The following is a 72,089-nucleotide window of genomic DNA, read 5'->3' on the forward strand; positions in this document are numbered from 1 at the left end:
TTTAGCTGATATATGATAATCCAAACCCCCATCTTAAATTTGTTGTCATCTTCTTAGATTTGACTACATGTACTTTTTATAATTTTTATTCCTATAACTGAATAGACCACTTTATAACTTCAGAACACACGTACCTCTCCCTGTGGGTTTGACCCCAACTCTTCATTGGGATTTATACTAGTAAACTATCGTTTACATCTAGAATTAGAAGAGATGTACTTGAAACGATAATAATTACAACAAACCTTTTAAATGTGGGAGACAGTGGGGGTCATGTTATAGCCTACATGGTATCTATGTCGGTTAAGGCGAATTCTTAAAATAATAATTAACTAAGGTTACTTCAAAAAGTATCTGATGTGTTTTCAAAGGTTCCAAACGATGTTAGCTCAAATTAACTCATAATTTAGCTTGGTAAATTGCATGTCGTGAAATGTCCTCTTTTCCCATGATTTAAATATTTTATGCATATCTATCATAGTTGGTACATTATTTTGTACTAACACAACTTGATCGATTGCACTTTAATTTTGTCAGTTTTGTGGCTAGTGGTTGATTACAAGGTTCCCGAGCTCTTGCGATTCCTCATGCTTCGAGGATGGTATTTCATTTTTTAAGTTTCTTACTTATATATCCAGCTTTGGACATGATTTATGGAGTAGGCTCAATTTCATTTTGTTTTATTAGTTTGCTATTGAGACAACTGGTTTAGACTTCCCCTTTTCTTTTATAAAAGCTATTGAACTTAAACTATTGTTTTATTACTATTGTTCTATTTCTTATGTTATGTATTCTAAGTAGCTGTTATGTGTTTCTAGGTCATATACTGTATGTTACATCTAGAGCTACCCTAGGTCGTAACATGTATATGATGTATGGGTTACGACCCAATCATTCTTTGATGTAATAAATTACTTTGAGACTATGTTAGACTTTCTCGACTTATTTAGAAAGTTTTAATATAAAAAACTCCTTTGAACTCTTTCAAATATATTATCTTGTATATGTCTAAGTGACTTTTATAGGGATTACCTGAGCCCTTTACTCCATGTCACGTCTAGGGTGTACTTTCGGTGGTGACATAGAGCCAAATTGACCATACCATAATCCTAACCCCATTACATGTCTAAAAGACCCTTAAAATCTTGAATGAACTAGGTTGTGTGATGATTGGAAAATATGGGCATACATATTTGTATGAAGCTTGCGTATATTTCTCTTTTAAGATAGTGTGAGTTGCATCGATTTATTTATTGATTAGTTGACTATCTTTGTTATTGTTTTAAATTGTTCTTGATGTGAGGGCACTTGAATGCATATATTGAAATATTGTCTTGCATTAGAAAAGAAGGTAAAGTGAACTTGAGCTAGTGTTGAAACCGGCTAGTCATTATTCCAAAAAAGAGTTTATCATGATTGATTGTAGCATGTTGTTGAGAGTAGTCTTGTAATTGCACTAGGATGTTATCCCTCTTTAGATACTATTGTAGACATCCATATCTTGATAATTGTGTTCTTGATTTACTTCAGGACAAGAAAAAGTTTAAGAAGGGGTGTTGATAAGTGGTAGATTTGCACTCATTTGAGGCATATTTAGCACAATAATTAATATTCTTGATGCCTTATTTTTTCCAATTATAATAATATCTTTATGAATGGCAACCATGAAATCTAATGGACAAAGCAAGGAACAATGGTTGAAAGAATGGCCAAAAGTGTAAAGAGAAGTTGGAAATTTACATTTATCATCGCCCAATAAGAAAGGATGATCACCAAGTGAGAATGACTTGGCCCAAAGTGACAGTACACACCGCTTATTTCTATCGAGGCAGGTTAACGAACTAGAAAAGGAAAATAGATTCGTCGAATGAGAAAGGAGACAATGCTGCCCCCGACAAAAACAATAGTACATGGAGTAAAATTGAAGGCTCGACAAATGAACCAATGTGGTACTCAGTGATTCTCCAAATGAGGAAGCCATACCCAAACGAGCTCGCTACCTTATATACAAATACTTGGAATATATTGAAAGAGAACTTGAGCAAAAGAATTATTGGTGATTCACTAAATGAGCTCGGCGAGCTTGACTAATGTTGACAAAAGGGTAGTGTGTTAAGTTTTTAGAGAAAATGTTGGTAAACTATACAGCCCAAAGGAGAAAAAAGTAAGATAGTTGCGTTCAGGGAAACAAATATACATTTTAGAGAAACACTTTACCTTGTGAAGAATATTTTTTTTAGTTTTTGAGGGTGTTTGAAACTTTTCTATTGACTTTAAATCCAAAGTGAGTTTGCTTGTTATTTCGTAATTTCATGTTACCTGTAGCCACTTTCATGAAAGTGATAATTTCTATACTTTTTCTAATGGATGGCTAGAATCCCAAAATCTAGGGATGCAATTATGGGGTTGAATGTTGATTTATAGTGTTCATTGTGTTATATTCTTTTTTGGATACATGAATTTGGGATAACTAGTATGGGTTTGACATATGGGTTAAGGTTTCAAACTTAATTCCTTCTTCTGATCTCCTATCAATGCTCGGAAGCGATTCATTGGAGTGGATAATTATTTTGATGCCAGCAATTTAGGTTTAATGTTTGTAACATTCCTTAAGTTAGAGGTTATGAGTTAGATATATTTGAACTATTTTTACAAGAAAATATAGAATAGATTAAGGTATAAAGTTTCTTAGAATAACATAGGGATGAGACCGAAAGTAGATTTTATTCAAAGATTAGTGTCATTGAAGATGACTTAGTCTGTTCCTCAATTTTCATCGCTATAGAGCAACACAATAATCCTTATGTGATGTTCATTTCCAATCCCTGCACCACTAAATTGCTTGTTACTTCATATATTTCTGATATTATTAGTTTAACTATGACAATTGATAACCCAATATTTTTACTAAATTGCTTGAATCATACACACACTAACTTTTACTATTATTGACTAAAATGAATGATTTTACAATCCAAATTCATGATAAAATTTTCTAAGATATATTTTATTCCTTGTGGGATTAGTCCCCAACTAATCATTGGACCTTTTAATTGACTATGTCTCTTGTCCCTTCTAATTAGTTTTAAAGAGTAGTATTGTGCCTTATAATTCCTAGTACAATCAACCAACATTGATTGTTCATGACATCAATAGCTTTTGGGATTCAGAGAACAAGGGTAAGCATTTGGCGTCCAAGATTAATTTTTTCCAATGCTTAATTTGCTAATCTTTTTCGTTTCAAGACAAGCTTTGTTTTCGTCAATTTTTTTAATTGTACTTTCATTTCTAATTAACTCTCTACTTTTAATTCTAGGTTCTTCGAGGGATATATTTCTCTGCATTTGGTTTTCTTCTACTTTTATTTCTTTTTCTGCTTTAATTCTATTTCTATATAGTTCTACCCTTATGCTCATAACTTGCTATTATGGGTTACAAGTTGTCTATTTGTTTGTAGGTTATAGTAGTTCCTCATTGATAATGGAGTTTTTGTATTAGTGCCCTAGGTTAATCGGTATTATTTGTACAAAGTTAATACCTAGTAGAGTCTTACGTTTCAGTGTAGAGACGTATATATCCTATATTTGGGAGGCTACAAGGTGTCCTTAGGAATTTCACCTCTTTTGTATTGCTTCCGTGCAGTGTTTTTTATATTCCTTTCATTATATCTCACTTATTTCATTATTTTTGCAATGGCTCTTATGCAATGAGTGACGACCGAGGTAGAGGTCGACCTCAATTGTTGACTAGGGGTACAACAGAAGCCCAAGAGAGAGTGAGAGAAAGAAAAGATTCGGGAGCTTGCAGCAAAACCTTCACTAGCAAGAGTTTTATTCGTTCAGCAGGGTCGTGGCCACCCCAGCCGCCACCCAAAGTAATTATTGCTCCATAAATGTATGAAACTATTACACAACTTCTGAATATGCTTAAGAGCATGCAACATGATCCAACAGAATTAAAAGTTACACCAAAACTACATGATCAACGTACACTTGAAGCACCCAAGGACAAAGTACCCCCGGGGTTCCCGTTTCGTGATTGCGTCAGAAGTTATGCCTCTAGAGGAGTAGAATATACTCAGTTAGTTTATCAGGATTTTACCTATTAGATATTTTTAGGTTTGTGGTTGAGATGCCTATATAAAGTCTGTCTACTTTTTGGGTGTGGCTTCATAAATTGGGCCTAATGGAGTTGAGATGAGATAATTTAAATACTTATGAGTTAGATGGGCTAGACAGGAAGTCGTAATATCCATTTATTCAAACTAGGACAACTAGTTTCTCTTATCATTTTGACCGTGTTTTCTAGGGTCTCTATAGGTTCATCCCTCGTAGAAACAAAGATAATATCTGGGGTTATTTCTCAAGGTTTGAGTATCACTTCTAAACTTTTTCACGTTATGAGACGAGGTTTCAATAGATTTCCCGCCACACTACTCTGATCTTATACATTGAGGAGGAGAGAGTTTGATGTCTTATTTGTGGGTTGAGATTCAGTTGAAGCTTTAGGCTTAGTCTGTTGTCTTTGAGGGTCATTCCTTTCTTGATGTTGTTTACCACATTTGCACTATTAAGAAGCTACATTATGATGTCACTGGGTGCAGTGAACAGAAAGCTAGATACGAGGGCATCTACAACAGGTCCTCTCCTAGGTCCATGACTTTTGTTATAGGATCCTACAAAAGTCTTACCCATATTTTACCCAGGTAAAAACTTACTCACCCAACCCATTAAAATATGGGCAGGTTACAAAGATATTGGTCCATTTTCCCTGAAAAAATTGGGGCAAGTATTTTTAGAAATGTGATCAGTTCATATGGGACAGAGGGATTTTAAAATTACAAAAAGGTGATATTCTATCATTTCCCATGAAAGAAGAGAATATAATGATGAATAGACACCTGAAAAATACTGAGGTTTCTTCATTACTGGATTCACTAGTATTCTAAATGGGTTCTCTAATGAAATTTTATCTTAATCCTTTCACATGAACAAATGTCCGTGAGAAGGATATACACAAGTCGTACTCGAAGCTTTTTCGCATTGAATAAATATTTTGTTTTAATGACTCGATCAACTCTTGAGGAAATATTTTTTAAAAATTTAAATGAATTCATTAGTTTCAATAATAAATTTGACCTATAATAAAATCGTTGACTTCTTTTTGGTGAGTTTAGTTTAGATAAAAGATCAGTTTTGCGCACATAGAGGTACCACATTATTTTACTTGATTAGGACCCATATACATACATACATATATATATATATATATATATATATATATATATATAAATGCAAAAAAATGTGTCTCAATTATTAATCATTATCGATCATAAATATATGAAATATATCTCAAGCTAGGGACACTAATTTAACAAGATGTAGACATGAACGAAGCACCAAATTCATTTCTTTTTTATTTGTAAGTTGAAGAATACATTCATATAACATACACACACTTCATACAACAACATATAAGCTTGCACACATTAAGAAAATGTTAAAACAAAACTTTCTTAAATGTTGTCACTAAAGGCTAAGCTTGTTAGGCCAACCATGATTTAACAGAGCTGGGCTAGCTATGATAACTCTATTTTCATATGTAGAATAACCCAAGTAGAATAGTGTATATCTACTTTATCACATGTAATTTTCAAGCATGAAGTGATTAGAGATTTATTTTTAAACATAGGTGTATAGCTCAAGTGTCTAACAAGTAACTCTTAAATATTTGAAGGTAGGCAATTACTGCACCATTAGCATTATTGGATTTGAGGTACTCAGTCAAATCTGGAGGCCTCTAAAACTAACGGATATATTGCTTCCCAGATTGACTTTTCCCCACCTGATATTTCATCGTATACTTGCATGAAAATATATAGGTTATATTTTAAGTGAACTGTAGCATCAATTATCATTTATAATTATCGAAAATAATAGAAGTACTAATTGCTTTGATGAAACTAAGACAGAGAAGAACTCCATTACTCCATCATCAACTTCTAAAAAAATGGAAATAATTTTGGAATAAAGAACATTCCCCCTTCTTCCACTTTAGTATCCAACACATCCTCACGTAAAGGTCCAAAATTTGAACACGTCCACTTTCATTCGTAACATAACTCAATTTATCGGATAAATCCGATGTTTAAATCTGACCAAATAAAGCACCACTTTCTAAAACTACGCGATTCACACTTAATTTAATGTCTCCAAGCAACGATAAATTCCTACAAGTTACGGGAAATAAAATTCCACCACTTTTTACAGCAACACAAGGTTTAGCACTATCCAAGTTAAAAACAAACTTGTGTTTCACTTTCGGGCATGGGTGTGGCATTTTTGTGCCTTCATTGATTTTAATTAAAATAGTAGTTCTATTTTGGTCTTTTATAAGTTTTTCAGATTCATTATCGGTCATGTAAAAAGATTTCGATGGATTCATTTGAAAATCCATTTAGAATGCCGATGAATCCATCTAAACAGAAACCACAGTATTCTCCAGGTATGTATTAGTCATCATATTCTCCTAAGAAAATTATTTTGAATTTAGAGTCGCCATCATTGTACCACTGTGACACTGTTTTCAATGTAAGTGGTAGGGCATCCCTTTTTGTAATTTTAGAACTTTTTTCTTTTGAATGTTCTGTTGATATCAGTCCAACAATGCATTCACCAGTGAAAATTATAATTAATAAGAAAGGACTGTCCATGATCATATAATTAAGTGTCATACCAAACAACTATAATATCTTAGATAGTCAGTCCACTATGAAACATACCTTGACAAACATAAACCAATTTTTGAGCAAACTAAATAGCAAGATTGAGAAAAACTATGAGGGTGTAGAAGTAATAATCCAGCAGCAATTTTTTTTACTAAGACGAGGAAATTAGCTATCTGACCAACCGTCATATTCGATGACAATATTAAATCCATTATATTCATCGCAAATTATAGAAACTCAAACTATATTTTAACAATAAAACTCTTTCAAGGTGAATCTATGTTGTTGAATGCTCATGCATTCTTCACAGGTTGACTCGTTCTATTTATAGAGACTACAGATAACAACTTTTAATTATAAAAATTACTATTAGTATGTTAAAACATATGTAGTGTTATAAAACTTTAGGAAAAAGAACAATATAAAGATGAAGATAAAAAGAATATAAGAGAAGAGGAATAATATAAGATAACTTTATTTCTTTCAAAGTGATCACCAAATCTTCAAGTGTATACAATATGAACCCTTATGCCTCTATTTATAGTGTTGCATAGAGGCCTACAAAAGGTTATTCATAATCATGACATTAATATGAATATAGTAGGTGGGTGGGGGGGCATATGGAAGTGAAAGGTTAAAAGAATAATGATTATAAAGGTGGAAGTTATGGAGGTAATGGTTATATTCATAATAGACAAAAATGATGGAGTAACTTCTTGATATAGTGGACATCCACAATGCGTTATTTTATGACAAGTAGAATGTTAAAAATTCTTTGAAATTCTTCGGTTTTTAAAGATGAAAAGTTAGAATTAAACACTTATCAAATAAAAAAAATAAGCACATAATACATAAACATGTCATTTAATTTTGGCTTCAAGTGACATCTATGAAATCCAATTTCGAAATATATAAAGTCGAACAAATAGATACACATTATACATGGTAAATTAAAGAGAAAATGCAGTGAAAAAACTCCTTAAGTTGACACCATAACATACTTTTACGCTCAAACTACAGAGACGTTTATTTATCCTTATTTCATTTCATGTGAATTTAATACAACCTTGACAAATGACATGGTAAAAAAAGAAAATAAAAGAAAAATAAATAAAAAAATATAATGAAAAAAAAATCCACCTACCCCATTGTCCTTCTTGGTCAAACCCAACCTGCCCCTACTTGTCTCTTCATCCTCAAACTCCCCACCACATCCTACCCCCATCCTGACCCATCATCTTTCTTCATCAAACTCTATAACCAAGTACATTTTTTCGTTGAAACAAAAATTTAAAATCACATTGAAGAAGTTGACTGAGCTACTGAATTCAATCTAGAAGCAAGATCAACCTCACATTTGGCTATTATTGAAGAGAACTGAGCCGACCTTAATAATTCTTTAAAAAAGGATTTCGGTGAGCCCCCTAACTTCCTCTATGTCCGCCCCTGTTTGCCCACCCAAATAAGATTTTAAATACTTTTCTTTTTAATTAATTTAAAAAGAATGTCTTTTTTGTAACAATTAAATTTCTAACATGTTTGACATCTTAGAAAATATATTGATACGTTTTGTGTATCTGCCGGTAATAAACACACCATCAAATTATAACGGGGAATATATTATAAGTAAAATATGTGCATTACAGAGTGGAATTCAAGATTTCTGAAAGAAAGGTGCACCACTGTCAAGGGTGGATCTACCCCTTTATTAAAAAGGCACTCTGTAGGGTCCCAAATTTGAAAGTCTTATTTAATTTAGTAATAATAGATTATAAGTTTTTTATAAGAAAATTATGAAATACAATTTGTAGAGAAAAATATATTAAAGGAAAAAATATAGAAGTTATATATATATATATATATATATATATATATATATATATATACACACACACTATGTCACAAGAAGAATTAAATGCATTGGTTATATAATGCCCCGAGCCTACATCATGGGCGAGACTTATTATCGAAGACAATTATTTGGTCCCAAGCGATCACTTGGCCTGACTTAGTTACTCAGTGGGATATTATATGCATATTTATAATGGTAAATAGCAGTATAGTCACTTGAATAATAAAAAACTAAATATGTTTAAAAGTCAAACATTTAACTTGGCCAAAATGGCAAACCAACTCTTAACATACAAAATAACAATGAAAAGACTAATGAACTAACATCTGACTCTCTATTTATGAAGCCTCTAAACAACTGAGAGGGATGTCTGGTCAGGACCCCTGACCATCCTAACAGTTGAAAAGCTGGAAAAAAAATAAAAACACTCATGGGGATCCTCCGGAATGCAAAAGGACTCACAACAGACTCTGAACTTCTGACTGTCTTAACGATGCCTTGGATGTTGATCCTAGTTACCTACGCATGCATCATAATAATATGCAGGCAAACTGACATTAGTACATTGAATGTACCAGTACGCCAATTTGAATGCTAAGTACACCATAGGCTTGAACGAAATCTTAAGAACTTACCTGACTCAACTAAACTCAACATGACTGAAGTAATTTCAATGTAAAGCAGTTTTATAACAAGCTCAATATATATAAAAGTCGTTTAAAACATGATATCAAATTTGTATGCATGAAAAGATAGTGTATATAAAATACAATTAACTTTTGCAGGAGTTTCTCTAACTGTAACCATCACGCAAGAGCTATTGAGCTAATACAACATTTTGTTTCACGCTGCAAGGGCCTTCCTATACCCTTCCATAAGTATAGAACCTGAACTACTAAGTGGATCCAATAGTCTATGCTAAAATGCACTAAAGAAATCATCTAAAAAGTATGACCCTTTTCTACCCATGGTGGTTACATGTTTTATGGGGTTGTGAGTTGTCTAAACTCTCTCTCATACTACTCCGAAAAGAAAATTATATTAGCTCTATGTTTTTAATACATACTTCCTTCTGTGATTTGAGATTAGTGCTAAAAAACATAGTTCAACGGCTACCTTTCAAATCAAAGTTTCCCTCCTTGCTTTTTTTATGAAAGCATATCCTCTTTTCTGAAAATTAGCATAAAGGATCTTTTGAAATCTCAGTTTCCATTCATATTTAAATGTGAAAATATTTTAAACGTCTTGGGAATACTTAGTTTCCATATACTTCATTGATGAAATGAACTTCAAATCTGAACTCTTTACGTATCGTTTAAACTAGGTGTTAAACAAATTTTAACGTTTGTGAAAGACATTTGAAAACTTTAAGAACTTATCTTGATTTACCTCGTCACTTTTTCACTTGACTCTTAAATTCTCTTGGTTTGAATTATGAATTGAAAGATCGTGATTTGTGATAGGAATGATTTCATGATGTTTAGGAATGATTTCATAATGTTTAGGACTGATTTTACATACCTAAAAATATGAGAAACTGATCAAAAATCAAAATCTGGTGGTGGGTCCACAACGCCAAGGAGCATTTATTTTTTTGTTTTGAAAATAGATTTTGAGGCAGAATGGTCTGTGATGTCTCCGTGACGCGAAACGCTTTTTCCCAGAATTGGAACCACCTCCGCGACGTGCCACTACTTCCCACATTTGCTTGACGAAATTTCTTTTCCGAAACCCTCCAAAACTCCATGGGTTCTTTTCTGAAATACTTCAAGTTGATTAAATGTTAAAAGTACATCACATTCTACTAAAAATTAACCAAAATTCATGGAGTCGAATCAAACAAAATTTTAACAATTTAAATGAATCAAGAATTTAGTATAACTTGAACAAACCCATTAAGAATATCAATTTCTAAACATTCAAGAATTTAAATTCGCTAAAATAAATCATGATTGATGGGTGTATGAATAAACCCAATTATATTTGTTCTCACATACCTTTGTACGGATCAACCTCAACGAAATTTACATGTTAATCTCGATGATTATTGAACGTTCTTCTCCTACCTTCTCTTTTCCCCTTTCTCACAGCCCTAGCGTGCAATTCACTTTTCTAATGCTGAATAAAATCTTAATTTACCCCAATTAAACTCCTAAATCCGAATTAGAATAATTAGGTAAGGAAAAGAATAAATTAGCCTTGATGTTCATTAATCTAACAACCCAACTTTCACAGGGCATAACTTACTCATACGAACTCGGAATCACGCAAACTCGGTGGTATTGAAAAAGATCATTACAAGAGTTATCCAACGATAACTGGAAGTGCTCTGAGCTAGAATTTATGGTCGTCCAAATTTTACCAAAACTCACTTTTTGTAAGTTAAGTAATTTTCCAGATTTTTAATTATTTCCAAAAATTACTATTTCTAGTTCTTAGCATCTTCCTAACTATTTCAAATTGTGAGATATTACATTATCTAACCCTTGGGAACATTCGTCCTCCAATAAGACTACTCTTACTAAGCTAAGGGTTGAAACATCAAGGTTATACACCGAATAAGCAAATGTAGACAAAGAACACACTCACTCATAATTTAAAGAGTACTAAGAGGAGAATTAATACCTTGGTCTGCACTTTCTCCAGTTTCAAACATATGTGGATATATTCTTCATATTTTATGCTTATCAAGACCAATGACACTACCTTCGATTAAAGTGTCACAATCATCAATAATAGAGTAACTAAACTGAGAGTTGGGGTCGTGTCCTAGGGGAGTGGTAGTGAATTGTCGTAGCTAATTAGAACTACATTATATTAGTCGTCTCTAAATAAATTTGCGATAAAAAAAATTGTAAATTAAGGGGGTTGTCAAGAAAGTATCAAATATTAATGGGTGTTTTGTTACAAGTATAGTAAAATAATAAAGATTACAAGAAATCTAATCAATTGGGGGGGGGGGAGTTCTTGGGATGTGCCCGATGTACGGATTATTGTAGATTATTGGGTTGATGCTTTCAATAGAAAATCTGTAGAAAAATATTGACTAGGCTAAGATTTATATGGAAATAAGTTCTCTATCGAGCAACTTACCCCGTTTAAAATAGGTTCCTTTCAAACACCCATTTGACGCATAAAGACCAGCCTACACCTTAACTCATTCAATATCTAGAGTTGAGTGTTAGGATATGGGACATGGTCTCACCTTCTCGGGCTGAACCTCATGTCCACCCACTCTTTAGGCCATAAATCTAGCGATCTTGGTTTTGCGATTTGCCTCTCGAGCAAGCAGAAAACACATGGGTGTACTTGTATTTGCAACTACAAATCCATTAGATTAAACCGCAAACACTGGACGAAATCATCATTAAACTACGTATAATTAACCCATAAGAAAAACCCTATAACAATATTAACCCATATTTTCTAAATCAGACCACAAGAATTACAGTTTTAGTCACACATCAATAAATATAAATTATACCTTCATTGATGATGAAATCAAATGGGTATGAGAAATAAAATCTTGATTTGAGCAAATAACGAACATTAAGGAGACCCACTTCAAATTTAGGGAAGATGAAACCCTTTCTTCTTCAAATCTTCAAAATCCCATACAAAACTAGAGACTAAAATATAAAAAGTACTATGAAAAAAAGATATTGTTTTGAGCTATGTCGGAATCCAAAAAAAAATTATCCAACTCTCCTTTTATAAAAAATGCACTCTACTAGTATTTATAGCTTTCAAATTTGTGCTACTGCGGATTATTCGACAACTAATTTAGTGGGAATCACTTTGGGGGATTCGCCCATTCGTGAAGTCTAGCGCCTTCTTGTACAACCTTTAGCATCGGCATGCTTTGGTTCATTGGAGATGAATCACTCCTTCACAATACTCTTCGACAATGCGCCAACTACTCCTCTCAACCCTTTTCTTCAGGGCTCAACGCACTGGAACAAAAGATAGCATCCATGCCTATCAGTGATAGGCAATGTGGGCTTGGTGATGATCAAGTTTTGAATTTTTAACTTTTCTTAGCCTTTTTTTCTCCTTTTTGCAACATAGTATCCATGCTTTCCTTCAATCGTCAAATACGTGAACCTTAAGAGTTTTCATTAGAGATATAGATAAACTAAGCATTTGAGGACACTATATCTCTTAAAATATAGCCCTAAAAGAATTTAATCTGTGGACTCATCATACCCTCAACTTAAAATTTTACTTTTCGTCAAGTAAAACTGAAGTTCAGTAGTTCAAAAAGGATGTTTCAAAAAGTGCTACACAAGACTCAACCATGATTGCATATAACAAGACTCGATTTCTCATTACTTGCTTCAAATGCAAGTTCAAGCTTAAAATTCTAATTCCCTCAAACAAATGATGATTTCAGTTTGACACACAAATGTATAATCAGTTTTAAGTTCATGAATCAGATATCACTTTCACTCTAAAAGAAAAACAGACCATGTTTTTACCCATAGGTTTTCCCTTATTATCTAGTCAATATTAGTTTTATCTTCCTCAAGATAAAAAAGGTCTTCCTAAGGCTTATAAATGGTCTGATTTGTACAGGTATGGTCATTCAGGCTTAGTGACTAATGGTCCTCATGAATTGTGGGTCTCTTAACACTTAGTTTCTTCTTCCTTCTTCATATTTGTTAGTGGTCATAACTCATCATACTATTCATATACCATGTGTTTGTAACGACCTACTTTCCTCGTTATAGGATTTTCCCAACCTTGTCATAATTTAGAGGAATTTAGACTCATCAAGGTGTAAGGAAAACTGGTAGCCATATGATTGAGTAAATTTGGATTTGATTATGTAATCGGCTAGATAACTCATTAAGGAATTCAGACGACTTTACGAAATTCAATTTGGATAAGTAGATAATTGGAAATCGATCTTGGTATTAAGGGCACTTTCTGAGAATTGTGGGTTAAGAGTATGTTGTAAAAAGGGAGAAGTGGAATTCCCTTAAGGAGATCACTGCGTCGCTTAATGTCAGTGCAATGGTATTCTTGCCACTGCCACGATGCTTCTACAAGGGATGGTACCACTGTGGCGGGTGAGGAAGAGATTGAATTAAAGAATTTTGGGATTCTTTTTAGAAAGAAGATCACTGGTTCACTTTATGTTGCTGCAGCGGGATTAATTTCAGTGCAGCATAATGGGTTCTGCTGTAGCGGCACAACAAGTTTTCGTAAATAAAACCCTTAGATGACCTTATTTTGTATTTTGTTGATTTTTGAGTTAGAATATAACCTGGGGCTATTCCAACTCGTTTCCCATCATTCTTGAAGCTAGGGGTAAGCTATTCACTCTCCAGATTCATTTTTTGATCTGTAGAACATTTGAGAATGGGTAAACATTTATGGGGAAGGACTTTATGATGAATCCTATGGTAGAATGAACCCTAAATTTACTATCTTAGTTGAGGTCATGGGTTTGAACAATGGTTCATACTTCTTTAGTATCCTGAGAATTAAGTGTTTGTTTATTGATTCCCACATATAAGTTGTTGTTTGTAAACCACAACAAGCGGAGCAAATCCAGAAAGGGAAAGATCATGTTGTTTAGGATTTCAAGCTTTTTTAGAGGTAGTTGATGGTTGTGATTCTATGATTGTGTAATATATACTTACTCTTGCTTCATTGTGATACTTGTATACGCATAATGTTGCAATATTCATCATAGATGTTGAAAAATGAAATCATGAATTAAATGTCTGATCTTGATATGTTATTGTGATGTGTGATTGGGATCGGATTGTCATGTTCCAGAATGCTAACAATTTGAATTTGGGTTCTTTGAGAGAAGAAACTATGTGATGAAGCATGTAATTGTGATATTGATTCATATGATAGTATTGAATATGTTGATATTTATTCTGTATTATAATTTTGTAATTTCTTGTTTATGTTACACTAGTGGGATAGCCCTGTGATCCTACCATACACGGTGGTTGTGTATTGATTCTACAATTTATCTTATTTTTGTTGAGTACATGGCATCTTTATGTGAATGTTCACAGACCTCACTTAGGAGATCAGTGATCACTCCAAGTTCAAGGGTGAGTCAAATCATTTGGACTGCCATGGAATTTTCTTTAATTTTTTTTTTTACCATTTTCATACTTAGATCTTATTTTAGTTAGATAAAATCTCACTAGAGAATTCTTGTTAGAGTTTGTTATCGTTTCTAGTTTTTGTACAATCACTTTCAGATTCTAGGTTTATTATCCACATTATTAGTTATTTGATAGATCTTTATTTAGCAATGGAACCGTTTATTTAGTTATTTAATTTACTTTTATAACTTGAATGCCTTAGTTTTTAGATTTATTGCTTTAGTTGGTTGCTAGTAGTGGTTCTTCCACCGAGTTGTAGTGTGGGTGCCAATCATGATGGTCCGGGTCGTGACAAAGTTTGTATCAGAGCGAGGCTTTAGTGATATTTATGTACCAAAAAGAGTATAATAGAGTCTCATATAACGGTATGGGGACGTCTTTACTTTTATTCGACAGGCTATATGACTTTAGAAAATCTCCATTATCTCTTATCTCCTTCGTGCCTTGACTTGATTCCAATTGGAATCTGGCGATTCAAATTGGTAATAACTTCTTGCAATCTTCAACCCATAGATTATTTATACCAGGTATAAGGGTGTTAGACCCGTAGCTCCTACTAATCCTCCAGTTGAGAATCCCACAGCTAGAGGTCGCGGTCGAGGCAGAGGTAGAGGAAGAAATAGGGGTAGAGGCCATGGCAGAGTGGCACCTGCTGCGAATGAGGTACCGAAAGACCATGTTTCGGTGAATGAGAATCATTTGGAAAAAGAGGAGGTGATAGTAGAAGATGATGACGTTGAGAATGTTGATGAGGTTGAACAAGTGGAAAGAAGGCAAATTAAATCAATAGGACTTCTTCCCAAAGATCCAGTGTTAGCTCAAAAGATCATTGATACTCTCAAACATACTTCTCAAATAAGAAGTAAAACGGTCATATCAAGTAAAGAACCCAACTAATAAGGTTGGGATCGATCCCACGAGGAAAAAAGTTCAGACTTAACTTTATTCTATTATTACTATTATTTAGTCAACTATTTCCCTAGAAAACAAAAGACAAAAAAAGGTTTTTTTTTAAAATTAATGAAAATAATTAACAAAATTAAAGTAAACCACTATAAGATTCAAATCTCGGAGCTTAATCTATTAATAAAAGTAACTAGGGCTTAAGTGTTCCCCACAGGTTCCTAACTTGATAATTCTAACTATAACAATTCTTTCCTAGTATCTTGCATGTAAAGTGATAAGTTATGTATCTCTAAATCCTTGGTCCGACATCTAGAAAATTTCACTCCGCAATTGGTCCAGCTACGTGTGTTGCTATACGAACCCTTACCTTTACCTCATATTAAGCATTTTATTCGATATTTGACTAAGTTATTACCTAGTACCAAAAGACACTAGCCTATTAGATAGTGTACACTAAATCAATGTTGATAATTCTTTTAATATTATCCACCTCCTTGGTCCGGCAAGTAGCATTAAGGAGAGTTCTAACGTTGTCCATCCGTTACAAAGACTTCCAAACGAAAGAATTATCAATACATGCAAGACACTACTCTAGAATTGGTATTTTAGTTAGATTTTACCTCATTATTCACCCATGGTTCCCACAACCCTAGTTATGGAGTTTAGTTACCCATGGTCAAAATCACACTATTCATATATTTAATATAAGAATTCATGCAATAACTTTAATGATAAAGAATAAAATCCAGAAATTCACTTGATTAATCAACAACACCAACAATTAATTTAAGAAAAAGTGTAGCAATTACTGAAATTAATTTTTCAATACTTGAACAAGAGAACAAAAAACTATCCAAAAGTCTAACCAAGAACAAGGTTTTCGAACTATTTATAACAAAAAAAACTAATAAAAGAAGGATTCTAATTACTGGAAATTTTTCCAAACGCGTCTAAGTCGACAGACCTCGTGACGGAATATAGTGGTCACGACAGGCTGTCATGGCCTCCGTCGTCCAATACCTCACAAATTCTTCTGCTTCTTTCTTCATTACCATCAACGAACAAGTATGACGGACCGTTCAAAGCACGACAGTCCGTCAAGGATCTCCGTTCCATCATACTTTAACTTTTTGAAATTTGGGTACTGCACTACTCTCTATTTATTACGACGAACCAGCAGGACGGAACGTCGTGGCTATGATGGTCCGTCATGGACTTTCGTAATCCTACACTAGGTCAGACTTCCCCATATTCCTCCAACAGCTTCTCTCCTCACTACGATGCCACCTACACACAATCACAGACTAGACGGACCGTCATAAGCTTCGTAGGTGGTCTCTTCTGCATTTCTCGCTCAAAAACATCCGCGTTCATCTTTGGACAGATTTTCTGCAAATAAGGAGAAACTTACATAAAAATCAATACAAAAAGGCTTTTGGACACACACTAAAATTAAGGAAAAAGCATTAAAAATGGTGTGAAACCACGGTACATCAATCATGTTATTTTTATAGGGTTGAATGTCCCAAGGATGATTCCACTTACTCAAACCCCCACGAATCCCCTTGTTGCTAACAATGTGACCAATCCGATTGGGGAGGGAGGTAACAATTCTTTCTTCCATCCTTTGTTGGGTTCGGTGATGATCGGTAATGAGCATGATATGATGACCATGTTCTTGAAGCTAAAGCCTCTAGTATTTGTCTATTAAGAGATAGAGGACACTTATAAGTTCATATTGGATTGTTAACAGAGTTTGCATAAGTGGAGAATCGTTCACAAACATGAGGTTGAGTTCATGACATTTTGATTTCAAGGCGAGGCCAAGTTATCTTGGAGACCTTACATGGAATGCAGAGCCTATACATTACATCTACTTACTTGGACCTAATTTCATGCCTTATTCTTATAGAATTATGTGCCTAGGATTTTGAGAGATCACAAGAAGGATGAGTTCATGGCGCTAGAGCTGGGTAGTATGTCTGTGACTTCTTATGTAACAAGGTTTCACAATTTATGTAGATATACTACATGTTTGGTTACCACATAAGACGAGAGGATACGGTTGTTCATTAGACATTTGGATTCTGAGCTACAAGTATTATATGTTCACATGACTTTTGCATGAAGTATTTTTAATGAAGTGTCTATTATGTCAATAAACATAAGTGGGTGAAGAGTTATGGTCAACCTAAGGCGTTGGTTAAGAGGGAAAATAACTCTACAAATTTCGAGGGCTCCTATGCTAGGGAATCGGTCGACCTACACTCGCAGCCAAGACGATTAACTCTGCCATACCCGCCTCTAGCAGTAACTATTGGGAACTCATTCTAATAACTTTTAAGCTGATAAGAGTGTTGGGCACTCGAATAGCAGAACATCTCTAGTTTGCACTTGCTTTAGTTGTGGGGAACTTGGACTTATGACGAGGAGCCGCCCCTAACAACATCTGCTTGTGTCCGGATAGCAACCTTCTTGAGCAATTGTTCCCACGGGAAATGATAATAATGGGAGGGGGCATCCTAAACAAGGGCGAGAAGGATATCAGAAAGGTCATGGAGATAAAGGAAATGGCAACAGAGGTAGAGGTAATGCGCAAATAGGTAGGGAGGTTTCTTGTGTGGATTATATAACTCAATGTTATGACTTCCCAATTAAGAATGAGGCTGAGACGTCTTATGTAGTGATCCCATGTACTATTCATGTCTTCAACCAAATGGCTAATGTATTATTTGATCCAGATTCCACCTATTTTTCAATGTTTGTGAGATTTGCCTCTAATTTTTAGATGTTGTGTAATACTATTAATGATCCTGTACATGTCTCTACCATAGTTGGTGAGTCAGTCATAGTCACCCATGTTTATTGTTCTTGCCCTATTCTTCTTATGGGATTTTAGACTTGGGCTAATTTTGTGATTTTGTATTGGCTGACTTCGACATAATCTTAGGCATGACTTGGTTTTCACCCAATTATTTTCTTCATTTTATTGCTAAATCTGTTACTCTAGAAATTTTGAGAAAGGAAAAATTAGAGTGGGAAAAGCAAGTTATGATTATATCCTTTATCCGGGCTATTTTCTTAGTAGAGCAAGGTTGTTAATCTTATTTGGCTTATGTTAGGAATGTTGAGATTGAAGCTCATTCCATTGGGTATATTCTTGTGGTGTTGGAATTTAGTGAAGTTTTTCCAAATTATTTGCCCGGCATGCCTCTGGATAGAGACATAGATTTTTTTTATTGACTTAGAGCCTGGTACGCACCCCATTAATGTCCCTCTTTATCGGATGGCTCCGAAAAAGTTGAGAGATCTTAAGGCTCAAATCTAATATCATTTTGATAAAGGTTTTATTCATTATTGTACTTCCCTAAGGGGTGCTACGGTTTTGTTAGTTTAGAAGAAGGATGGTATCATGACGATGTGCATAGATCATCGACGACTTAATTAGCTCACTATAAGGAATAGGAACTCCTTGCTAGGATAGATGATATTTTTGACCAATTAAAAGTTGCAGCGGTCTCCTCTAATATTGATTGAGGATATAGCTACCATCAATTGAAGATTATGCGTGCGGATATATACAAGACGGCGTTTAGGACTTGTTATGGGCACTATAAATTATTGGTTATCTCGTTTCGGTTGACTAATGCGCCAACATCCTTAATCAACTTGATGAATAGAGTATCCAAGCCTTTTTGACTCTTTTGTGATGGTATTTATCTATGAAAATTTGTGGTATTCTAGAAGTAAAGAAGAGCTTCTAACCATCTTCGTACTATGTTGGGTATCCTTTGAAGGCAAAGGTTATATGTAAACTTTTGCAAAGTGTGATTTTTTGTTGAAGTCGGTTGCATTTTTGGGTCATGTGGTTTTGAAGAGGGGTAAGGGTAGATCCCCAAATGGTTGAAGCGGTTGAGAATCGGGTACATCCTATCTCCGTGACAGAAGTTAGGATTTTTTGGGACTTGCTAGTTATTATCGTCGTTTTGTTAAGAATTTTGATTCAATTCCTACTCACTTGAACAATCTTACCAATAAGGAGGTACACTTTGAATCGACCGAAAAATGTGAGCATAGCTTCCAAAACCTTAAGACTCTTTTGACAACCGAGCCCATTCTAGCATTTATGATTGAGAGTAAGGACTTAATTGTTTATTGTGATACTTCACATTCTGGATTGGGTATTTTGTTGATGTGGGATAATGATGTCATAGCTTATGCCTGTCATCAATTGAAGGTGCACGAGAGAAATTATCCCACTTATGATTTGGAGTTGGTAGCGGTGGCATTTGCTCTTAAGATCTTGTGACATTTCTTGTATGGACTTAAGTGTGATGTATTTATTGATCATTGTAGATTTCATTATGTATTAACCCTAAAGGATTTGAATTTGAGACATCAAAGATAGATGGAATTACTCAAGGATTATAATGCGACTATTCAATACCATCCCGGTAAGGCAAATGTCGTGGCAAATAATTTGAGTCAAAAAGGGATGAGTATGGGTAGTTTAGCTCACATTAGTGGAACCACGCAACTATTGGCCAAGGAAATTCAGACCTTAGAGTCTATGTTCGTGTAGTTGGGCATTTCTGAACGAGGTGGGTTGTTAGCTATAATTGAAGCTAAGTCCATATTCATAGAGAAAATCAAGTCCAAGCAATTTAAAGATGGAGATTTAGATGATGTTAGAATAAATATTGCAACAGATAAGTCTCAAGGAACAAATCTAGATGCTAATGTTTTGCACAACTATAAAGGTAGAATATATGTTCAAAGAGATGATGATTTGATTCAAAGGTGGCTCACACTATTTTACAACACCTGGTGCATGCAAGAGGCTTACTATCCCCTTGTGACATGCTACCCTTAGAATAAGACGGTTCAGCTCTGAAGTTCTTATTATTATACAACCTTTGTTCTTATATGCAGTTGCACTAGAAGATTTCGGAGTAGCTTCCTTCTGTATCTGTTGGAAAGATAACCTGTTGGCATTACTCTTCCACTGCCTGAACTCATTCACTGTCTTGGACCTCTTGTTCTTAAACTTTTCTCTAATGCTCAACTTCTCCTCCTCAATCTGCTACACATATACCATCAACCTCGATATATCAATGTCCTCATTAATAATTGCATCCCTTCTTTCCTTATTCGACAGACAAAATATTTCACTAACAAACAATTTCATTCTACTTCTCATGTCCGCAACAATCTCCGGAGCATATCGAGATAATTGGGTAAACATCAACCCATATTCATGAATAATTAGTGACTCCTGTTTACGGGCAAAAAGTTCTCGTATCTTATCCTACTTCATTTCTTGGGGAAATAAACACCCCAATATGCCCTCCTCAAAACAAGCCCAACTCGCATGTGGTGCATCATCATCAAAACACTCTTTCCACTATTCAAACTGAATCCTACCAACACTTTTTCGTGGATATGCAACTAGCTCAGCTCTCACAGTATCAGCAACATTCATCACATCTAATACATTTTTTCAGCTCCTCAATGAAATTCTATGGATCCTCGGTAGTTCTTGCACTAGTAAATCTTCGAGAATTCATCCTTAACAACTCTCAGATCCTAGAAGTAATAGTCACTTCTTGTTTCGCTCTTTTATGTTGCCCAACCTAATTAGTCTCATCTAGACCGAGCATGCTTATTGCCTATCTAAAATCTGTATTAGTATCATCTCATTAGGATTGCACTATAGGTGACTTGTGTACCCCTTGTTACTGAGGTACAACATTCCTCCTAGCTGCAAGACCTTTGACTGCTCTTCGTAGAGGAATGATTATCTGAAACATGAGCAAGCATGAATTAGGTATAAACTTTTGAGATATCAAATTTTAACGCATGAAATAAGTATTAAAAAGGTGATAAATTTCCTATGTGTTGCAGCTTCCTATTTATAGATGTGGCGTACTTCACACCGATAACAGGGAATCTGCATACACAACTTTGTAGACTCCCTAGGACTCTTGAACTTTGTACTCTGATACAAAGTTTGTTAAGACCTTAGCCTACACCCTGAGCGAGCTAGCACTCGAAGACCTTTGGTTGTCCGAAGCGAACCCTTGGCCTAACTTACTTACACAACGGAAGACTATATGCATATTTATATTGATAAATATCACTATACTCACTTAATAATAAAATACTAAGAATGTTTAAAAGTCAAACATTCAACTTGGCCAAAATGGAAACTCAAGTCTTAACATACAAAATAACAATGAAAAGACTGAAGAACCAACACCAGACTTTCTCTGTGAAGACTCTTAATAAATGAGAGGGATGACAAGATAAGACCCCCGATTATCTTGACAAATGATATACTGTAAGAACTAGAAGCAATAAAATGGATCTTGTGGAATGTAAAAAGGCTCAAAAACTGACTCTTAACTGCTAACGTGATCAACAATGCATTGAATATCAATCCTAGTTACCAACGTCTTAATCATAATAAGATGCAGGTTAACTGCCATCTGTACAATGAATTTACGAGTATTGTGAGTTGGAATGCTAAACACAACATAAGGTTCAAAGAAATCTAAAGAACCTACCTGGCTCAACTGAACTCACATGACTGAGCTCATTTCAATATAAAGCAGTTCTGAAACAAGTGCAATATAAAGAAACTCACGCTGCCAGGGCCGTCCTATACCCTACCATAAGTATATAACATGAATTACTAAGTGTATCCACTAGTTTATGCTATAAATTACTAAAGGAATAATCTAAAAAGTATGACCCTTATCTACCCATAATAGTTGCATTGTTTATGGGGGCTCAGAGTTATCTGAACTCCCTCTCATATCTTAGCTAAATACAACTCCCAAAATATTATTATTAGCTCTTAAGTTTTAAGAACATACTTCCTTCTGTGATTTGAGATTAGTGCTCAAAAACTTCGCTTTAAGCCTAACTTGGAAATCAAAGTTTCCCTTCTTTATTATGAAAGCATACCCTCTTTCCTTAAAACTAGCTTAAAGACTCTTTGCAAATCTCAGTTTTTGTTCTCATTAAATGTGAAAGCATTATTAAATTCTTGAGAATACTTAGTTCTAATATATATACTTCTATTAAGAAATGGACTGCAAATCCGAATTCTTTAATTAAATTTGAAACTTAAGTCTTAAACAAAGTTAAAATGTTTGTGAATGACTTTTGAAAACTCTAAGAATTTATCTTGACTTAACTCTTGACTTCTTAACAATACTTTTAACTTTTTTACCTGACTCTTAACTTTCGTTGAATTGAACTATGGATTCAAGAGTAGCGATTTTTGATAGGAATGATCTCATGATGTTTAGGAATGATTTTAGATAGCTTAAACATGAGAAAATGGTCAAAGATCAAAATTTGAAGGTAGGTCGACAAAATGGGAAAACATTTAATTTTTGGTTTCGGAAATAGGTTTTGAGGAAGAACGGTCCGTGATGGATATGCGACGTGAAAAAATTTATCCCAAAACTAGGAACCAGCTCCGCGAACGTGCCACCACTACCCTGATTTGCCCGACAAAATTTCTTCTCCATTTTCAGCTCGAAACCCTTTGAACTCCATGGCTTCTTTTCCCAAACACATAAAATCGATTAAATGTTCAAAGTACATTAGATTATTCTCAAAAAAAACCTTTATTCATGGATTCAAATCAAACAACACTTCAAGAATTACAACGAATAAAGAATTTAATATAACTTCAACAAACCTATCAAGAACTAAATTTCTAAGCTTTCAAGAACTTAAATTCGTTGAAATAAATCATGAGTGGCACGTGGGTAAAATATCCTAACGCTATGTGATATCACATTCCTTAGTAAATATCCCTCCCCATAAATCCACAAGTTAATCTTAACGATTCTTGAAAGTTCTTCTCTTTTCTCCTTTATCAAATCCCAAGCGTGAAATTTACTATTCTAAAACTGAGTAAAAATTGACTTTATGCCAAATAAACTCCTAGAAATGTATTGGAATAATTAGGTAAGGAAAAGACTAAATTACCTTTCTAGAATCCAGATTTTGACTTTCCTTAATCTAACAATCCAATTTCGAACGGGCATATTATACTAATACAAACTTGAAATCGCACAAACTTGGTGGCATGGAAAGATCATTCCAATATTTATCCAACCATATATGAAAGTGCTCCTACTTCATTCTGATCTAGAAGTTATATCCATTTATAGTTGTCAAAACTCATTTTTTCTAACTTAAGTAAATTACAAGATTTTTAATTTATTTCCATCAAAACTATTTCCAACTTTTAGCATCTTCCTGTATGTTTCAAATTGTGAGATGACACATTTTCTAACATAAGTAAATCCCCAGTTTATTATTTTTAGAGTCAAACTACAATAATTTTGACTAACATTTAAGATGTATTTTTCATCATATTGATAAGCAAAAAATTGTAATTTATAGTACTTTTCATATAATTATTGAATAGCTAAAATCTTTGATTAGAATATCAAAATAATATAATCTAATCCAACTTCAAAAATTAGTCAAAATCGACTTTCGAATAGTGCAACATGACAAATAAAACTGGAAAGAAAGCGTATGACTTATCAATTGAAAAAGTGTTATTGAAAGAAATTATTTATTAAAAAAATATATTTCATTTTACATCTCAAGAATTTTTGAAAGTACACTTTATAAAAAGAAAATGAAAACATTTCAAAGAAGTAACAAACAATTGTGTTTTTAATAAATTTGTTAAAAGAGGTCATCTTTAGAATAAAACCTTTAAAAATCAACCCTTAAAATAGTGAACCGTCCAATTATTTGTGACCATGGATTCCTTTATTAATATTTAGTATATTTTAAACATTATAAAAATAATATATTGAGTTTTGTCAAATGATCATGGGTTGCGATGACCCATTGTTTACACTTAAGTTCGTTGCTGATACTGTTAGGTAGTGGAGCCTGATCTATTTTAGGCTTTTTTATTTATACTCTATTTTAGGCTTTCCTATTTATTCTATATTTATTCTCTATTTATTCTCTGTAACCAAAAATACTCTGATTTATTAATATAAATATACCTCACCGTAGTAGAAGTTTACTCATGGGGTGTTACCACGAAATATTGGGTTTTCTCTTTATCTCTCTAGATCTCTCATCTCTTTCTATTGAATGTTCTTGTGTTTTTCATTCATCTAGTGTGTGTACGTAAATTCGATCCTAACAACCGGTATCAGAGCTAAGGAGATTCAACACGATCACTAAAGATGGATAGTTCGAAGCTTGGAATCGAGAAGTTTGATAGATTCGATTTCAGTTTCTGGAAGATGCAGATCGAAGATTATCTATACCAGAAAGATGTTCACGAACCGTTGACTGGGGTGAAGCCGGAATCCATGAAGGAGGAGAAGTGGAAACTCAAGGATCGCCAGACTCTAGGGTTGATTCAGTTGACTTTGTCAAGAAACGTGGCGTTTAACATCGTGAAGGAGAAGATTACGTCCGGTCTGTTGAATGCACTGTCAAACATGTATGAAAAACCATCAGCTATGAACAAGGTATATTTGATGCGTAGATTGTTCAATTTACAGATGTCTGAGAATGGATCCGTTTCTGATCATATAAACGAGTTCAATATGATTGTGAGTCAACTCAATTCTGTGGATATTAATTTCGAAGATGAAATTAAGGCATTGATTTTGATGTCATCTCTGCCTGAGTCTTGGGATACTGTTGTTGCTGCGATTAGCAGTTCTCGTTAATCTGAGAAACTGAAGAATGATGAAATCCGTGATGTTTTTCTTAGTGGAAGTATTCGCAAACGAGAAGTGGGAGATTCATCGGGCAGTGCTCTCAGCGTTGATCGAAGAGGGAGAAGTAAGAAGAAAGGCCAAAATCAACATGGTCGATCAAAATCAAAGAATCGAGATATCAAAAGTGACTTGTTGGAAATGTGGAGAAAAATGGCACTTTCGGACGAACTGTACAAAGCTAAAGAACAAATAGAATCTGAAATTTGGAGATAACAATGATTCTGTAAATTCAGCAGAGGACATTGGGGATGCTCTAATCCTTAGTGTGAACAGCCCGGTTGAATCATGCATTTTGGATTCTGGTGCATCTTTCCATTCGTCTCCAAGCAAGGAGTTGTTCCAAAATTTCAAATCTGGAAATTTTGGAAAAGTATATCTTGCTGACAATAAAGCCTTAGAGATTGAAGGAAAGGGGGATGTTTGCATAAAGACCACCTCGGGAAACCAGTGGACATTGAAGGATGTCAGATATATTTCAGGGATGAAGAAAAATCGGATCTCTGTTGGTCAGTTAGATAGCACGGGATATGCACCAGTGCTTAGGAAAGGTTCGTGGAAGATCGTGAAAGGTCCTATGGTAGTAGCTCCTGGCACCAAATCTGGAACCTTGTACACCACTGCAGGGTGTATAAACATGGCCGCTAATGCTGAAGGTGCTTCCGATTCATTCTTGTGGCACAATAGACTTAGACACATGAGTACTAAAGGAATGAAGATGCTTGTTGCAAAAGGAGCATTAGAGGGTCTGAAGTCTGTTGATATGGGTCTTTGCGAGAGCTGTGTTATGGCCAAACAGAAAAGAGTAAGCTTCACAAAGATTCCTAGAAAGCCAAAGAAAGTGCGGTTGGAAATGGTCCATACAGATGTTTGGGGACCATCTCCAGTATCATCACTTGGAGGATCAAGATTCTATGTTAGCTTCATTGATGATTTCAGCAGGAAGGTATGGGTTTACTTCTTGAAGCATAAGTCAGATGTGTTTGCAACTTTCAAGAAGTGGAAAGCTGAAGTTGAGAATCAGACCGGCTTGAAAGTCAAATGCCTAAGGTCTGACAATGGAGGAGAGTATGACAAATCAGAGTTCAAGGCATTTTGTGTAGCTGAGGGAATCAGATTGATGAGAACAGTTCCTGGTAAGGAAAGGCAGAATGGAATTACTGAGAGGATGAACAGAACATTGAATGAGCGTGCAAGGAGTATGAGGATACACTATGAGCTGCCCAAAACACTTTGGGCGGATGCTGTGAGCACAGCTGCATACTTGATCAACAAGGGACCAATCAGTTCCTTTAGGGTTCAAGATTCCAGAGGAGGTGTGGACAGGAAAAGAACTCAAGTACTCACACTTGAGGACTTTTAGTTGAACTGCTTATGTTCATGTTGATCTAGAAAAGAGAGACAACCTTAATGCCAAGGCTGTGAGGTGTTACTTCATAGGCTATGGTTCTGGTTTGTTTGGTTACAGGTTTTGGAGACATTGTGACGTGACATTTGATGAGTATGTCGTGTACAAGGACAGAGAGCAGAAGGTTCTAGAGATTACAAAGCAAATGGGAGTTGAGGTTGAGTTGGAGAAGAGTAACCCCAGAGATGTCGAAGCTGATACTCAACTAACTCCTACAGAAGAATCTGAAGTGGAGCAAGTTACACCTGAGCAGGTGTTAAGGAGATCATCCATATGCATCAGGGCACCAGATAGGTATTCACCTTCATTACACTATTTATTGCTGACTGATGAGGGGGAACCAGAGTGTTTTGATGAGGCCCTACATGTGGAGGATTCGATCAAGTGGGAGCAAGCCATGGATGATGAGATGAGGTCACTTGAGAAGAAGGACACATGGGTGTTGACTGAGCTACCTGCAGGGAAGAGAGCTTTGATGAACAAGTGGGTGTTCAGAATCAAGACTGAACCAGATGGAAAAAGAAGGTTCAAGGCTCGTTTAGTGGTTAAAGGATATTCACAAAGGAGAGGTATTGATTATGCTGAAATATTCTCTCCTGTTGTGAAGTTCACCTTTATTTGAATTCTGTTCAGTATTGTTGCATCGGAGAATTTGCATCTAGAATAAATGGATGTAAAAACAGCGTTTTTGCATGGAGATATGGACAAAGAGATCTATATGCAGCAACCGAAAGGATTTGTGGTGCAAGGCAAGGAACACATGGTGTGAAAGCTCACCAGGAGCTTTTATGGACTAAAGCAAGCACCAAGGCAGTGGTACAAGAAGTTTGACTCCTTCATGATGAAGAGTGGATTCTGCAAAGATGAAAAGGAACCTTGTTGTTATTTCAAGAAATACACTGATACATATGTCTTTCTAATCTTTTATGTGGATGATATGTTGATTGCAGGATCTAGTATAAGGGAGATTAACAATCTAAAGACAAGGTTGTCTGTAGTGTTTGAGATGAAAGATTTGGGTCCAGCAAAGCAGATTTTGGGAATGAAGATTTCTCGGGATAGATCTGCTGGCACTTTAAATCTATCTCAGGAGTTGTACATTGAGAAGATGCTGAGAAGATTCAGGGTTAATGATGCTAAACCCAGGACTACTCCATTGGCAAATCACTTTAAATTGTCAAAGGAGCAGTCACCCAAAGACTGTCGAGGAGAGTGATCACATGGCACTTGTTCCATATGCTTCAGCAGTTGGTAGTTTGATGTATTCTATGGTCTGCAATAGACCTGATATAGCACATGCAGAGGGAGTTGTTAGCAGGTACATGGCGAACCCTGGGAAATAGCATTGGGAATATGTGAAGTGGCTTCTGAGATATCTGAGAGGTACATCCAGTACTTCACTTTGTTTTGGCAAAGGCAATGTGACTCTACAGGGTTTTGTGGATGCTGATCTTGGTGGGGATGTTGACTCGAGCAAGAGTACATCCGGGTACATTTACACCATAGGTGGAACAGTAGTGAGTTGGATTTCAAGGCTTCAGAAGTGTGTTTCTCTTTCATCTACTGAAGTTGAGTATGTGGCAATAGTTGAACCTGGGAAAGAGATGATATGGCTGGCAGATTATCTTGATTAATTGGGCAAGAAGCAGAGCGAGAAGATTCTTTACTCAGATAGCCATAGCCATATAGTTGGTGAAAAATCCAGTCTATCATTCGAAGACAAAGCACATTAGAAGGCGATACAATTTCACTCGCATGGCAGTGGAGGATGGTGATATGTGCTTGTAGAAGATAGAGGGTGCAAAGAATCCGGCAGACATGTTGACGAAATGTGTTGATGTTGGGAAACTGAGGTTATGCAAAACTTCGGTTGGTCTTCTGTAGTTGTTGCTACAGATGTTGCGGTGCGGTAAAGATGTTGATGATGAAGAGATTTTTTTTTTGAGAATGTATTTTTTTGATGACTGAGTCAGTCTCCAAGTGGGAGAATTGTTAGGTAGTGGAGCCTGATCTATTTTAGGTTTTCCTATTTATTCTCTATTTTAGGCTTTCCTATTTATTCTCTATTTATTCTCTGTAACCAAAAATACTCTGATTTATTAATATTAATATACCTCACCGCCGTGGAAGTTTACTCACGGGGTGTTACCACGAAATATTGGGTTTTCTCTTTCTCTCTCTAGATCTCTCAACTCTTTCTCTTGAAAGTTCTTGTGTTCTTCATTCATCTAGTGTGTGTGCGTGAATTCGATCCTAACAGATACCTCAGTTGTTTGCATAGATAATTTTCATAGCTCTATTATGTCCATAACAACTACTATTATCTCACTTATCTTATTTTTTGTGGTCATACTTCATCATCTGACTAGAAAATTACATGGAAAAAAAAGATACCATCCAATTGGTGGCACCATTTTCAATCTGCTTATCACCTTCGACATAGGGAACTATTACATGACTTATCTATCAGGAAAGTACAAGACCTACAGATTCATTAGACCTTTCAAGAATAGGATTTATACTTCTGACCCTGCTAACGTTGAATACATTCTTAAAACAAACATTAAAAACTAAGGCAAGGTACATCATTTTGATCTTTGACATCCTCAAATCGTTGGCATCTTTTATGTCTAAATATGTGGAAATAATGATATAAATAATGATTTTGAATGGCCAAACTTGAGTTTTTGAATTTTCTGCAAGGATGGTATACTTACTACATACTACTAGGACTTGTTAGGGGAGTGATTTTTCACAGTTCTTGGTGATTGTGGGGGGACAAGGGTCTGTCATTTTTTAAACGGTATAAATGGAAAATGAAGAGTTGCAAATTTTATCAATAGTTGGGACTTTTATGAAAAGTTGTGAATTTTTTTTATGAAAGGTGGTGAGCTTTTCGAAAGATTGCGACTTTTCTAAAAGCTTGTGACCTTTTTGGTAACGCAAACTAAGAATCTTTTAATACTAACCTTTATTTTCTATAAATTGAGGGATTTCCTCTCATTCTAAGAGAAAAAAATTCGGAACTTGTTATACTACTACTAAATCTATTATTGAAAGTTTATTTTACTATCGCTGAGTGGTTCGCTGACATCATAATTTTATATGTCGATACACCAGTGAGTAAGATCATTCTATCCTTGGAGGATAGATTTTGTTGACCTCGACTACTTGAGGAGAATAATTCTCTTAAGAGGAAATTGTGCATTCAGTAGGCTCGATTTTATTTTTTTTATATTGTTTCTTATCAGTTTGTGATTCTATTTTCTCTACAGGTCTGATATTTATAGTTTTCAAAATACTCTTTAAATATTTTAGTTTGTTATTGAGTTCTTCAAAGTTTTATTATAAGTATCTTAGGAATACAAGTTGATCAACAATCTTATGGAAATTACTATGCTATTAGTATTTCTTGTATTCTATTGATTGAGGAAAACAGATCGTGGAAGTAAAATATTAATACACTACTTCTCTACAATTTGGTGTTTTGTTTAGCAAGGTCGAAGTGAGAAAGTACAAGAAACATTGGTGGTATTATAAATACTAAGTGATATGTCTAACTGCAATAGGAAAATAGAACCAATGACTTAAAAGTGTGTGATTTTGTTCCTGGAATAGGTGCTTTTAGGAATGAACTTTGATACTATATATGTCCAGAAGAGGTCTTATGCTTTTAATGACATTTCGATAGTCTGAAAATAAAATATGGATAAATTAATTTCAAATACTTGAAAATTATTTTTGAGATCATATTTAAAATGTGGAGGGTTCTTTGCTTATTACAAAGATGAAATTAGACTTGGTGTCTAATTTAAATTTGGAGCACAAGATATGAAATTTGATGATACTTTTGTATTATGTTAGAGCACAAAATTCTTAGAGTATTTTTGATATTGTGGTCGTTGAGTTTCTCATTTACTAGTATATGGTATGACAAGTATGAAACTACCAAATTATATATATACTTGTTCAAAATGATTGTGTTCTTTTATGAAAAACAATCACTGAAATGTTGTGATTTTTCATTAAGATATATGTGTATTAAATACAACAATATGTAAAGACAAGAATATTTGTGAATAACCATTTGTGATTTTTTCTAAAAAAAAGAATTTGGATGATATTGTCTTTATTGGACCCGATGAAATTTTGTTCATCGATAGTTCTATAACAATCAAATAGAAAATTATGTAAAAAATCCTTCTAAATAGGACATTTGATAAGGTGATGTCTCTAAATAATGTTTGTATCATACAAGATTGTAAGAAATAGGAAAAAATATTTGTGAGAAAAACCTACCTCGCGGAGAGTTTTTAAAACTCAATATTTTTATTTGTTCTTACTTGCTTGAGTCAAATTGTTTGTGACATGAACACTAGGAACATGCCAATTACAAAATCTTGAAAGAAAAGCTGATCAACTTAAAATTTTTATCTAACTTTGAGTGCAATAAATAAAAATTTCAAGTTTGTGTAGAATCTAACTAAGTATGCTAACCATTCTTATAAATTTGTTGAAAGGTATTATAATCCCCTACTTAATGGTAAGAATGAATAGTATCAAAGTTCAGATAATATAATATTGAAGTTGAAAATCTTTTGGAAAAAAGATTAGAAGTGATAGAAATGGAAAGTATAAATCTAATTTTGAAGAAATATGTTATAAAAGTAGAATTATTCATCAAGATGTTACCCTATTCACCTCAATCTAATGGAAAGAAAATCGAACTTTGAAGGAAATGATGGTTGTATTACCTATAAATTCAGGTTTACTACAAAACTTGTGTGGAGTAACTATCCTTACCGCAAAAGGGAACAACAAAAAGTTTTGTCTTTTCATAAACAAAGCAATAAAAAGTTCTTTTTTTTATGACACAATGTATTCCATATGTGAAATGAAAAAGAAGAATATTCAACTTTAAATATTTCAAACTGAGGGGGGTGTTAGACAAAGTTCAAGTTTCTATTCCTAAAAATATTAAAATAGGATCTAAGACTGTGGACTGTAAAATAATTAGACTTGAATAGTCTAGTAAAAGGTCTAAACGACCTTGGAAAGAACAAAAGGAGAATTAGGAGATTCAGATGTGCAGTAAATGTCAAAGGACATCTACTTCCGTTGAATCTAATTTTTGCAACATTTCTTGTGTCTTCTGATGACTTATCTTTTTGAACAGATGATGTCAATAGTGAAATTGGTTGAATCTTGAGCAATCCAATTGGACGTTGGTTGATTTTCCTCCGGAAAATAAACTTTTTTGTTCAAAGAGAATCCTAAAAGTAAAATTAAAGTCGATGGAACTGTTGACAAATATACAGAAAGACAAAAATAAGATATTGATCTTTTCGACACATACTCGCTAGTAACAAGATTTACATTTATTTGGATGTTAATTTTGTAAGTTGTGGTACATGACCTCCAAATTCATCATATGAATATGAAAACAACTCTCTTAAATGGAGAATTGGAGGAAGAAATTTACATAGAGCAGCATGAGGGTTTTGTTGTTCTTGATAGAATTTGTGACATTATGGACTATAACAAGCACTCAAACAATGACATAAGGAATTTGAACAAATCATGTTTGAAAATTGATTTAATAATGATGGAAGTGATAAATGTGTTCACATTAAAATAACAAGGTCATTGTTTGTTTGTATATTGGTGATATGTTGATCACCAATAGAGACACTAATGACATAAATGCTACAAAACATATGCTAGAAATAAGTTTGATATGAAAAATCATGGAGTTGATGATGTGATCTTAGGTATAACAATCATTAGAACTCCATAATGTTTAGCATTGTAGCGGTCTCATTGAATTGAAAAGGTACTTGACTAGTCAAATGTTAGTATTTCAATATCGTTAAGTCTCCAATAAAATGTGATCTTTGCCTTTCGAAATATTAAATGCAAAAGTGATTCACAATTGGATTGTGCTAAAGTATTGGGAAGTGTGATGTATATCACAAAGTGTCACTACAAGAAAGTTAACTTAAAGCTATAAAATATATTATATTTAAATCTGATTTTTTTTCGTAGCCATAAAGTATTTTTCCGTCGCAACGTGGCAAGATGTAGGATGGCTAAAAGTGATCTACAGACTTAACATGGTATGTGTCTAAGTACTAATACTTATAGCTACTAAACAATTGTGTTGTAGCTTTCATAGCAAAAAGTTCTTGCTACGGAAGATGTACTTATAGTAAATATGCTTACTCCTTTGCTACAATAGATTAAATTTATAGCAATTTTTATATTGTAAGCACATATATTCTATTGTGACAAATGTCTTGATTTATTTGCGATGAAAAATTAAAAATTGTGGCTATTTAATATTTTTAGTCTTGTGACAATGATACTTGTATTTAAATACAACTTAGAAAATCTATAGCTATAAAGTTAAAGTATTTGCCACCAATATTCTTTCACAAAGCTAAAAATTCAAACCTTTTTTTCATGAAAGACAACATTTTTAGATAACTTTTTAATTTTGCTATGAAAAAATAAAATGTATCGCCCTATTTTTTAGAATTACGTTCAGATTTAATCATAACTACAAAAATCATTGCTAAAAATTAAAGAATATTTTCATAAACATTATTAATTAATAACACGAATTTTTATACTATAGCTAAATTAGATCTCAATAATTTTATTACTACTAATGGATAGATTTTCCATTAGCTTTGTTAATAAAAAAAAAGTTATATAATGTAACCACAATTACATTTTTGAGATTCCAAAATAATTCTCAAGATAAATATAATTGCATTTTACAATTTTTAGATTAGTCATAATATACAATTCTTGGAAGACATTATCTTGTTTGAGTCCAAAGTAGCATAGTCTTCTCCTATCTCTCCTTGGATAAACTTCAATTGCACATTTTTCTTATCAACATTTGTCCCAATTTGTCATTTATATGCTTTTATTCCATGAATATACCTATCAATAATAGTAAATATTGTAGCACTAAAAAGATATTGATTTAGAATTCCAAGGAGAAAAAAGTATGTGTTTATTATAATTTTTTTGCAAAAATGTTTGGCAAATAAAAAATATAAAACAAAACACAAACAAAGCAAAAAAGTGAGCAAACATGTAACTTTTAAACTTCTTAAAACCTGTAGATATAGATCTGAAATTTTAATATCATAAAATGTATACCTGGTCAACAAATTTCTTTTACATTGAAAAAATATACAATCCATTGTAATACCCACCGATTCAAGCTATGAATATAATTTCTTGAAAAAATATAAAATATAATTGTGTATGATAAATAATTTGCGGTTCAATCTTTTCTTGAACCTTTAAATAAAAATTGAACAATAGACATGGATAAAGAAAGGGTGAGGGGAAGGGTGGACAAGAAGGAAATGGGAAGAGGGGAAATGATATATAGGTTTTTGTTAATTGAGTTTTAAAATATTGAGGGAGAACTTATACTCTATGTAATTTTTAATTTTTGGGATCTAAAACGGGAAGGGGGAGAGTTGTTTTAGGTGAATGTTTATGTTTTACTTTTATAGTTATTATCTCTTATTATTATAGTATCATGATTTTTGCGTCTTTTAAAATTAACGACCACTACATTTGTTAAATATAAAACAAAATACAAAAATTGTTATTCATGATAACAAAGAAACTTATCTGCATTAAGATGACCATAATTGATAATAATAACAATAATAAAAACAAATATATACCTTGCTTGTTAATGGGAAAGGTCAATATAAATATTTTTCTACAATACGTATTCTTTCGTCCTCTATTAGTTTTTTTATCTATTATCCTTTTCAAATTAAATTTTTAACTTATAGTCCTCATGTCTCATATTAGTTGTTTAATACTAAAATATCTTGTCAAATCTCCTAAATGAGGTCTAAGAAAAATAGAGTATACACAGATGTTATTACTATCTCGTAGAGGTAAAGAGATTATCGGCTCATATTATTTGTTCATGTTAATAAAATATTTGTCCCAAATTACTTATCAATCCATTAAGTCAAAGATACAACTAATTATTATTATTTTTGAATTTCCCTTACAGTTAATTGTTTTCTCTTTAAGTCTCATATTTAAATAGTATTATACTAAATATTCAATATTTTTTTGTATTATATAAATTTTAAATGATATATGTAATAGAACATCAAGTTAAAAATAGAATATTTTAAAATGTTATAGAAGTGTCTGTAGACAATAAAATTCGCGTCGAGAAAATAATAATCAAGAACGAAAAATTATAGCAACAATTGATTTTATTATTTCAAATGCGAGTGTTACAATCTCTATATTTCCTCTTAATTCGCCTTTTCAAATATAAATTCAAGGGTTTTAAAGCTTGTTATTGAATCTACGATTAACTTGAACTTGAACTTTATCTTGATCTTGACTTTTATTTAAACTCAAGGGCTTCGAGCTTGTTCTTGAATTCGGTGGTCTTGATCTTGATCATTCTTGAACTTGAATGCTTGAATTCTTAAACTTGTAGCTTTGTAGAGAATTAAATGGTGTTTGTACCACAGAGTTTCTCTAGCTTCTTGTTTAGAATTTTCTCTCCCTTTTCTGAATTATAAGGACCCCTATTTATAGGTTTAGAATAGAGGAGTTGCGATTGGAATAGGATTCCGTTCAGCCAATCAGATTGAAGTGACATGGCATTTGGGCTTTATGGAGCGGGCTTGTCATCTTTGACACATGTCATGATTCTATTGGTTTTCTTATTTGACTTGGCATGCCACATCATCTGCACACGTGGCGCCAAGATGGGCTCTAGAATGAGATGAGATTGGGTTTAACAAATTGGGTTATCCAATGTAGCCCAAATCAATTAATTTAGACTTTAATTAAATCCATATTTATTGGACTTAAATATTTAACTCAATTATATCAATCCACAATATTTATTTGGATTAATATATTTATGAATTCAATATAATCCGAATCATTTTATAAATTAATATGTAATAAATTTTAATGATTACAAATGCCCCCTGCTTCAAGTCTTGTCTAGATATTTTATCTTTTAGAGACTAGGCTTGAAGCATTAACTGGTTACTAAATTCACCTTAGTTAAAAATGAATTATAATTGAATTAACAATTGTAATCCTACTCAATTTCATATTCATATATATGTTTTATTGCCCAAGCCAAAAAAAAATTGTACTTGAACTAGGAATTGTAATCCTACTCAATTTCATATTCATATTGTGTTTTGTTGCCCAAGCCAAAAAAATTTGTAATTGAACTAGGAATTGTAATCCTACTCAATTTCATATTCATATTGTGTTTTATTGCCCAAGCCAAAAAGAAATTGTAATTGAACTAGGAATTGTAATCCTACTTAATTTCATATTCATATTTTGTTTTACTGCCCAAGCCAAAAAGGAATTGTAATTGGACTAAGAATTGTAATCCTACTCAATTTCATATTCATATTATGTTTTCTTGTCCAAGCCAAAAAGAAATTGTAATTGAATTAGGAGAAGGATTCTATCTCACCATATGACATCTATAAATAGATACATTGTCTCCATAATTTTATCTTCAATTATAGATTGTGAGCCTATGACGAAAAGGGCATAGTCAAGGTAATTTTCATTCTCTTTTTTTATTATTTATTTTTGTCACTTTTTTACAGCTTGACATGTCTGTCTTAGAAAATTCATATCTCATTGTAGAAAAAATAAAATAATGAACCGTTTGATTTTTCAGAAACTAGCCTTTTAAATCTTCAACATACCCGAAATTAAAAATTTAATATCTTCAGAATCTTTTTAGATGATTTTTTGAAGTTAGCTCCAGATTCTGTCATGCTAACAATTCGTCACTTTTTTTACAGCCTGACATGTTCGTCGTAGAAAATTCATATCTTATTGTAGAAAAATCAAAATCATAAACTGTTTGATTTTTCAGAATCTAGACTTTTTGATATTTAACATATCCAAAATTCAAAATTTAATACCTTCAGAATATTTCTAGATAATTTTTTGAAGTTAGCTCTAGATTCTGTCACGCTAAAAATTTGTCACTTTTTTTTACAGCCTTACATGTTCATCGTAGAAAATTCATATCTCATTGTAGAAAAATCAAAATCACAAACCGTTTAATTTTTCAGAAACTAGACTTTTAGATCTGTAACATATCCAAAATTGAAAATTTAACACCTTCAGAATATTTCTAGATGATTTTTTGAAATTAGCTCTAAATTCTGCCATGCTAAAAATTTTCAGATTTGTGTGACTTACTAAAAATCTCGTGTCTTGACGTTGGAACAGCGAAATCACAATCCACTTGGTGATTCCTAATCTAGACACAAAGGTCTACAACACATCCAGGATTCAAGATTTAATACCTTTCGAGTCTCAAACATCTTGACAGGTAACAATCTCTCCGTCACTTGTATTTCCTTTTTCGGTTTTTTTGTAGATCAGCAAAAGGAATTTTATATTTTATGGAGGCTACATAATGGAAGGATTTATAACATAAAAATGTGCTTAACAACCATGACTTAACAAAATAAATAAATAAAACTCTCAAGGTGTTCCATGGCCCCGAATGCTTAACCAACTTGATGCTTTACTAGAATACCGTGTAATGCTCCCGCCTTGAAAATAACCTCAAGGTTTTACAAGGTCCCGAATGCTTAAACAACTTGAAGCTTTTACTAGAATACCGTGCAACGCTCCCGCCTTGAAGATAACCTCAAGGTGTTACAAGGTTCCGAATGCTTAACCATCAAGCTTTACTAAAATACTGTGTAACGCTCACGCCTTGAAGATAACCTCAAGGTGTTACAAGGTCCCGAATGCTGAACCAACTTGAATTTTTAATAGGATACCATGTAACGCTCCCGCCTTGAAGATAACCTCAAGGTGTTACAAGGTCCCGAATGCTTAACCATGAAGCTTTACTAAAATACCGCGTAATGCTCCCGCCTTGAAGATAACCTTAAGGTGTTACAAGGTCCCGAATGCTTAACCATGAAGCTTTACTAAAATACCGTGTAACGCTCCCATCTTGAAGATAACCTCAAGGTGTTACAAGGTCCCAAATGCTTTAACCAACTTGAAGTTTTAATAGGATACCATGTAACGCTCCCGCCTTGAAGATAACCTCAAGGTGTTACAAGTTCCTGAATGTTTGACCATGAAGCTTTACTAGAAAATCGTGTAACTCTCCCGCCTTGAAGATAACCTCAAGGTGTTACAAGGTCCCGAATGCTTAACCATGAAGCTTTACTAAAATACCGTGTAACGCTCCCGCCTTGAAGATAACCTCAAGGTCTTACAAGGTCCCGAACGCTTGACCAAATTGAAGCTTTAATAGGATACCATGTTACGCTCCCGCCTTGAAGATAACCTCAAGGTGTTACAAGGTCCTGAATGTTTGACCATGAAGCTTTACTAGAATACCGTGTAACACTCTCGCCTTGAAAATAAACTCATGGTGTTACAAGGTCCTGAATGCTTAACCAACTTGAGACAGGATAAACCCGTGAAAAGACCAGTTTAAGGTGCAAAGGGACAAATATTGTCCACCTTAAGGCATGGAAATTTAAATACTCTTTTAAAGATAAATCCGTCGGAACTCTAGCTTAAGGTGCAAAGGGACAAATCTCGCGCACCTTTAGGTGTGAAATTCAATTACATACGCATTTGAAGACTTTTACTTATATACTTGAAGTCTTACCTTCATACTTAGAGTATTTGAATACTTCAACCTGTATACTTAGAGAATTTGGATACTTCAAATAATAAACTCAAAGAATATAAAGACTCCAATTTTCATACTTGATCTAATTTAAAGACTTCCACCGTACTAAAAAGAAATTCATATTTTGTAAGGGTTTGCCCCTTCCATAGACCCATCAATACTTCGTGCAAGTCTTATGTTTGATGAGACAAAAGATAAAAATAAAATATATAACGCTTTGAATTTTATGCAATAGATCAAGTGGGAACATTTTTTTTGACACTCATGCAACTGAACTTAGAATATGGTTGTAAGCGCCTACGTACCCCAATAAAGAGGATCAAGTCACAACGTAGTTCTGGGGATTTGAGTGATTATTCTTTTTTTTGTGGTTGTGCCGTACACAGTTTATACTCTTGCGGGCCATGAATAACATGCAGTTTAGGCTCGTACCTTAAGGAGCATCATCTTCCTTCAAGGATAGTATCTCTTTAGAAATTTGGCATTAATAGGACCGATCCTTCAGTCATCAGCATCAACAAGCTTGTAAGCACCATTTGAATATGCTTCTTGTACGACATATGGTCCATCCCACTTTGAGGTAAATTTACCTCCAGACTTGTGCGAAGTAATGATTGGTCTTCTTACCGCGAGAACTTGATCTCCAACTTGAAAGCACCTTAAGCAAACCTTCTTATTAAAAGCACGAGATAGACGAGCTTGATAACATTCAAGGTTTTGTTGGGCTTCTAACCTCTTTTCATCAAGTGCTTCTAACTCAGCAAGACGCAATCAAGCATTTTCTTCCTCAGTGAGCCCTTCTTGAATAGCAAGTCTTAAGAAGGGTATTTGACGCTCGAGTGGCAGGACTGCTTCAACTCCAAAAGCAAGTGAATATGGTGTTGCTTGAGTTGGTGTGTGATATGTTGTCTTATATGCCCACAAAGCTTCTTCTATTCTTTCATACCAATCTCGTTTGGATTTGGAGACAACTTTCTTGAGCAGGTTGCATAGAGTCTTATTGAATGCTTCAGCAAGACCATTAGCGGCAGCATGGTATATAAAAGATTTACGCTACTTAAAGTCAAAAAGATCACAAATCTTGTTCATTAACTTGTTATCAAATGGTTTGCCATTGTCTATTATTTTATATCGAGGGATACCAAAGTGATAGATAATATTTACTCGGATAAAATTTGCAACATTCTCTTCTTCACCTCTTTTAGAGCGACAACTTCAGCCCATTTTGAAAAGTAATCAGTTGCAGCCAAGATGTACAAGTGTCCACCAGAAGACTTTGGTAATGGTCCTACAATATCCAGTCCCCAAGCGTCAAATGGCCAAGATGCGATGGTTGGGTGCGATACTTCGGGTGGCTGATGAATGAAATTCGCATTAAATTGACAAGCATCACATTTTCTAGCATAATATAAGCAATCTTTTACCATGGTTGGCCAGTAATACCCCATCCTCTTTATGTGAAAATGAAGTTTTGGTCCAGATTGATGTTATCCACATACTCCTGAGTGTGCTTCTTGCAGAGCTTGAATCGCTTCTTCCTCTCCCAAACATCGTAATAACATAACCTCAAATGATCTTCTATATAATGTATCCTTGTAGTAAAGGAAACGAGGTGCACGACGACGTATGTCAGTTCTTCTTCTTGGATTTTCTGGAAGTATCCCATAACATAGGTAGTCAATGATGGGTTGTCCCCAATCTTCCTTCGTAGCTTCAACAATGGCGACGATATGATCAAGATTATTTCAATATTTTCTTCCTCATTTGATGGTGGTACTATCCATTTTTGCGTTTGATCAGGAAGGGTTAGCGTTGAAGCTAGAGTAGCGAATGCATCAACTTTCTTATTCTCTGTTCGACGCACATGTTGAAGGGTTACATCCCCAAGCCATCTTATCAACTTTTGAGCATAATCATGATAAGGTCGCAATTCAGGCTTTTTTACCTCATAACTTCCTAAGAGTTGATTAATCACCAATTGAGAGTCATCAAAGACCTGTAAATGTAATTGTTTCATGTCAACGGCCATTTCAAGTCCAAGTACCAGTGCTTGATATTCAGCGACATTATTGGAGCAACATTGTTTTAGAGTAAAAGAGAATGGTAGAATCTCTTCTTGTGAAGTGATGAACACCACAGCAGCACCAGCTCCACCGCGATGTGCAGCCCCGTCAAAGTACATTTTCCAAGGAGGTTGAACTTCAATTAACATCGCATCTTCATCAGGAAACTCATCAGTTAACTCCCAATCATTTGGTATAGGATGGTCTGCTAAGAAATCCGCTGGTGCTTGTCCCTTCACGGATTTTTGAGGGATGTACACAATCTCAAATTGTTGGAATTGGAGGTACCATCTTGCTAGTCGGTCACTAAGTACAGGTTTTGACATAACAAACTTGATGGGATTTGCTCTAGAAATAAGGCGGACAACATGAGCTTGAAAATAATGCTTCATCTTTTGAATTGAGAAGACCAATGCCAAGCATAACTTTTCAATTGGCGAATAATTTAGCTCATTTGGCATCATCGTTCTACTTAAGTAATAAAGAGCATTTTCTTTGCCTTCACTAGTCTCTTGAGCTAACAGGGCTCCTACAGACCTTTCTTGTGCTGCAATGTAGAGTATCAATGGTTTTCCAGGTATAGGGGCTGCCAAAATCGGAGGTTTCGCTAGATACGATTTGATACTTTTAAAGGCTTCGCTACATGTTTGGTCCCAATTAAAAGGAGCACCTTTCTTCATGAGATGACTTAATGGTTGACATCTCCCCGCTAGATTTGAGATGAACCTTCTCAAGTAGGCTAACTTTCCTTGGAGACTTCTTAACTCATGAATATTTCGAGGTTCAGGCATCTTTGATATTGCATCGACTTTGTCTTGATCAATTTCAATTCCTCGATGTCTCACAATAAAGCTAAGGAACTTGCCGGAAGTAACTCCGAAGGCACATTTCAATGGATTCATCCTTAGTTGATATCTTCGGAGTAACTCAAACACCATCCTTAAGTTTTTCAAATGATCACCCCTCTTCCTCGACTTTACTACCAAATCATCAACATAACATTCAACATTTTTATGGAGCAAGTCGTCAAAGATATTTTGCATAGCCCTTTGATATGTGGCGCCAGCATTCTTTAAACCAAATGGCATCACTTTGTAGCAATAAATACCTTTTGGCGTGCGAAATGCAGTGAGTTCTTTATCTTTTGGTGACATGCGGATTTGATTATATCCAGAAGAACCATCCATGAACGACATTGCCTCATAACCAGTGGTGGCATCAATCATCAACTCTGGAATGGGAAGTGGAAACTCATCTTTAGGGCATGCATTATTGAGATCTCTAAAGTCAAAGCAAACTCGAATTTGACCATTCTTCTTCCTCACAGGAACAATACTTGAAATCCATGTAGGATATTTGACCTCACGAATAAAGACTGCCTCAATGAGTTTGTTCACTTCATTTTCTATCAACGGAATCAAGTCTGGTCTAAAACGTCTTTGAGCTTGTTTAACTGGACGAGAACCATTTTTGACTGCCAATTGATGGACCGCTACTCTAGGATTCAATCCAGGCATTTCTTTGTAACTCCAAGCTAATACATCTCTATACTCTTTGAGTATATTCATGTAAGTGTCTTCTTCATCAATTTCTAGAAACGCACTCAAGTAAGTTGGCTTCGGATCTTCATCAGTGCCAAGGTTAACCTCCTTCAAAGGATCTATTGTGATCTTTACTCCTTCTTTAAGTTCTGGTGGAGCATCTTTAGCATCTTCCTTTTCCACAGGATCATTGTCATTGACTGATATATGACAACACGAGACAATATCTTCTACCTCTTCCTCAATCTTCTTTTGAGGCAAAGAATCATACTCATTTAGGATTGTAACATGATTTGAGGAACCTACACTTTCTTCATCTTCCTCGCGCTCTTTGATGTAAACCACAGTATGAACTTTTGCCTTGAGTTTCTCTTTACAGGAAACCATAAGTTCCACTCGTCGCCTCATCCTATAAGGAATCAAACTTCTGAAATCCTTTCAAATCAATTGTGAAGTAGTCTTTGTAACTTTCAAATAAATTCTCAGGTTTTTGTTATTCTTCTTCAGAGGACCTAACCTCTCACACACAGAAATTCTTGTTGTTGCTTCACCAAGTGGATCAAAGACAGAAGGCCTTTTATTGGGAGCAGTGACGTCATCTTAAAAAGTTATATGATTATTACTGGCCCTTCTTATGGAAATGCGAATTGGCGGCGGTTGGTTATAACCTAGGCCTTCACGCGCTTTCCTAGTTGTATCTTCTGATGGGAGTTTCCCTTGCGCTGATGGCTCACTAGGGTTGTATCCTGCCTTCACAAATAACTTGTAGGCATTGGGATCAAAACCTTCTCTTGTGCGCTTTGTAGGGAGAGTCATATCTAGCACTTGATCTGGAGCGACTGACTTCTCTGGCAACTTTGAAGACAAGTTTATTGCATCAATCCGTCTGATAGGAAGAGCTAGCCCTCTTAATGAATTTTCTTCAAGGTTAGATGGTTGATCTTGTTCCTTATTCGCTTTTGGAACATAGCAAAGCCTAGAAGTCTGCTTTTTCTTTGAAGACAGGATCTTCCCTTCATTAAGAATGGGACAAGAGTTTTAGTGTCAATTTTCACCTTTTCGATAGCTACATCAATTCTTTTGCTTATGATATTATCAATCTTGATTGATTTGACGTCATTGGATTTGACCCCTTTAACAACATAACTTCTCATATAGAATTTCGCATCCGCAAAGTGTGTCTTCACTTTGGTGAAAGGATTATCATCTGCAACTATCTTTCTTTCAATTCCACCTTCAAGATATTTCAAACATTAATAGTATGAAGATGAGACAATTCTATTCTCATGTACCCAAGGCCTACCAAGTAATATATTGTATGATGTCTTTGCGTCAATCACATGCATCCATGCGCTTGATCGCAAATCTCCCATGTGGATCTCTAATTTAATAGAGCCTATGGACCTCTGCCCGCCTTGATTAAATCCTTGTATCAACAGACGACTTTCACTAAGTTCCCCAGTCGTGATGCCAAGTTCATTCAATGTGTGGATAGGAAAAATGTTGACTCCAGATCCTTCATCTATTAAGATTCTATTTATTTTCTTCTCTAACACATGGCTCACCATATACAAAGGACGATTGTGTAGTGCTTCACCAAATAGAAGATCGTTATCTGTAAATGTGATTTTAGTATCACAGACATGTGCTTCTTGGAAAGAAAGTTCAATAGATTTTTCAGAAGATGAAAGAGACATCATTTCTGAGATTTCCCTTATTTCTTTTTCTTCTTCCCCAGGAGACACTTTTGGTGAGGATTCACTCGTTGTTCCTTTTTTTACAGTAGGAAGCACCTTCATTGTTTGTCCTTTATCCACATTAAAACATGATGCCTCAACATTGCCTGGAGTAGACTTTGTGTCGAACGAGCTTGGCAAGAATTCCTCTAGAGTCACAAGGCGTCGAGGTTTTTGGTAGTGACGCACTTCAACCTTTGCCCTTTTGGGGTGCTTGATTGATTTTTGCTTCTATAATTTCTTCACCATTTTTCCTCTAACCGGTTGCTCGGATAATTCTTTTCTTAAGCTTGACTTGTTGCGTCTTCGCCTAGTTACAAGAATCCAACCCTCATCAGCATCTATGTCAACGTCCTGGTCTACTGGCTCTTTTTCATGCTTTTCAGAGATATATATTTGGACCGGATCCAGTGACCCAAACGTGATAGAGGTATGGTTAGAACTAGCCTTCTCATCATCAAGGATAATTTTATTTTCGTTAGCCAATCGCATCACTCTATCCTTAAAGACAAAACATTTTTCAAGAGGATGACTCACAATTCTATGATACTTGCAATAATTTGGGTCATCAGTTTTTGCAGCTTCATCGGGTCGCTTCATCTCTGGCAAGTCAATGAGCTTTAACTCAAGCAATTCATCAAAAATTTCATAAACGTCAAAATCCAAGAAGGGATACTTTTTTCCTTGCATCTCCCTTAGCGTTGACTTTTGATTTGAACGTGCTTGGAAAGTCGTTACATTTTGTTTTACGCCCTCATTCGTGGTGAACTTTGCAGGTGACACATTTACACTCGTGGATTCTTTATTTCCATTTCTAGGAAGAAACTTGCTCAATCTTTTGTGTTCCTGCTTGTCCCTTCTTTTACGAGGATCATGGACAATAGTCATATCTTTTCCGGCAGATGTCATGCTCAACTCCATATCATGAGCGTGAGTAGCTAAATCCTCGAAAGATTTTGGTTTTATTCCTTGCAAGATGTAAAGAAGCTCCCAGTGCATTCCTTGAATACACATTGCGATTGCAGAAGCTTCACTAAGACTGTCCTTGCAATTTAGGCTCGCGTTCCTCCATCGATTTATAAAATCTATGACCGGTTAATCCTTCCTTTGGCAAGTATTCGTGAGTTCTACCATGCTCATTGTGCGCCTTGTTCTATAGAAGCGATTGAGAAACTCATGTTCTAGTTGCTCCCAACTATCAAAAGAGTTAGGTTCGAGATCCGTGTACCAATCAAAGACATTTCCTTTTAGAGAGCGGACAAATTGTTTGAGAAGATAGTCTCCATATGTTCCAGCATTATTACATGTCTCCACGAAGTGCGCAACATGTTGTTTCGGATTTCCTTTTCCCTTAAATTGTTGAAATTTTGGAGGTTGATAACCAGCAGGCATTTTAAAGTTATCAATCCTAGCAGTGTATGGCTTATCATACATATGAGAAGACTTGGTAGAGACTTCATACTTATCTTTAATAGTTCCTTCAATAAACTCCTTGAAGCGATCGAGTGGGATCATTCCTTTAGAAGAAACTGGGATCTCTTTAACAAACGGGGTTTTCTTAGTAGGATCTTCGATTTCTTGAACTTCAATGCTCTTTCCAGGTGCATGGCTCGCATCTCCATCTAAAAGTCCTTCTATCCTGTCCATCAACTTGTCAATTCGAGATTCTTGGTGTTGTACATGCTTCGTCAATCCTTCAACCAACTTCGTCAGATTTGCGAGTTGTTCCTCAGGAGAGGAAGCAACAGTCACCATCGTTTGCATGATCATCGGAGATACAGGAGAGTAACATTGGATTGTCGCATAAGTTAATTTTCAGTTGACTCACATTACGCGATATACGTGGAGATGATTCACAAGTTGAATCACAGTTCTCCCTTGTGGTAGAGTTCTTGGAACAAGATTGCTCAAGTAGAGTCAATGTCTTCTTGATCTTTTCAGCAACACTACTTCCTCCTTCTAGAGAATTTGTGGAGGAACTTGCTCCTTTTGGAGTCGAAGACCCAAAAATAGGAGTTGACGCACATGACACTTGAAGCGTTTGTTGTCCTAGTGTAGCAGCCTTGCTTCTCGTAACAACTCCAAAACTTCCAAAGGTAACACCAAGGATGTCTTCAACTTTAGTAGAGAACTTGGAGCTAGTGACCTTAGAGGCGGTTGATCGAGAGTTTTTGTTCATGGAAGTCATCTTGATATTCTTTGACGTTTGAAAAGTTGAGATGAGAGGTAGAGATAGTCCCACTGGGCGTGCCAATTTGTTTGCAACAAATTTTAAACATATGGAAAATAAATAAACCATACAAATAAAATATGAAGAAACGTGATTTTATTCATCAAGATTGTGAGTACAAATCTGTTCCTCCCTTGATTCTACTCTCTAATATGATTTATCCATGATTCAATGGCCCTTAGTGGCGTATTTCTCGAACTAGGATGATTTAGATTTGACCTCTCTATATGAATAATCCATCAATTTATGGAGTATTCGAGATCTTGATCTCTTTGTGGATTTTTTGAGATGCCTTTTAAGGGAATTTAGTACCCTTTATATAGGCATAAACTAGGGTTTAGGGTTGAGTAGCCTCCAAGAATCCTTATTTGAGTTGAACACAATTTGTAGAGTCCAAATCGAATTGAATGCATCTTGTAGAGTCCTACAAAATTTCAATGTCTACAAATGTCCCCTGCTTCAAGGCTTGACGGAGTGTAGACTTGTGAAATTCAAAGACGAGGCTTGAAGTACTCATGCTTCCACCTTAGTAGCTTCAGATTTCCAGATTTGATTTAAGAGAGAAGAGATGAAGGGCAGATTTGGTCCCAGTGGGCGTGCCAGAATTTGTAGACAATAGAATTTGCGTCGAGAAAACAATAATCAAGAACGAAAAATTATAGCAACAATTGATTTTATTATTTCAAATGCGAGTGTTACAATCTCTATATTTCCTCTGAATTCGCCTTTTCAAATATAAATTCAAGGGCTTTAAAGCTTGTTCTTGAATTTACGATTAACTTGAACTTGAACTTTATCTTGATCTTGACTTTTATTTAAACTCAAGGGCTTCGAGCTTGTTCTTGAATTCGGTGGTCTTGATCTTGATCGTTCTTGAACTTGAATGCTTGAATTTTTAAACTTGTAGCTTTGTAGAGAATTAAATGGCGTTTGTACCACAGAATTTCTCTAGCTTCTTGTTTAGAATTTTCTCTCCCTTTTCTGAATTATGAGGACCCCTATTTATAGTTTTAGAATAGAGGAGTTGCGATTGGAATAGGATTCCGTTCAGCCAATCAGATTGAAGTGACGTGGCATTTGGGCTTTATGGAGCGGGCTTGTCATCTTTGACAGATGTCATGATTCTATTGGTTTTCTTATTTGACTTGACATGCCACATCATCTGCACACGTGGCGCCAAGATTGGCTCTAGAATGAGATGAGATTGGGTTTAACAAATTGGGTTCATCCAATGTAGCCCAAATCAATTAATTTAGACTTTAATTAAATCCATATTTATTAGACTTAAATATTTAACTCAATTATATCAATCAATAATATTTATTTGGATTAATATATTTATGAATTCAATATAATCCGAATCATTTTATAAATTAATATTTAATAAATTTTAATGATTACAGTGTCAAAATCGGAAAACATCTTTAATCTATTTGTATAGAATTGGAGAAGGAAAAGAATATCGTGTTGGGAAGTGTCAATTAACATATAATTCATGCTTGCAAATTATTTTAAGATGAAAGTTTCAAAAATAAAATAAGAAACTCAATTAAATTTTTTTATATCAACAATGTAAATTCAAATTCAAGTCAAATTGTTCAACTATACTTTCATATTGTTTGGTTATTTCAATTGAATTTAGATGTAGATGTGAATTAGTAGCTTTAAGTTTTTATTGAAAATTCAAAAAATATATGAATTAGAAAAGGAATATTATATTAAGAGATTAAAAATTAAAAAAAATTATCAATAGAAGAAAATTTTAAAAGAGAATTAAATGTCAATATCACTTCTTTTTATATTACGTATACTAGTATACTCGCGTTGCGCGGTTAGTTGATAGAAATAATCATAAATATTGATTTAACAAATTTAAAATGTTAGCTTATTATAAGATAATATTATAAAGTTTATTTGAGAATCTTAACATTTAACACCTCAATTTGTTATCATAGAATATATATGTCCATGACTCAATATATAAGCTTAGTTGATTATCCAAATTCTAAAATAATAATCTTTTATCATTATTTAATCTATTTAAAATGATAAATAATATTACACTACACATATTATATTCTTGTTAAAATAATAAATATATAAAAAAATTAATAACTTGAATTTAAATAAAATATAACTACGAAAAGTCTTATCATAATGCGAAGCATATAACAAAAAAGTTATAATCAATTAAAAACAAATAGGTATATCATTCAAAATTTTGTATTTTGTCTAATTTTTCATAAAGTCATATATCAATTGTGTGATATTCTAGAAATAAAACTGTATAATTATATTATATAATTTAGTACAATATAATTCTTTCATATGAATGATACTTTCATAAGTTAATATTTTAAAATTAATTTAGTTTTAGTTCTCTTTACAATTTATTTTATTTTGTCTCTTTATCTTCATTTTAAGAGATTATTATTTTTCAAACCAAATATAAAAGTTGTATTTTCATTTAAATAATCTTACACCAAGTAGGCTCTTAATCAAACATAAACCTTCAATCACCACGAATTATTTATTTTTTATATCACAATTCAATTCTATTTTTAGAATACATTATATCTAAATCATATGAAAAATATTCCATCTTTTTCAAAATAAAATAAGAAAATCATATATTCATCAAATAATTTTTGTATGCTTCTCTTTTTCTCGATGATATTTCACTGCTTGTTATTATATAGTAAAATTTGGCCAACATTCTTTTTAATTGTATTTTGCAACAAACAATTAAAATTTGTGCACATATTTAGTAAGAGTGTGACGTAATTAACTATTATTAAAATTTGAATTTTACAAAAAGGTGAAAAGTTAGATTAATAGTAAAAAAATTAACTTTCTATTTTTAAAAATTTGATCATGGCTAACTTTTTTGCGAGGACATGAGTTTTTTTGTTTGGATTATCAATATTTTTACTTTCTATATTTAACTAATGCATATTATCTAGAGATTTTTAATTAATCACTATATACTATTACATATAGATTATCTTTAAATTTATTGCTATTTTGTTTTTTTTTTCGTTTGAACTTATTTACTGTAAATGTTTTCTTTTTGAATGAGAAAGTAGTACATAATGGAGTAGTATCAATGCGTAGTGTTTGTTGATTTTTTGTGTGTGTATTTTTCATTTGTTTTTTATTGGCTTATTTATTATTTTTAAAATAGTTAAATAAATAAAAAAATGTAAAGATAAGTATTCTAATTATGATAAAATAAGAGTTGAAAATAATATAAATTCTAGCCTTATGTACTTCAATTATCCTTTTGAAAAAAGAGTTATATTAATTGTTCTATCTATTTTCAAAAAGATTACGTTAAATAAAATACATACTTTAACTGTCAAAATTTTTATTAATTGAGAAAAAACATTTAACCTCTTTTTGTTCAAATAAATTAATGTGGCTGAAAGGTTATTACTATAATAAATTTAAACTTGGGAAAAAAATTAATTATCAGCTATAAAATTTTATTATAAAAGAAAATTTATGGTTATTTTGTTAAATTATTGACACAATATATTATAACTTAAAGCTAAGTTATTTATTTAGCTTTGAATATTTATTAAAATAAGTTATTGTGGCTAAAAGGTTATTATTACAATTGGAAATTTAAATTTGTGACAAAAAATAGTAATTAGTTATAAAATTATGTGGTAGCAAATATTTTATGGCTATTTCATTTAACTATTATTACACTTCTATAATTTGAAGCAAATTTTTTTATTTTTCTACAATATTTAATTTCAAATAACTTATTATGGCTAAAGAGTTACTACTGTTACAATTATTTTTATGATGTAGCAAAAAATTTGTAATTAACTATAAAATTTTATTGTAGCATTAAAATTGTCGCTATTTATATCACTATTGCCACTATTGTTAGCAATTATAGCAAATAAAAGGATTTAGGTTTGTCAAATTAATATTTGTGGCTAATAAATTTGACGAATTTTTAGATAGTCACAAAATTTAAATTTTTATGGCTATAACTAGGTAACAACTACCATTTTCAAATTCATAGGTTATATTTCGTAACAGTAAGTTTACTTCTTGTAGTGTATGCACAATCAGATATAGCATGTGCTATTAATGAACTAAGTCGGTTCACGAGTGATCCCAGTCAAACTCATTTGATGACAATGAAAAGTGTTTCTGAGTACTTAAGAAATACTAAAAACTACATACCCAGCAATATTGAAAGGTTATATTGATAAAAATTGTATCACTGTACAAATGAAGTAAAATCCATGAGTAAATATATATTTACTCTTGGTAGAGGAGCAGTCTCTTGGAAATCTTCCAAAAAGAACATGTATTACTACTTCTACAATGATCTATGAGCTGTGTGCTCTTGATAAGGTCGATGAATAAGTTGAGAGACTCGGAAATTTCTTGATAGATATTCTTTTTTGCTCAAACCATTAGCATTTATATGTATACACTTTGATAGTCAAGATGCAATAGATAGAGTATGGAGCATAATATATAACAAAATGTCTTGTCATTTAAGACATAGACATTATACAATTATAAAACTACTCTCTCTAATGGAATTATCACAATTCACTATGTAAAGTCAAAGGTTAATCTGTTGGATCCACTTGCAAAAAAAAAACTAGAGAGAGTTGAAACATCATCTATGAGAATGCGTTTATGGCTTAAGACAAGTCAGCATGATTGTAACTCTATCTGGTAGTTTGGAGGTCCCAATAGCCAGATTAAGGAGAAAAAGAATAGTTGTCACTGACGATTTGACATTGTCAACCAATTCAATCCATTTTTAAGATGAAGACAATGCTCAGGAACAAGGATACAATATTACGGTTTGTTAATGAGTTAATAAAGATCAAATAGTGTATTTACGCGATAACACGTTAAAAAATTACCAATATGAGTGTGAAATGTAAGCCGCTTTAAAGAGAATGATTTTCAAAAGTCCATCTCTCTATAAAGTCATGAAATCATGAGGTGTTAATGACTGAAATGAACACAACCGTAAGAGCCATAAACTCTAAAGGGTTAAATGTGTGACATATGATTGTCTAGATATACACCAAACCTCGACGGTTCAAGAATATCGCATCTACAAATTGACCAAATATATCCTACATATATTCACTATGTAAAGTCCGAGGGAGAACTTGCTTATCTAGATGCAAGTAATTCTTGCTTGTAAGGTAGACACACTTGCGTGTTTCTTTGTCTTGGAGTCATTTCCAATTAATGTGAGGGACTATAGGGTTTTAAAAGATGTTAAGGGAAGATGAAAAATTGCGGCTTTTATGAAGAGTTGTCACTTTGAAGAAAGTTGCGACATTTAAGAAAAGTTATGACTTTTATGATAAGTTCTGACATTTTCAAAAGATTGTGACTTTTCTAAAGATTTGTGACCTTTCGGGTTAGGCACAATAAGAACATTTACACACTACCCTTTGTATTCTATAAATTGAGGGATATCCTCTCATTTTAAGAACATAATTTTTTTGGACTTTTTTAAATACAACATAATCTATTATTCAAATTTTATTTTATTGTCGTTAAGTAGTTCGCCACCGTGGTCTCAGGTACCGATACATCGATAAGTAAGATCGTTCTATCCTAGAAGGATATATTTCATTAACCTTGGGTGCGTGAGGAGAATAATTTCCTTAAAGGGATGTTGTACATTCAAGGGGCTCGATTTTTTCTATGCGAAAAATATTTTTATAGTGTTTCTAATTAATTTTGATTTTATTTTTTGTGCTTGTCTTAATTTTCTAGTTTTGAAAATACTCTTTTAACTTTGTAGTTTGTCACCAAGTTCATCAAAATTTTGTTCTAAGTATCTTTTGGATACAAGATGATTAGACCTTTCAATAATAGGATCTTTACATCTGACTCTATTAACGTCGAATACATTCTCAAAACAAACTTTGAAAACTCTGGCAAGACACAATTTTGACCTTGACATCCTCATATTATCGGTATCTTTTATGTGTCAATAGATGTAACAAAATTGTATATAAAACGACTTTCAGATTGCCAAACTTGAGTTTCCGAATTTGCTGCAGAATTGGTATAACTACTACATCCTAAAGGACTAGTTAGGGGATGGAATTTCACAGTTGATGGTCATAAGTGATGGGAGCAGAGGATGTTGTGGAGCCATGACTTCTGCACAGGGGTCTTTAGGGATTTTAGCAGTCTGATATTCAGAAAAACTTCAACAAAGTTTGCCCATATATTGTCTGAAGCTTTTAAATCCATTCAAGTAAGGCCTGAGAATTCCTTCAAATTTACAGCTTTCCAGTTTGGTCAAAGTTGTTATTAGTTCTGTCAAAGACTAGTTTCTATATACTGTCACATTACTAGCTATTTAATTAAGCACGCTCTTATTTTGATAAAACAGGCAGGGTCGAGGATCTTCTTTGGGAAGGAGTTCGTTTATATACAGATGAGGATATTCTCAGTTGTGTTGTTATCTTACTTTGTTTTCAAGTTGAGTGATGGCAAGAAGACTATTAACTACAAGAAAATGATTAATCTACACATTGATGGGGGATTGCATGTTAGTGTCTTTCGTAGATAGGCAACTAGAATGAGTTTAAATTAATAAGTATGATGTATATTAGTATCTGTCCAGTTCTGTCCGAATGTTGTTTATGACATCAATATACAAAACAGGCCTATGAAATAACATTAACCTGGAATGGAAATAAGGTTTTCTATCAATGTGATAGTATCATTGTTACACATTCACATTTTCCTTGTTACCCCTTCCCTGACCACACCTTAGGAGAAAGTGGTACTAGAATTATTGATTTCTCAAGTCATTGCTTTAGTCGCCTTATAGTTAAGTCACAACTATATTGATGAAATTTTTTTTTATGAAACAAACAATATTTACTGTTAGTTGGCATAAAATAATGTCCATTTTATCTTTTCCCCTGATAATCATGTAGACTCTTTTTATCGAAAATAAAAAACTTATGCCTTAGAATTTTTTCTCCCTCCAGCTTTGATTTTCTATTTGAGTTGAATTCTCTTTTTGTTTGTATCAAATCACATATGCAATGCACATAACATCAAATTTTATTCTGGCTTTTGAACAATACTATTTGGGGAGTTTTGAAACAGATGATACTATATAATGCACATTAAATTTGTGTTGTCTCGACACGTTATTAGATAAATCAATGATTTTTTCGTATATAAAGAATACATTTTACCGACATATTAACAAACCAATTATGCTATCTTAGAACAGATTTGGCTGATAAATAAAATCCTAAAACTTACTTAAAAGATAATAAACTACAACGAAATTTTCTTTTTCCATGATAGTTTCAACATTGATTATCTTAGAGCCTGTTTGGTTCAGCTTAAAAACTGGTCAAACTGACTTAAAAGCTTGTTTTTGACTTATTTAACTGTTTGACAATACTCAAAATAACTTATTTTAAGTTAAAAAAAAACTTATTTTAAGCCAAAAGTTAAAAGCTGGGGTAGGGGTGTTTTTTTTTTTTAGCTTATAAGCTGTTTTAAGTTGACCACATTTTTATGTTTTTTCCCTCAATTTTTTAATACAATCTCCAAATTACCCATAAAACTCTAACATCTCTTTCTTCTATTTTTCCTTTTTCACGTTTGGCATAACAACTTCAGCACTTTTATCCAAACGCATAACTGCTTATTTTAAAAATAAGTTTCAGCACTTTCAAAAGTACTTTTTTAAAACTACTTTTATTAAGCCCATCCAAACGGGCCCTTAGTATTTGGTTTTTATAAGATGGTCCCTAATGGAGCCATAAATTATCTAAGAAGTACATGGACAACCATCTACTCCCATAACACATGAAAATACTACATATAAGCAAAATATGCATAAGGATACATTTTGTTTCCATGGATATTCTTCAAAACTCTATGTTGGAAATAAATCCGTAACAGAAATAATATTTGCAGTAATAAAGGCAATAAATGTGGAACAAAACAATGCGGTTAATTCACGAGAATAAAAGAGAAATAATGATATCAAGATTTTACGTGGAAACCCTCCTAATAAGGGAAAAACCACGATCCGAGAGAAGCAACGAATATCACTATAGTAAGGATTTTACACTTGTATGTCTGAGTAAAACTCCAAAGACCGCTACACATTCAAAAGAAATAACACTCTTTTGATTTTTCCACCACACTAAAATATCGCTCACACTCTCTATTTTTCCTCACAGATTATTTTCCTCTGTGACGCCTCACTCTTCTTTTCTTTCCTTTTTAATTCTTTTTGGTGTACATAGAATGAAGAATTGTCCTCCCTTTTATAGAGAACAAATACACTACCCTACAAATGTTCTAGAGAAGAAAAATAATTTTTTCTTATTCATAGTTTACCTACTCTGCCAAACTTTAAAATTGACAGAAAATAATTTTTTCTTCTTCGTAGCTTACCAACTCTACCAAACTTTGAAATTGGCACAAAGTTATTCAAAGATTGGTACATGGGAATGGACCCCACACTCCATTCTCCATAACAACCATAATTAACTAACTTGTTTTTTGTGTGTTCATACTTCATCTTCTGAAGAAAAAAAAAGTACATGGAAAATAGAGGTTTCATCCAGTTGGCGACACCATTGTCAATCATCTCATCAACTTCCATAGGTTTCAACATTACATAACTGATCTTGCTGGCTAGTACAAGACTTACAGATTCATTAGCCCTTTCAGGAATGTTATTTTTACATATGACCCTGCTAATATCGAATACAGTCTCAGAACAAACATTGAAAATTATTGCAAGGAGCACAATTTTCTTGACATCTAGATAATCTTTTCCAAACTAGGAATTTATTTGATTCTTTAAAGATGTAAACAAGAGAAACTTCTAAATTAGTATTCAGAATACTCGTGCCTAATTAAAAATAACAAAATCCACACCGATTAAAGAAAGCCTATCCCAAATAGCATTAAAAATTGTTAGTGAATGACTTACCATGAAAAAAATACAAGATTACAATCATATCATATATTTATATAAATTAGAACCCTAAGTCCTCTTATATGGCGCCACCATAAGCAAGAATTTTCTTTTAAGTTTATTTATTTAAAAAATTAGCCTTCCAGTTTATGAGAATATGTGACTTTTAAGAAAAAATTGTGACTTTAAAAAGAGTTGTGACTTTCATCCAAAGTTGGGACTTTTATTAAAAGTTGTGACTTTAATGAAGAGTTTCGAGCTTTATGAAAAGTCGTGACTTAATGAAGAGTTGTGGCTTTATGAAAAGTCGTGATTTTTATGAAAAAAATGTGAACTTTTCGAAGGGTTGCAACTTTTTAAAATAGTTGTAACCTTTTTGATAAGACACAATAAACGGTTGTTCACACTACCCTTTGTTGTCTATAAAAAGAGGATTTTCCTCTAATTTTAAAACAACAAAAAATATTATCATCATCTTCTACTTCTACAAATTAAATATTCGTATACTTTGCTCCTGCTGAGAGACTTACTGACACCATTGTTTTTGTATATATAAGTTGGTAAATAAAAATTGTTCCATTATGAGACGATGTAATTCTTTAAAAACTATGGTATTAAAGGGGAATAATAGCTTTCTTAAGTGGGCATTGTGCATTCAGTGGACTCGATTTTTACCTTTCAATTTGATTTGATTTTTACATATCCTGGTATGTTGTTCACACTCATCAACTTATGTTTATGATATTTATATTTATTTTTGAGTACATATTTTAAACTCTATTTATGTTTCTACAAATTTATTGTCTCAAATTTTATTGAACATATACGCATATAGTACGTATATTCATTGTGTAGAAAATAATTAATGTACTCAGTTTCAAGAATTTATGTTTTGATATTTATATTAAATTTTATAACTTAAAACTACTATATATAAGCTTACGTATTTTCTAGTTTTACATAGATATGAAATTTCTCACTTATCAATTGAAGAAATTCATTATGCAAGTTCAAAAGTTATAATTGTATTCATGTTCAAATGTAATTTCTTTTTTGAATATGTTAGCAAATTTTTGAATTTTCTCCTTAGACATATTTTACAATTGTATAATCTATGCAACTTTAATGTTTTTTCATATTAGGAACTGTATTTGTATATATATTCTTATTTTCTTCTTTATTTTTCTTTTACTGTTGATTAAAGAACAAATGATTTATTATTTCGTGAATAATTCATTCATTAGAGGTTCTTGAGTTATGTGATAATGATGACAAATAATGAAATTCATGTTGGAATATTGCTAATATTTTTTTAAAAACCTACTTTTTCATTGTTTTTAATGTATGGATAGTTGTAAAAAATTAATTTAAATTATTATTTACAATTGCGCGAAGCGCGAGCAAAATTACCTAGTTGAAATATATAATAAAGAAATAAATTCTAGCGTGGATATCTCGCTCTTTTTATGGAAATTTAAGTCCACTGCAGCAAGGCCCAGCAGTAGCACTCCTGACTTGTTCCCTCCATGATACAACAACCTTCACAAAGTAACTCAAAAATTCTGGACAAGAGTTCAGTCAAAAGCTCCACAAAAAACAACAGCTCCCTTCAACTAATAAGAAATCTCTTTTTTTACTATCTCTTTCCTCTTTATATTTTTCTTTAGTGTTGTGTGTCCCAAACAAAATGAAGATCACCACTATTTATAGTAGAAGAAGTCTTCCCCGCAATGAATATGAAGATAATGAGTAGTAAATAATGATATAATGGCCTTATGAATTACAGTTACAAGGTACAATGAAGGAAACAAAAATGAAAATAAAGAGAGTGTAACAAATACCTCCAATTGCAAATGAACATGCCGCCCAATTCCAACATTCACTGGAATGTTTCTGCTATAATTTTATGACCAGTAATTAGTCAATGGTCAATTCATGAGTAATTAGACAGTATTAAGACAAAAATAATAAGCAAATTTAATAAGAAAAATAACATTAAAATGCTCAATCACTAACACTGCTTTTATGAATATAATAAATAGTAAAATCAAACTAAACAAATTTCAAAATAGGAAAACATGTAAAAATAATACTCCACATTAGTTGCAGTCAGCTATATAGATCGACCAGTAGCCCATATATTGTCTGAAACTGTCCAATCAGAAAGATAATAGACATTCAAGCAAGTCCACAAATCGACTTCACAAAATGGTTCCTTATTTATTCTTACCACACAAATAATCCTAGTTTTATCGACATAGGATATGTTCATGAAAGCAATTCTAGATTCTATATTAGGAGTTGCCTTCGAAGTTGAGCTAGACAACATGTGTGGTTCAAATGATAAAGGCAAAAAAAATTATCAATGCATTTGACAAAGCGGGTGCACTGACACTTTGGAAATTTGCTGATATCTTATGAAAGATGAAAAGATTTCTAAATATCGGATCAAAAGCCAAGCTAAGAGACAATATAAGAACTATGATGATTTTGTTTATAAGCTGATCCACAGAAAAACTGAACAGATGAGTAAACCAAAAGCTGATCTATCTGTAGGTTAATCGCATCATATCTACTACTTTTATTAATGGACAAATCCTAATTAGACATTATAATCTTTTTCCAGTTTCAATAGAAGAAAGAAGACATTTTGACAAGGTTTCTGCAAATAGCTGAAACATATTCAAAGTATTTCTGTGATATAATATTGAACTTCATAATAGCAGGCAAAGATACAACAACAACCACCTTTCTTCGTTCATATATGTGCTATGCAAATATCCTCATGTACGGGAGAAAGTAGCACATGATATAAAAGAAGCAACAAATGAAAAACTAGATGCAACAAACGTAATGGATTTTGCTGCCAATGTAAGTGAAGATGCCCTTGAAAACATGCAATATCTTCATGAAGCACTGACTGAGACTCTTAGACTCTATGCCGCACTTCCTATGGTAATAAATAATTTTTTGTAATGTATACATCAGCGGGCAAGTAGATGTATGCTTTAAAGTTATTTTTTTTCTTCTTATTGCAGAATGGAAAAATATGTTTTTTCAGATGGCACCTTACTACATGGTTTGAATGTGAACAAAGGGGACATAGTGACTTACTAATCATACGCAATGGGAAGAATGAAATTTATATGGGATGATGATGCAGAAGAATATAAACCAGAGAGATGGATCGATGGGGATGGTTCCTTCAGGCCTGAGAACCCTTCAAATTTACAGCTTTCCAGGTTGGTCAAACCACATTATAAGCTTTAATTATCATTTTTTGAAGCGTTGAATGTGACTCTACATTTACTTTGTCTAGTGCATGTATACTATCTTATTATAAGTCACTAAGACTATTCTTTTGCTGATAAAACAGGCAGGGCCAACGATCTGCTTGGGAAGGAGTTGGCCAATAGGCAAATGAAGATATTATCTGCTTTGTTGTTACATTACATCATTTTCAGGTTAAGAGATGACAAGAAGACTTTCAACTACAGAACAATGATTAATCTTCATATTGATGGGGGATTGCCTGTTCTTGTCTTTCACAGATTATCAAATTAAAAGGACATTACAATAATATTTACGTTAGTATTACTTCAATTCTGCCTGAATGTTGTCTATGACATCCATATAATAATTAAGTCTATCAATGACATGGAAATAAAGTTTGTTGTTTATGGGATGTACCATTGTTGCACATTCACAATTACATTATTCTACCTTCCTCCCGAAATGTATTCATGCCATCGAAGTTTGAGATGTTCAGTTGAATAACAATTGTGCCTAGACTTTACGAGAAACTGGTAGTAGAATTTCAATCCTCTTTTCTAGCTTCATAGACAACCACAGATAGGAGTTACTCAGTTGCATGAACATTAAATTAGCGCACTGTTGTTTACTGTTTACAAGTAATAACAAGACATCTGAAAAGCTTCATTTAGAAGCAAACTAACAGAAATTCTACACCACTTCAAAGGATGGGATAACAATGAAGACATGAATATAATAAACTGAGTGACTTTGCATCTAAATATGTATCATTAGTTTGTTTCCTTTAATAAAGACTCCCTGCTCTGAAACATTAGGTCCAATAAAGTTAGCAGATTCAATAAGAGATGCAATCATAGCTCAAGGAAAAAATCATATTGTGGATGTGAATAACTCACATTTGACACGAAAAAATGCACATGTTGGCTCAATTTGTTGATGTATCAAATCGTTATTACATACACAAGTTATTCTGCATTATACAACTCATTCTTATAAAATGGAGATTGAATGAATTTTGTTTCACGGAAATAAAAATGACTAGCAACTTTTTTTTATGGATACAACGCTTTATTGAGAGAGATAGAGGAAGCATCATAAAGATAAATTAGCGGAGATTTGGGCCGACAATAATAATTGTGTACTTATCTCATGATGTGAGACTAAAACTAGAAATTAACTTATGTAATAGAGTCAATCCACTTATGTCTTGAGCAGCAGTGTAGGATCAGATCCAACAGATGCTATATTTTTCTTATGAAAGAATGTCTTTTTCAAAGAATCTATATGTGTAAAGAAACATTATCCGTGTTAACTTATAACAATAACAAGCTCCTTGGGCTCGTGCTCAGCGCAAGCATATTTCCTCTGTTATACTGTTGGTTTTATAAATGACGGTGCTGCAAAACAAGGCTCTCATTGAATTTATTAAGCATAAAGGGCTTTAAAGTGAAAAATTGATAATCTGAATAACAAAAAATTCAAATAGGCTAAATAATTTCATCAACAAAATAACCTAATAAAATTTAAAAATTCAAACATGGCTACAAAGTAGATTATACTTGTTAGTCTACACGACCTTAATTGTTTTACGTTTATCAGACTTTATTTAAGTGAATCAAATTGCCTAACGTATTTCAAGAAGATGTAAAGTCCGTCAAGTATGGACACAATTTTTATGTGGAAACACCCGGCTCAGAAGGTGTAAAAATCACGTCATGTACCTCAACAGAATTTACCCCAACTTCACTCAATAACTACGAGCCTCAATAAACAAACGATATTAAAAAAGTTTATCTTAACCTAAAGAGTAACAACTTAATCTCAATTCTACCACACACCTCCAAGGTATGTGTTCCCAGTGTCTTCAAGTTTCCCTAAACTTGAAAACGAAGAACCTAATCTCAGTTTATAAATCACTGATCTAGAAAATATAAAAATAAAAAATACTAAGAAAACTTCCTAGATCTGTTCTTCTATATGCTATGATCAGCAACACTTCGGAAATTAATCTTTCAATTGGTTTTCTATATAAGTGTGCAAGTATAATGGAAGCCTCTTCTCCTTTTTACGCTTTTGCTTTCTGAAGTATTCTACTCTTTCAGTGACTCTTCTTTTGTTCCATAAGTTTATTTTATTTTGAGTTCTTCTTGCAATGGAACTCTTTTATAAAAATAGAAGGTCTTGTCAAAATAGTTTCTCGTGAGATGACTTTGCCAACGTGTTCCATGCATTTCATCATTCATCAAAACAATGCTTATCCCAACAATACTATATAAAAGATTTTGCAGAACATGGCTAGAATCGTTGAATGCTTGAATTTTGAGCTCTTATAGCAGCAGCTACCTAACATCAGAAAATTGCAAGGCCTCTTAATTTAATTGTCTTTTGCCGTTGTATTTTCCTGCCAAACAGGCTACAAAGCAGTTTGTACCTATAAAGAACAAACGTGACATCATAATATTGGATACTTGACATTTAATGACCTCACAAAATATTTTGCAGGCGATCCCCTATAATTTCATGTTTTATTTCTCAAAAATCAAATGCATAACAGTAGCAATATCTAACCAAATCTTTAACATTAACTAAGTCAAAAAGAAACTTTAATATGATTGTCTTTCCATAATAGTTGCATAATTATCTAACTTAGTTTTTAGTTTTGATGACATGGTCCCTAATTGATTAATTGACCATTTGCAATATGCTTACAAAATTCTCCTCTGTGTATCAATAGGCAATTCGTTCCTGTTTTTTAAATCATTTTCATACTCTCAGAAAAATGATTTCCTCTACTTTCCCTTCAAAAACTAGCCTCTTATCTGAGAATTATGGATTATAAATATTCAATGGAACACACAAACAATAGAGCGAGATGATACTAATACATGACAAACGAGAGTCTGATTATCCTAATTTTGATTGTTGTCAATATGAAGTCTTTTTACACAATATATCTTTCTCAGAATCATCATCAGGATGCAACAAAATTTCAAAGCACAACCCTCTGATATTTTCCTCTGCAGTGCTCCAAAAACAGGCATCACTTGTCTTAAAGCCTTAACCTTTTCCATTATAACTAGACATAAGGATTTTGCAAACAGACCTTTACTCAATAATTTGTTAGGTTTTATTTGTCCTAAATTTCTTAACATAAATAAGTTTTCCTTTTAAGAAAAGGTTTTGAATTGACTAATCCTATTTTTGTAGGAAAAGGTTTAGGATACTATAAATAGAGGAATGTTCCTTCTAACTTAATCAGCATTCACAATGTAGTCTGAAGGGCTTTGAGAGTTTTGGTTAAGGGGAGAATTTATGGGTCACAAGCTTGATACGTTATCAATTATGTGAACCTCCCATGTATTCCGAGTGAATTGGTTGAGGTTATTTCTCTCTGTATTTTGTATTCTCATATTTATAGTGGATTACTCATCTCCTTTGTGGACGTAGGTCAATTGACCGAACCACATTAAATCTTTGTGTCTTTTGGTATATTTCTCGTTGTCTTCATACTCGTGGTCTTTTGAGGTTTGCTTTGCTAGCTTATGCGTTTACACCTGCTTATTTCCGGTCCTAACAAGTGGTATCAGAGCTAGATTCACTGATGGAGTCAGCTTTATTGGTTCGAAAATCGATGATTGAACCAGGTTAGAAGGAGGTGTTCATCTTAACGGGTGTAGTTCTAGCCGCAACCTTTTTGACAGTAATGAAGATTTTGTTGGAGAAATTGTTTCAGAGAGGTTCTTTGTGTTGAGAAATAAATTTTGCAAAGGAGATTATGGAGAGGAGAAGCAAGTTGTTGAAGATTAAGTAAAGAAGGTGGACAAATTTATTTTGTTCGAAATTTAGGCCAAGGGGGAGATTTGTTAGGTTTTATTTGTCCTAAATTTCTTACCATAAATAGAGGAATGTTCCTTCTAACTTAATCAACATTCACAATGTAGTCTTAAGGGCTTTGAGAGTTTTGGTTAGGGGGAGAATTTATGGGTCACAAGCTTGATACGTTATCACTTGTGTGAACCTCCCATGTATTCCGAGTGAATTTGTTGAGGTTGTTTCTCTCTGTATTCTATATTCTCATATTTATAGTGGATTGCTCATCTCCTTTGTGGACGTAGGTCGATTGACCGAACCATGTTAAATATTTGTGTCTTTTGGTATATTTCTCATTGTCTTCTTACTCGTAGTCTTTCGAGGTTTGCTTTGCTAGCTTCCGCATTTACACCTGCTTATTTTCGATCATTACAAGTAGTATCAGAGTCAGATTCACTGATGGAGTCAAGTTTATTGGTTTGATAATCGATGATTGAACCAGCTTAGAAGGAGGTGTTCATCTTGACGAGTGTAATTCTAGCCGCAACCTTTTTGACAGTAATGAAGATTTTGTTGGAGAAATTATTTCAGAGAGGTTCTCTGTGTTGAGACATAAATTTTGCAAAGGAGATTATTGAGAGGAGAAGCAAGTTGTTGAATATTAAGTAAAGAAGGTGGACAAATTTATTTTGTCAGAAATTCAGGCCAAGGGGGAGTTTGTTGGGCTATTGCCCATGTTCCAGCCAAAGGCCCATGTCCTAACCCTACTTGGAAAAGGATTGGAATTATTCTCTTTATTTGGTCTCCAATTCTATTAGGAAAAAGATTGGAATGGTAATCCTATTTGTAGTTGATTTTGGCTTTGTAAGGAAAAGCAACTCTATAAATAGAGGATGGTATTGAGAGAATAATTAATTGCTCATTGGTATTGTCTTTGAAAGACATTAGAACATAAGAGAGGTTTTTGAGAGAGCTTTCAACAAGAGAAAAAGAGAGAAAGAAAAGAGTTCTTTTGCTGTAGTATTTTCTCCGACCAGTCACATTCAGATCGTGTTTCCCAATTAACTAACCGTTGGATCGGGCTGAAACTTGTACTTAGTGTCCCTGACATCTTGATGGTTGATATGAACAGTGGAGATCGGATTTGGAGATCATCAAGATCCTGTTTTAGGTCCCAAACATAAGATGGATTTGAGTGGTGTTTCTTTCTATTTATCTTTTGTTGGTGTAGCTATTGTTTGTTCTCTTTTGGAACTTGTTGTGTAGCCATTAGAATAATATTTGTAACCCTCTTATTGTTATAGTGATGCAGTTTGGATCTTATTAATCCCGTGGTGTTTACCTTCGGTTTGAAGGGTTTTTCCACGTTAAACTTGGTGTTCTTTATTGTTAGACTTTCAGTTTCATCTTTTCACCATAACAACTGGTATTAGAGCTAAGGTTATTTATATGGAGGGGAATATGATAAAGATGGTTTGTCTAAACGGAAGAAACTACAACATATGGAAAATCTACATGAAAGATCTATTGTTCGTGAAGAAGATGCATGTTCTGGTTTTTTCTGCTCATAAACCCGAGAATGTGACCGATTAAAATTGGGAATTTGAGCACCAACAAGTATGTGGATATATAAGACAATGGGTTGAAAATAATGTTTGCAACCATATTGTGAATGAGACACATGATAGAACATTGTGGGAAAAGTTGGAGACGCTTTACGCTTCAAAAACTGGCAATAACAAGTTGTTCTTGTTAAAGCAATTGATGACCTTTAAATATAAGGAGGGCAGTCCTATTCTTGATCATATAAATGATTTCAGGGTATTCTTGATCAGCTATCAGGAATGGGTGTGAATTTTGATGATGAAATACAATGACTTTGGTTTCTTAATACTCTACCGGATTCTTGGGAAACTCTTTGTGTTTCTTTAACAAATTCTGCCACTGGTGGAAAGGTGACTATGGAATATGCGAAGAGTGGTGTGTTGAATGAAGAGGTTAGAAGAAAATTTTAAGACACAACGTCACATTCAGATGTTCTATGTACAGAAGATCAAGGGAGACATAAGACAAGAGATCCGAGGAGTAGAGGTAAAAGCAGAAGCAAGTCAAACTTCAAGAATCCAAATATTATATGATATCATTGTGGAAAGAAAGGACATATTAAAAGATTTTGGAAACAATTGAAGCAAGATCTTAATAAAGGGAAGAAGGAAGAAAACAATGAAAATAATGTTGTTGTTGTTGTCCAAGAGGACCTTTTTTTCGCTTGTGATAAAGACGTCATCAATTTTGTATCTCAAGATACAAGTTGGATAGTAGATTCTGGAGCTACATCACATGTCACACCAAGAAAAGACTTCTTTTCATCTTATACTTCTGTTAACTCTGAGGTGTTAAAGATGGGTAATGCTGGTGAGGTTAAGGTGTTTGGTGTTGGCACTGTTTGTTTGAAAACCAATACCGGTTCAACGTTGGTTCTTTAGAATGTCAAGTATGCTCCAGACATTCCCTTAAATTTGATCTCTGTAGGACAACTAGATGATGATGGTTACCATAATGACTTGTGCAATGGCCAATGGAAGCTCACCAAAGGCTCACTGATTTTAGCTCAAGGAAGAAAACATTCAAATTTATACGTGACACAATGATCGATTCTCGGTGACTCTATAAATTTGGTGGAGAGCGAGACTTTATCAGAATTGTGGCACAAGAGTCTTAGTCATTTGAGCGAGAGGGGGATCACATGTTTGGCTAAGAAGAATTTGCTTGCTGGTATGAAACAAGAAAAGGTGAAAAGATGTGTTCATTGCTTAGTAGGGAAACAAAAAAGAGTTTCTTTTCACAGTCATCCTCCTTCAAGAAAGTCTGAGCTATTGGAGCTAGTACACTCAGATTTGTGTGGTCCTTCCAAAGTGAAGTAAAAAGGTGGTGCACTTTACTTTGTTACTTTCATTGATGATCATTCTCGCAAGATTTGGGTATATCTTTAAAATCAAAGATCAAGTGCTTGATGTGTTTAAAAAGTTTCAAGCGTTATCTGAGAGACAAACGGGAAAGAAATTAAAATATGTTCGCACTAATAATGGAGGTGAGTATATTGGTCCCTTTGATAACTACTGCAAATCGCAAGGAATTCGTCATCAGAAGACTCCTCCAAAGACTCCTCAATTAAATGGTTTGGTAGAAAGGATGAATAGAACTATAGTTGAGAGAGTTAGATGTGTGCTTTCAGACGCTAAACTTCCAAATTCTTTTTGGGCTGAAGCACTTAACATTGTTACTTATGTTATCAATTTGTCTCCTGTTGTTGCTTTGGATGCTGATGTTCCAAAGAGAGTTTGGTTTGATAAGGATTTTTCTTATGATCACTTGAAAGTATTTGGGTGTAAAGCTTGTGTGCATGTTCCAAAAGATGAGAGGTCGAAATTGGATGTTAAAACTAAGCAATGTATCTTCATTGGTTATGGTCAAGATGAGTTTGGATATCGCTTTTTATGATCCAATTGATAAGAAACTCATTAGAAGTCGTGATGTTGTGTTCTTTAAGGATCAAACTATTGAAGATATTGACAAGACTGAGAAACTAGATTCTCATACTGATGAGAGCTTAGTTGATGTTGATCCGATTCTTATTATTGATATATCTTTTGCACATGAGGGAAACCAAAGTAATGATCAAGATAATGATGAGAGTGTAGAACATATATTTGTTCCTACTGATGATGTTATGGTTGATAATCGACCAACTCATGTTGGGATGACCGCTTCGGATGCTCCAGAAACCTCTTACAGAAGATCTACTAGAGAGAAGCGAAGCTCAACACGTTATTCTCATGATGAGTATATTCTATTGAATAATATGGGAGAACCTGAAGGTTATGATGAAGTCATGTTAGATACTCATAGAGATTAGTGGAAATAACTCATAATAGACAATCATGAGTTTTGTAGAAGTGTGGCAGGCAGGAAGCCTGTCAAGACATCCTCCACTTGAAGTCCATTTGGCCCCTTGGCTGGAGGGGAGTTTGTTTGGCTATTGCCCATGTTCCAGCCAAAGGCCCATGGCCTAATCCTACTTGGAAAAGGATTGGAATTATTCTCTTTATTTGGTCTCCAATTCTATTAGGAAAAGGATTGGAATGGTAATCCTATTTGTAGTTGATTTTGGTTTTGTAAGGAAAAGCACAACTCTATAAATAGAGGATGGTATTGAGAGAATAATTTCAATCCTTTTCCAAGTATAATTAGGCCATGGACCTTTGGCTGGAACATGGGCAATAGCCCAACATAATTTACCCCATGGTTGCATACCTTTCATGGAATTTCTTCTCTCCAATCCTGAATTTGTAGATGAGAAGTTGTCATTATTATCCACTCATCTACCTTACACCCTCTTTCCAAAATCTATATTAGAATCCGATAATTATAAGAAAATTTGCATATGTACATAATAAAAAGATACATTTGTTTCTCAGTGGCATTTAACACAAAAGATCAAAGCTAAATAAAGTAATAAAGCATCGGTAGTTACACTCGATAAAGAATTTTAGTGGTTTTGCCAAGGAAAATCCACATATGGACCTTTATAGGATCACGTATTGGGATACTAGAAAGCAAGTGTTGAGAGTCCCGAGAGAGTTTTCTTCTTCAAGTACGAAGATTTGAAGGAGGACATGTTGGGTTGTGTAAAGAAGTCGGTTGATTTCATGGACAAACACTTCTCTAAAGAGGAACAGAGTGAGGTGTACCTCAAAATATTGTGTCATTCAGTAATTTCAAAAGTTTGAGCAATTTTGAGGTGAATAAGAGTGAGAAATTGCGAGAAACCTTGCCAGGAATAAGCAAGAGTCTATTTTTTTTAAAAGAAGAAATTGACGATTGGAAGAATTATTTGAAAAAGGATATGGAAAAATTCATTGATTTCATAACACTGGGAATATTTAAATCTTTGGGGTTGACATTCGCTTCTCTAGTAAAGTATTAAGAGATTAATGTACACCAAATAATAAGGAAGAAACATAATTTTAATTTCTTTTTTCTTTTGTCATCGTGTTTTTTCTATTTTTAAAAATAAATAAATAAATTATCAAGTACCTTATCGTTATTCTAAGAAGAAAAGCAGGTAATCACCCCATTACAAAATGAAACTTTTGGTGTTCACCTTAACCTTAGTCTTTGTTTTTTATGACATGGTCCCTAGTGAATTGTCATTTTCCTCCGATGATGTATACAATACAAGACAAATGAAGAATCTCACTTGGAAAGTTGTGGTATACTCATCCCAATATGTGATGGAATCCTTTGGTAAGTCAGTAAACTATTTAGTAACTTCACTTATTAAAGAGAATTGAAATTTCCTTAGACGGATTGAATCTTGTGACATTTTCGTAAATGAGAGCGGACCACAAACATCCACAAAGTTCCTAATATGCTCATGGGGATTCTCATGAGCCAGCCCCCCCGAGTAATCTAATAAGTTGTAGGAGCTGAAGCATTGTGCTATTGATGTGGAAGACAACATTTCCTTTAGCCAGAGGTAGATGAATTGCACAAACGCAACCCAATTGAATTGGGTCATTTACATCGTTCGGATTTCCAATGCCGTCTTGGTGGCCCACTTGGATAGCGTTACTCCCGTTTACACTAATCTCTACTTCTGGTTAAAACAAAACAAATATAGTCAATTCAACTATCAAAGAAATCACTTCAATAAAAGAATTTCAAACAACACCATTCCCCGGCAACGACACCATTTCAAGAAGAGTTTCAAAAACATCTCATCCAATTCTATGTGTATATAGGGGTGGCAGGGGGACCGGGATATCCCGCCCTGGACCGCATCCGCCCCGGTCCACGTACCACCCCGGTCCACGTCCCGCCCTGGCCCGCCTTTACTAGTGTAACGGGATTTAGGGGGTGGGGGATGAGGGGATAAGTCAGGGGCCGCTTAACCCCTGGGTCCCGGTCGACCTGGCCCCGTTAAACTGGCCGATTCACGGAATCCCCCCAATTTTTTTAATAAAATTTGAAAATATTACCGTTACTAGCCGTTGGGGAAACGACTAGTGGGCCCCAAAACAACTTTTTTACCCTTTTTCACTTCCCACACACCCCCTACCACTCCCCTACTTTTAAAACTTTAATCTAAACCCTCAAGTTTTAATAATTACACTTTAACCCAATTTTAATATTATAAATACCCCTCTATCCCTTACTATTTCTTACAAAATCATCTATTCTCATTTCTCTCTTCTAATTTTCTATATCTTCTCAACTCTCAATCTCTCAAGTGTCAATCTTAATTTTTATTCCATTTTAATTCTCAAATTATTATAATCCATAATTCCATATATTTCAATTTTCAATTCTAAATTTTGATATTATATCAATATATAGAATTAAATCATATTTTCTATCAAGAATTGATTGGAGACTTGGAGTTTCAAATTACAAGTTACAACAAACACTAGCTTCATGAATCGGTTTAACGTCTGCTATTAAAGCAGACTTTTGGTACATTCGTTTCATAATATTTATTTTTTATTTTTCCTCTTTATTTTTTGTGTTATTATTATATATATTACACTTTATATACAATTAATTATGAGTTCTATCAAAAAAACACCGGTAAAGGAAAAGAGAAAACATAAGATAACGAATAAAGTGAAAATTTTAAAATATTTAATTTTGGTAAAAAAATGGTAAAGAAAAAAAGAGTAGTAAAAGTGGTAGTACTTCATCTATATCAATGTGTAGATGTAGATTTAATACAAATAATTCTACTTATGTTGATGATACTCCTTCTGATATTTATCCAATGTTCAACTCGATCACGAATGTTTAGAACGATGTTATGCTAATATTAATCCTAATGTTGATAAAAATTCAGGTGAAGAAGTAGAAGTTGAAGTGGAAGAAGATGATTTAGATGATACACCTACTAGTCCGGTGACAGAAGATCCAAATGACGCTATAAATCCAACGGAGCAAAATTGTGGACGTCCACCACTTATACCTCCCACAAGGGAGAAGGTGAAATATCAACGCCCTAAAACTTCTATTGTGTGGAAATTTATGACTTTGAATAAAGAAAATAGTGTTTCTATTTTTAATAAGTGTAAGCAAGCTTTTAAACATAAACAAGGTGTTGGTCAAGGTGGGATGGGGGATTAAATAGACATTTGTTATTTTGTGTGCTGATTCAATATAAAGAAGCTAAAGCATTAGCCAATAGAAAAAAAGAAATTCCAATTGATGAATTTGATATTACCGGTAATGCATCGATAGGAGCTTCTAACATGGTTCAAGGAACATTAGATCCTTCTAACCCGGTGGTCCAATAACACAACGAAAATATAAGCAGGAATTAGATCGCGAAAATTTAGCTAAAATGGTTGCTGTTTGTGGTTTGCCTTATAGTTTTCCTTCAAAACCCGGTTTTATTGAATATATTCAACAAACTTATAATCTGAATTATAGAGGTGTTTTATATTATTACATGGTTATAGATAAAGTAATGTCTGTAGCATTAGATAATGCATCTAATAATACAAACAATGCTAAAATGTTAAAAGTTAGATTATGTCCAATTGACGATAATGTTTTTCATGTTAGATGTGTTGCACATATATTAAATCTAGTTGTACAAGAGGGTATTTCATTATTTGAATGTGGTTGCATGAAAATTGACTATGCTGTTTCCTGAATTTTTGCTACTAACAGTGCTTCTAGAATTAGGGAATTTAATGATCGTTGTTTACTATGTGAATTGCCGCCTAGAAAAATTCCAAAACATGTTAAAACAAGATGGAATTTCTTTTACGAAATGCTTTCAGTTGCTTACAAATACAGAACACCCATACAAATGGTGTTTAATTCTCATAATGCTAACCCATTAGATAGAATTTGTGATGAAGATTGAGAAGAAACTAAAGAACTATTACAACTTTTAAGACTTTTTTATGATGCAACAACCATTTTTTCTGGAATTTATTATCCTACTATTTCATCAGTATTAATAAATGTTTGTGCTCTTACAATTCAATTTTCTAAATATAAAAAAATAAATAAATTTAAAGATACAATGGAAGGTATTATTGAAAAATAAAAGAAATATTTTTTCTTATTCCTAAAATTTATTTAACTGCTACTTTACTTCCTCCTGATTATAAATTATGAGGTGTGCAGGGCCTTGTTGATCCTTTTTATGAAACTTAAGAAATTTCACATGAAGAGATTTCAAATTGTGAAACGTATAAGGCTAGAATAAAAGTATAAGCAAAAATTTTGTATAATATATAGAAATATTTAAAATATTGACGGAGAAGATGGTCAAACTTCTAATGAAGAAATTGATTTTGAAGTTCGAATTTCAACTTATATGCGAGGTTTTCTTGGTCTTAATTCTACTAACCGTGATGATTTTGAATAATATCTTAATCAATCCTTAGAAGCATTGGATATCAAAGATGGCAATGAAGATTTATTAGGATGGTGGAGTAAGCGAAGCAATGCATTACCAACTTTGAGCAAAATGGTTCGTGATGTTCTAGCTATTAAAGCTTCATCAGTTGCATCGGAGGATGATTTTAGTGCGACAACGTTTCAAATTGGTGATCATAGACATTCATTGGCGGAAGACAGTTTGAAAGCAACGGTTTTATGTAGAGACTAGGTCAATGCCGATAGGAGGAATAATAACTTGCCAAAGTTAACTAAAAAATGAGCAAGTTGGATCAAAAAGAAAATTGAATGCAGTGATGATGAATAAGAGTCACAAGCGTTTCGAGCAAGTTTGCCAAGATCGGAGGATTTCACCATCGATATAATGTGACAATTAGAAATGAAATTTAAAGGAGATGTTGAATTCCTTGAATCAGACCCGTTACAACAGAAAGGACGGGGGTCTTGCTGTTGTTGGGCCCAAGTCTGTTAGGGCATAGCTTAGTATTATATATAGACGCTATGGCAAACCCTATTCTGTATTCTGTTTTTGCCTTTCCATAATAAAACTGCTCCCTCTCTTCCTCGTGGACGTAGCCAATTTATTGGTGAACCACGTAAATCTATTGTCTTATTTTTCACGTTTATATTTTCTCATATTATCTCGAATTCCGCACAACAAATTGGTATCAGATCTTCTTGGTTAATCGGTGTTCTTGAAGAATTCGAGATGTCTGCTTTGAACGTAAAAATGGACAAATTCACAGGGAGGAACAGTTTCAGTTTATGGAAGATCAAGATGCGGGCTTTGTTGAAACAACCAGGCTTCTGGGCGCCGTTGTCGAAAGATAAAAACGCCATCGTTACTCTTGAGATGGCGATTCTGGAGGAAAAAGCACACTCGATGATCATTCTGTGTCTCGCGAATGACGTCATCATGGAGGTCTCGGATGAAGAGACTGCTGCTGGTCTGTGGTTGAAGCTGGAGAGTTTGTACATGACAAAATCTCTAACCAACAAGCTGCTTCTGAAACAACGTCTATTCGGTTTACGAATGGCTGAAGGTACACAACTCAGGGAACATTTAGGGTAATTGAATACTTTGTTATTAGAATTACGTAATATCGATGTGAAGATCAAGGATGACGATGCTACCCTGATTTTGTTAGTATCTCTCCAATGTCGTTTGAGAATTATGTTCAATCGTTCATTGTTGGGAAAGATACTGTGTCGCTGAAAGAAGTCAGATCGGCCCTTCATAGCAGGGAATTACGACATAAGGCTAACGGCACAAGTACAGACATTCAGCCTTCCAATCTGTTAACCAGTAGCGGAAAGGGAAGGAAAAACGGCGGAAAGAAAAATAAGCCGATGTCGAAGGGTGCAAAGCCGGATGATGTTTGTAATTACTACAAAGAGAAGGGACATTGGAAATTTGATTGTCCGAAGAAGAAGAAGCAATCGAAAAAACAATCAG

At 33.7% G+C, this 72,089-nt stretch overlaps 1 pseudogene; it reads left to right on the forward strand.

The window, feature by feature from the left end:
- The first annotated feature begins 28,029 nt into the window (after positions 1–28,029).
- On the forward strand, positions 28,030–58,820 carry LOC101243955 (cytochrome P450 704C1-like; annotated as a pseudogene).
- The last annotated feature ends 13,269 nt before the right edge of the window (positions 58,821–72,089 follow it).

Source organism: Solanum lycopersicum, chromosome 11, assembly GCF_036512215.1.
Source record: "Solanum lycopersicum chromosome 11, SLM_r2.1".
NCBI lineage: Eukaryota > Viridiplantae > Streptophyta > Magnoliopsida > Solanales > Solanaceae > Solanum > Solanum lycopersicum.